This window comes from Nicotiana sylvestris, chromosome 11 (genome assembly GCF_000393655.2).
Source record: "Nicotiana sylvestris chromosome 11, ASM39365v2, whole genome shotgun sequence".
Taxonomy (NCBI): Eukaryota; Viridiplantae; Streptophyta; class Magnoliopsida; order Solanales; family Solanaceae; genus Nicotiana; species Nicotiana sylvestris.
Window position 1 is genome coordinate 161,270,225 of NC_091067.1, and position 72,089 is coordinate 161,342,313.

A 72,089-nucleotide genomic window follows, 5' to 3' on the forward strand; every position below is an offset into this window, starting at 1 on the left:
GAGGTTTAAAAGGCATTGATTAAAATATATTGCCCATACCGTTTTGAACTTTAAATAAAGAAAAGGGTTAATGGGGAACAAAACATACTCTAGGGGAGTGCTAAAGGTATCATGGGCAGAATTAGTTTCTTAAATCTGCCTAGTGCTCTTACGGGCTGGTAGGGTGAGTGTTTGGGTATAAAGGGAGGAGTCCGGGATCAGTCTTAGGGGGGATCTTTTTTGGAGAGTATTTGAAGAACATTCTGATCAGTGGGAGAGTTTTTTTGAGATTTCTTTTAAAGGGTAGTCTCAGACAGCATCTTAAGGGGAGGGCATTCAGTTTTTTTTAGCTCTGGAAAGTTTAAGAACAGAAAACCAAAATATATTGTTTCATTGCATTCATAGGTCTAAGTCGAATTCTGGATTTGCTATAGTTAATTTAGTTAACTGTTAATAGCCAATTACTATAGCTTCCATATTTAGGGTGTTGGGATCACAAACGGGTATAAAATTAGACATGACTAATTGCGCGAATAATATGGTACAGTAGCTAATCACCTCAACAAGTTAAGCTTTTCCTTGATTGCCCGTGTTAATTCCTAGCATGAACAACGGCTCTAAATCTGGTAAACACATGAACTCGAGTTAGTAATTTTGGTTAGCATAAGGGCTGGGGTAAAATCAGAATAATTGTTCGTGAGTTGAGTTAGTTCATTAAACTTGATGGTTTAAAAAATTTTAGTGAACACTTGTGCACAATTAAACTAAAGCATTGATTAATTCGACGGCTGGGGCTTGACAGCCCTTTTGCATAAAGTGTAAGCTTCAGGGCCGAAATAAATGGCACGAGCCCGGGTTTGACATGCATATCCGTTTGGGGCCTGGACTATGATTCCCTCATGTAGACTGCTTGGAGTTTGTAGGTCTAGATGTAGTACTTCTTAAAAGATAACAATTAGTTAGGTTTTATTTTTATTATTAGAGACAAGTTAAGTAGAAAATTATATCTTGCTTTAGGATACCCTTTTAAAACAAAATGAGACGAGCCTCGCCAAATAAAATGCAGAAGTTGCGGGGCCCTCAGTAAATATTGCGTTAAAATACTTTAGATTTCGGGACGGACCGTCTAATGAATTTCACGGCTTTCCTCAAAATAATAACGCGCTAGTCACTTTAGGCGCGCTTTTAATAAAGTACTTTCTTAAACTCGGGTGCACATTTATGTGACCCAAATCCAAATCTCAACGGAGTCGAAATGTGTCAATAACCATGGGTGCATTGATATAACGTGGTTCGAGATGTGTTTTCACGACGTTGAAATTCTCATTAAAAAATAATAATAATAAAAGCGGTAAAAAGTTAAAATTTGCACATAGGTTCAACATGTATTAAAATCAGATGAATAAGCTGAATATGACATTTGAGCGACCATGCTAGAACCACGGAATTCGGGAATGCCTAACACATTCTCCCGGGTTAACAGAATTCCTTATCCGGATTTCTGTTTTGTGGACTGTAATACAAAGTCATTTCTTTTCCCCGATTCGGGATTCAATCGGTGGCTTGGGACACCATAAATCTCCCAAGTGACGACTCTGAATTAAATAATAAATCCCGTTTCGATTGTCCTTTAATTGGAAAAACTCTCCTACGCCCCTGCGTGCGCAGGTAAAAAGGAGGTGTGACAGCTCTGACGACTCTGCTGGGGACACAACCTAGAATCTCCGGTTCAGGGTTCATAATTCGAGCTTTAAATAATTGTTATAATTGGCTTGTTTTATCCGATTTTTTACATGTTTGGGCCTAATGTGTTAAGTGATGCTTTTACCGCTTTGATATTATCTGAACTGAATATAAACTGCTACGAAGCCCTTCTCTTCTCATCTTCGGGGATGTGCTCGCTGGTCGAGACTCTCTATTCTGTTAGTGTCATACCTTGAAATAAGAAAGAGGCTCGGACAAGTTACTAAGCCGGATGACCTTTTGGTTGTCGGTACGTAGCCCCTCCTCGACTCGAGTTGTCTGCTCGGGTACACAGTCTAGAACAAAACCTAGAATAACTCAGCTTCATGCCAGATCCCTAGTAGGAACGTTTGTTTGCATCACATTCATTTGACTTTGGAGGCTCAACACAAGGGTTGGTTCTGTCTAGGACAGGTGTACCAAAAATGAAAAAGACCATCCTGATGCATCTTACTTGCTACTTGTGCATTTATTTGCTTCGGACTTGCATGCTGACTGACTTTTGAATATTTTGAGGAAAGAGAAATAGCAGTATGAGGGTTAAAGAGAGTTAGTCGCCTGTTCTGGAAAAAAAACCAATGTCCAAATAGTGTCGAAACTCTGCCGAATTTTTGAGAAAATGAAAAAAAAAGTATAGTTTTATTTGCCAATGAAAAGAGTCTGCTTTTCAAAAAATGTTTTATCAGCCCGAACTACGCCAGTTTGATTTCCACAGGATGTGAGATACGTAGGCAACCCCTATCGGTCCAACTTCGCTTTTTGAGAAATTAGCCAAATTTTATTTGAAAATAATTAGGGTGATGCCATTCTTGTTAGAAATAGCCGAATGTCCCTAAAAGGGCGCCGGAAGGCTATTTTTGCAAGAACAGCCTCCTGTGGTCATTTTTTAGGCTTTTACCGGTTAACCGACACAGCCTTAAAATCCTCGACCTCGAGGTGCTGAAAGGTCGTACTAGTAAAACCAGGTTTTATTTTAAATGAAAAAGAAAAGAAAAAAAAGAAGAGAAAGTGTCCATGTTATCTTTGAGTCAAGTGAATTGTGATTTTTGCTTAACCACCCTAATAAATGTGCAGAATGAGCACAAGTCAGAATTTGCACGTAACAATTGTGAACAAGATCCCTTTGGAGTTGCACATGTGGTGGGACCCAGCTCACAATGCATTTCATTTCTCAGATTTTGAACTTACCCCAACATTGGAAGAAATAGCCGGATACATCGGGGGTCCCAAGGTTCCTCTGAGACACCAGTACCTGATTGCTCCGAGGGCCGTAGCCGTACACAGGTTCCTAGACTCTTTAAAAATAAGCAGGGGGTCCATAGTCCAGACTTGACAGCTGGTTTTTGTACTTTACGGTTTATATACAACAGATATGGCCACATAGGGGGGTTCAACAAACAGGAAAACAAAATCTATAGCAAAGGAAACCGCATTAAGTGGGAAGAACATAGGTGTTTTGTATTCATGGTAGCCTTTTTGGGACTCCTGGTGTTCCCTAGAAAAGACGGGAACATTGACATACGAGTATCTGGGGTTGTCAGCACTTTACTTACTCAGGCCAACAGTACCCTCGCACCCATGATAGTAGCCGAAATCTTCCGCGCTCTCACAGCTTGAAAAGTCGGGGGAGACTTTTTTGAGGGGTGCAATGCGTTGCTGCAGGTGTGGATGATCGAACACCTATGTCGTCGTCCTCAATTTATGAGTTATGGGTCGATGGAGAAAACATGCATAGAGGAATTTCCTACGAGGGTTAACGGAATCAGCTTACCAGAAGGGGTCACAGAGTGGACAGCGCACCTCCGTTCTGTCACTGCGAGCCAAATAGAATGGACATTTGGATAGTTGCTTGTTGATGAAATCATATATAAGCCAGCCACTGGACCTCATTTCCTTTTGATGGGGCTTAGGAGTATCCAACCCTATACCCCTTAGCGAGTTTTGAGGCAGTTGGGGAGATGCCAAATAGTTCCAAAAGATGAAGACCTTAGTGGCCAAATAGTCGAGATCGGGCCCAACGGACAATTTCCTAAAGCAGCAGTTCGCCAAATTTGGAGCGAGTGTCAATACTTAACAGCAAATACATATGTAAGTGATCGGTCCAAAAGTGAAGTTTTGCCGAGATACCTTGCTTGGTATAGGAGAGAAATCGAGTTTGGGAGGCCAGCCAAAAGACCCCATCTCCAGGAGTTCGTCAAGGCGTCGTAAGAACAGTGGGATTGGTTGGCTAAAGAAGAGAGTTACAGGGCAGAAATAGGCAAGCTGAAGCAACAGATTAGAGACCTGGAATTTGAAAATAGTCTGCAAGTTGACGCCGATCAGGGAGAAAGGAACAAATTGGCCCAAGAAAATGAGGCGCTAAAAACCCAAATCCGACAAATGAGGATAGATGCTGACAACCAACAAAGGAGTTGATCGGATGAGCGAGTAATAAAAGGGTTGTAAAAAGAAATCAGTGAGTGCCGGAATGATTTGAAGAAATCTGAGGGTACCATAGCACAACTCCAAGGACAATGGGCAAAAAGAACAAAAGAGCGCACATAGTACTTACAGCAGGCGAGGAAAGATTATGAAAAGACCATTGCCAGTCTAAAAGGGAAGGTGACCACCCTAGAGAGCAAGGCGTCTAAACAAGCCAAGGCTTTTGAAACCGAAAGTAAACACTGCTATAATCTAATGGCCTCGATGGAAGATGAAATGCAGCAGTTACAGAAACAACATCTTCATGATTCTTGGGTTTTTGAGGCTAGATGGGATCAGATAGAACGCCTACTCGTAGAGAAAGACCGAACCAGGGACAAGATTTTGACTATTGCTTATGCTATTACCAGGAAATGTCGGGTGAGTGAAAACATGACCCGCACTACTTTCTTCTCGGCGGTGATGATATTTGTGAAGCAAATCATGTATGAATTGGAACAGCTGGAAAGGGGCCTTACACCTAAGCCCGTGGCAAGGCCGAATGACGCCCCGCGGGCACCCAAATTTAAAACTTTAATGTGTTCATAGTTCGAATCTGCATTTTCTTGTTCCTTAGAGTCTGTTGTCCGTTAGAGTTTGTAATTTCCCTTTTTGCATAAAGTCTGTAGTCTGTATCAAGTCTGTCAGTTTCCTTTCAAAAATATTTTGCCTTGTAATAGAATGTTTTGCTAAGGAAGATTGAAAAATCCGAAAAAATGGTGTCTTTATTTTTCGCACTTGTGGTTAGAACTACGCACGGTCTGATTCATGCGGGGACATGATACGTAGGCAATCCACATAAGATTTGACCACCATCAAAAGGAAAAAATATATATACATATAGAAAAGAGAAAAAATGAGAAAACAAAGAAAATAAAGGATGGATTGGGAGGCGTTCAAAAGGAGCACAATTATAATAAGCCGGAATGACGCACATAACTGAAGCAAATGCATGATAGAAAGGGTTAATTGCCTAGTTGCATTACATCCTCAATGTGTGTTTTCTTATCTGTTGAAAACCCTAACGCTAACAGGTTGCTCCCATTTTGTCCTCTTTCAATCTAGAAAGGTGGTTGGTTGTGGTTCTAAAGTAACGCTTCCCTGCAACACAAAGGCAAAAGACAATGGCAGAGAACAACAGAACTGAGTGGGTTGGTACCAATGCCCGAAAACAGTTGGCTGAACAGGACTACGGGTTGGTAGAAGAGGTAAAAATATTGTGACAGCATGTGGCAGACATGTATCGGGCATGGATGACTGGGAAAGAACCACCCCCGCCACCGCCTAGCTTCCTGAACTCTGTTCTTACCCAAACATCTAACACAATAATGGATGATCCTCCATACTCTCCATATCTACCCACTTATGACAGTTTTCCCAGCCACCCGAATAGCTCCATCACTCATCGTCCAACTATATTTTTCCAACACTATTCCCCTCTCCAACACTACTTCTCTCCACGGGACTCCCAAAAACATGCTTCACTTTCCAAGTACCCATCTCCACAAAATGCCTATCCACCCCAACGAGCACACCAAAAACCCCCTGGATCAGATTTTAGGCCAAATCAGGCATTTAGGAACGAGAGGTTGCTAAAACAAGAAAAGGCTATCACCCCTATCGGAGAATTTTATGCAAGTCTGTATGGAAGGCTAAAGCAGGCTGGCCTGATTGAGCCACTCCCCGGATATACTCCAGATCCACGTGCAAGAAGCTTTGATCCTACTACAGGATGCGCATACCACTCCAATGTCCCAGGGCATAGCATTGAGAGTTGTCATTCGTTGAAAAAGAAATAGAAAGAATGATTCACGAAGGAGTGATTGTGATTGACGATAGTAATAACGAGCATGTGAACCCTCTTAGGATATTGACTAAAGTTGAAGATGTTCAAGAGGATAGTGGTCTTGACACGAAGCTCAGTGGCTAAGATGTCGTGCTTGGTAATTGGGAAGATGCTCCATTCCTTGGTCAGCCGGAGTAGGGCTTTTGATGGTTTATTTTGTTGCCATTTATGTTATTCGGGTTATTCTAGGGTTGGGATACGGATATTATCTTGTGTCAAACCCTCTTATCCTTCCATTTTGTCATAGCGGTTTGCTTAGTTTTGTCCAGGTTTGTTTCAAGTTTGTTCCAAGATTGTACTCTAGTTGCTTTACTTGTCTTATTGTGCAAACCGTTTCAGCGATTGTCTAATGCAAATTCTGGTCTTTTGTTACTTCCAGTCATCTTCTTTGTTTAGTTCTTTTCATCCTTTTGTGTTTTCTTTTGTTCAAACATCGATTCTAGTGACATAACATGCGCGCACAGTTTAGGCCTAATCTTAAAAGTTAATTATAAAGTCATTGGGAGATGATCGGGACACTTAAGGGAAATAGGAACTGCTTGAGATCATTTGAAGCCCGAGCCACGTGAAACTAGGGCAAGTAAAACATAAAGAAAACCATAAAAGCAAGTTAGCCATATTGACAAGGGGGTCGTTCATGGCAACAAAAGTGAGAGTGTTGCCCGAGGGTGCTTTAGAAATGACAAATGAAAAGGCGAATGTATGGATATGGTTATCAAGTCTGGCACAATCAGAAGATGTGGCGAATGTTTAATTGTGTTGTTTGTGCTTGGCATGTTTTGAAGATTAGAATGACGAAGGCATTTTATTCTTCTATCTAAATACTTTATCCTTCGTTAACCCTTTGAGCCTTATTGGTTTTCTCTCATACCCTTCGTTCGGAATCAGTAGCAAAGACTAGAAAACATAAGCATGGGAGAAAAAGAAAAAGGAAAAGAAAACAACAGAAACAACAAAACAACAAAAGAGAAATGAGAAAAGAGAAAGAAAAAAGAAAAAGAAAAGAAAATAATAAATAAGCGAAAAGGAAAACAAAAAAAAGGAATTGGGAACTACGTCTGACCTGATTCCTCAAAGAGGATACGTAGGCGCTCCACGGCTCGGTCATAGTGTAACAAAAAATCAAAAATCCCCAAGCAAGAAACTGGGGCAGAAGTTGTGTTTGATGTAAAGAAATCTGGTTCCGAAGGTTGTAAATTTTGAACCCAAATTGATTCGTTTTGAGCCGCTAATACCTTTTTTTCTAGCCCTATCCAAAATCCCACGTTACGGTCCAAAGAAAGACCTTTTGACCAGTCTTCGAAGGATGCCAAGTCATGCAAATGGAAGTCGAGAATAACACTCTGATCCCCGGCAAAAAAAGTGATAAAATGAGAGGGTCTTATCGGTGAAAACCTTCACCGGCACCTGGAGGCGGCTATAAGTTGAGAGAGAAACCAAATGAGAGAGGCTTGATAGTGAAAACCCTTCGGGCACTACAAGTCGAATAAAGATTAAGAATCAGATAGGAAAGCACCAAACGAAGATTGTGAAAGGCGATTAACGACGGAGGATGGGCCACGTGTGCAATGTCATGGCCAATAGAGTTGGTATCCACATCTAATAGGTTTTACTTTGTAGTTTTCTTGTTAGAAGTCATATTTTGCCTTTTACTCCGTTCCTTTTACCTTTGTCATTTCCTCTTCTTGAGTCTCTTTGGTCAGAACAAGTGAGAAATGATTTCAAAATTTGCCATCAACTTTCCAATTATGCAAGGCGAGATCTGACTAGTACATCAAAGTGGTATAAGTCAACATGCTTTGAGGTTCGCACAAAATACCCATGGTCCATATCAATTCAGGGACAGTGCAACAAAAGGAGGGCTAGGGGGAGTGAACCAAGGGTATATTCGATGATGAGATTGACAAAAGGGTGGACCAGTGTCAAGAATGATATCCCCACCAGAAATCAAAGGTTATAAGGCCAAGGCCAGCGAAAAAATCAAGGAAGAACAACACGGAAAGCAATGGACATAATTTGGAAATTCATAGGAGACTCAAAGGTTGGGGAATGCCAGTTCACGGACAGTACCACAAAAGAAGATATCGGGTCTGCACGGGAAAAAGGTATTTCAGTAACACAAACGATGGAGAAAGTGGTTAATCAACAAACATGCAAGATCTTCAAGTAAAATCAGTTGTCATGAAAAATACATGGGGTCAGATAAGGAGACTGGGAAAATGGTTGAGAGGTTTGTGAATAAAGAATCGTCAAGAAGGTCGGAAGGTATCAGCCAAGTTTCAAGATGGTCAGACAACGCATAGATAGGAAAATGGTTGATAGCATCCCCAGCAGGAGTATCACAACCAACCACCACGTTTTAAACTGACCAATTTGTTTTTTTTTATTTGAAATAGGGACAGGAAATGCTATTGATGACGGAAAGGTACCCACTTGAGGAAGAAGGAAGATAACACAAGTTTTAAGGGAGGTAGTCTTTGAAGGAAGAAGATAACAAAAAAAGTACAAGTTGAAGGAGGAAGATAACATATTTTGAAAAAGTGTTATCCCAACAGTTTGTGAAGAAATGAAACACCAGTTTTGAGGGAAGTAGTTTTGAAGAAGGAAGACAGTACAAGTTTTGAGGGAAGTAGTTTTGAAGAAGGAAGACAGACAAGTTTTGAGGGAAGCAATTCCGAAGAAAGATAATTCAAGTTAGAAGGAAAATGGTTCAGGAGGAAAGGGGAAATAATGGCGTTTTATTTTCTAAGTTGTTATTGAAGTCAGGAGCCCGCCTGAAGAGAGGAATAACATTTTATTTTTCTAAGTTGTTGTTGAAGTCAGGAGCCCGCCTGAAGAGAGGAATGGCGTTTTATTTTTCGAAGTTGTTGTTGAAGTCAGGAGCCCGCCTGAAGAGAGGAATGACGTTTTATTTTTTGAAGTTATTGTTGAAGTCAGGAGCCCGTCTAAAGAGAGGAATGGCGTTTTATTTTTTAAGTTGTTGTTGAAGTCAGGAGCCCGCCTGAAGAGAGGAATGTCGTTTTATTTTCTAAGTTGTTTTTGAAGTCAGGAGCCCGCCTGAAGAGAGGAATGACGTTTTATTTTCAAGTCTTGAAGTTGGGAGCCCGCCCATATAGCAGAGGAATACATTTCAGTCTTTACATTCCAAGTTTAGAAGTCGGGGGCACGCCTGCATAATAGAGGAATACATTGAAGTTTGAAGTCAGTAAAGCGGAGGGTTACAACAAAGATCTCCAGCATAAATTAAAGTTCCAAAGTCGGAAAGAAGGCAACACTAGTCAGAAGAAGGCAGTTCAAGCTTCGAAGGAAAAATAATTCAAAGCTCACAAGAAGGAAATAAGCAATTTAAATTCGGCAATCAAGAGAGAATACAAGTCAAGTTAGAAGCAAAGAAACATCAGAGGAAACACAAGGCAGCAAGACAACAAGGCAACAATAATAGTCACATGACCAAGTTTGAGAATAAATCTTTGTAATTCATAGACCATAGCTTAGTATAACTTCTTTATTTTTATCAAGGTGTAACAAGGAGGTCAGTAAGCAGGTAGAAGTAACAACAAAACCACAGTTTTATGGTAGTCCCAGCTATCGAAACTCCCCAAACTACATTGACCTGATTCCCTTTTAGCCAGGGATATGTAGGAAACCTTTGAAGCAGAGGTTCGGTCAAATCTTTCAAATGCTTCACACGGAGTAGCCTAACGGGTAAATATCGCTCGTATCCGCTCACTTTATCTTTGCACGAAAACTCTTCGTATTTCCGGACAAAGAGGGGCAGCTGTGAGCATGTGATTTTTGCCCTACAAGAACTACTCCCAAAAAATTCAAAATAAAATAGTTTTGTGTTGCTTGTGATTAATTTGTACTTGTCTGTGCATGTTCATTTTTTACTTTAATTAAGAAAAATACAAAAATATATGTGTTGCATTTGCATTTACAATTTAGGATTAATTAAACAGTGATTTGTTTTACGAAAATGAAAAATCATAAAAAATAATGTACTTTGCAGTTTTTAGCATTTAATGTTGAATTGTGTGATTTTATTGTTAATTGGCATTTAATTATATGTGATAAATGTTATTAGAAGATAATTAGTATTTTTAATAAATTAACTTGGTTTATAATTTTAGAAAATAATTTAGGAAGAAAATAAAAATGAAAAATAGAAGAGAAATCGGACTGGGCCATGTTAATTTTGACCAAATCCAGCCCAAATTTTGTGTCTAACTCGGTCCAACTGTTAGCCCACTCATACGTCCCAAATGACGTCGTTTATGTCACTTTCAATCAGTGCCATTGGATTGAATCAATCCAACGACCAAGATCATCTCTCCCTTACCCATTCCCCCAACCCGACCCGTTTACCAGAGATGGATCCGGTCTCAGGAGTGCCTAAACGGCGCCGTTACACTTAAATGATCAATCCAGGTCGTTGATCTCATCAGATCAAACGGCCAGGATTCGTTTCCCCCTCTGGTATATAAACCTAATCCCTTACCCGTCCCCCCCCCCAAGACAAACCCCTCCTCTTCGTCTCCAAGAACCAGAGACCAAATGACCCCGTAAAACCCTAGCCGCCCTCATACCCCTTCGTTTGAAAGCCGGCGGCAACGATGTTGGTGACCATGAAATTCACACCACTGAACCACCTAACCACCCTCAACACAGATCCCTACCCTAAACCTACCCAACCAGTCCCAAGTTCACACCACAGCTCCACCTGACCTCCCTCGTTCCCAAACCACCCCTACTTTTGTTCGAATCCCATTAGAACTAATCAAATCTTAAATCGACTAACAAACCCTAAAAGGACCAAGACTGGAACCTGTCCAAAATTAGGAGAGTTTTGAGGCTGTTAATCGACCTTAGTCGAGTGTTCTCAGTCGAGAACACTCGATTAAGGTCCATTTTTGGCCTCAGAAGTTCAAGTCGAAATTACGAAGGTCAATGAGAACGGAGGTCATTTGGTTTCTGAAATTTCGAGGCATTTCTTTTGTTTTCCTTTTTATTTTGTTGTTTGTTTTATTTTGACTAATTAATTCGTCATTTTTGTCAAGTAGTTCTTCCTCCTCTTTCAGACCTTTTTCTTGGTCCAGTTTCTTTCTGTTGATTAACATATGTTATAAATAGTTTCGTCGATTAATCCGTTCATGTCTGTAGTTTAGTAGTTCTCGTCAAGTTGTTTGGTGTCGTTTGTTTTGTTTTCAGCCTTAAGGTTCCATTCAGTATATCCTCAAGGTCCCTACACTTTATGTTTAAGGCTAATTTAGAACTATGAGTGTACTGTTATTATTGGTTCGAATTGCTTCATTTTATATGATATTTGGTTCCCTTTTCTTTGTTGTTCATCATTTTTCACATGAGCTCAGTTTGTTTGTCGATTCAGTATGTTTACAGTGATCATTCATTTTGCCTAAGTTTGATTTAGAATTGTGAATATAGTTAGTCATTCCCATGTATATGTGTCAATCATGGTCTGAAATTTGACCTTGGTAGTTCAATATGATTTTGTTCGGATTCATTGGTCTTTATTTTTATGCTATTTGATCTGATCTGGGTTCTAGCTTGAATTACTGATTGAATTTGATGAGTTGAATTGGTTATAGCTGTTGGGGTTGGTACCGATTGAAGGGAGGATTGGACTAGGACAGTAAATCACAGTAATTTCAGGGGTAATTTGGGGTTTAAAGGTTTGGAAAAATGGTCTTGCTAAGTGGGCTGTCAGTAAAGCACTTAATTAACCATTAATCTAATGTGTTAGTAGGGAACAAAACATAATGGTATGGGGAGGTTTAAAAGGCATTGATTAAAATATGTTGCCCATACCATTTTGAACTTTAAATAAAGAAAAGGGTTAATGGGGAACAAAACATACTCTAGGGGAGTGCTAAAGGTATCATGGACAGAATTAGTTTCTTAAATCTGCCTAGTGCTCTTACGGGCTGGCAGGGTGAGTGTTTGGGTATAAAGGGAGGAGTCCGAGATCAGTCTTAGGGGGGGATCTTTTTTGGAGAGTATTTGAAGAACATTCTGATCAGTGGGAGAGTTTTTTTGAGATTTCTTTTAAAGGGTAGTCTCAGACAACATCTTAAGGGGAGGACATTCAGTTTTTTTTTAGCTTTGGAAAGTTTAAGAACAGAAAACCAAAATATATTGTTTCATTGCATTCATAGGTGTAAGTAGAATTCTGGATAGTGATTTTCATTGCTTAAGCGGTTCAGTAGTCTACTGTTTAAGTTTTGGTTTAATTCAAACTCTATTGAGTCTGTTCGTTTTGGTATTTGTTGTTGCTATTTTTTTTTTTTGCAGCTTGTTCTGGGCTGTGGTCGAGTTGATTCTGGGTAAAAATTGGTCTTGAACTGTGATGGTTGCTGTTGGAATTCGTGGTTGTTGTTGTTGTTTGCTCTTCTGTTGCTAACTCCTCCTTCTACTCGATTATATTTCCAAGTACATCGTTGTCTCTAATGCCTTGAAGTTTCATTCGATGTATCTGAACGATTATGAAATCAAATGATGAGGCACTGCTATCATATGAATTTGCTTTTGTATTTCATTATTAGTATAGCTTGTAGTTATAGATTTCAAATACACATTAGTATCGATTAGAATTTCTGAAACTCGTCTTGTAATTAAACTAGAGAGACTGTGGATTATTGATTATATGACCTTGAATCTGTACTGGACTGTATGAGCTACTCGGATTTGCTATAGTTAATTTAGTTAACTATTAATAGCCAATTACTATAGCTTCCATATTTAGGGTGTTGGGATCACAAACTGGTATAAAATTAGACATGACTAATTGCGCGAATAATATGGTACAGTAGCTAATCACATCAACAAGTTAAGCTTTTCCTTGATTGCCCGTGTTAATTCCTAGCATGAACAACGGCTCTAAATCTGGTAAACACATGAACTCGAGTTAGTAATTTTGGTTAGCATAAGGGTTGGGGTAAAAATCAGAATAATTGTTCGTGAATTGAGTTAGTTCATTAAACTTGATGGTTTAAAAACTTTCAGTGAACACTTGTGCACAATTAAACTGAAGCATTGATTAATTCGACGGTTGGGGCTTGATAGCCCTTTTGCATAAAGTGTAAGCTTCAGGGCCGAAATAAATGGCCCGAGCCCGGGTCTGACATGCATATCCATTTGGGGCCCGGACTATGATTCCCTCACGTAAATTGTTTGGAGTTTGTAGGTCTAGATGTAGTACTTCTTAAAAGATAACAATTAGTTAGGTTTTATTTTCATTATTAAAGACAGGTTAAGTAGAAAATTATAGCTTGCTTTAGGATACCCTTTTAAAACAAAATGAGACGAGCCTCGCCAAATAAAATGCAGAAGTTGCGGGGCCCTCAGTAAATATTGCGTTAAAATACTTTAGATCTCGGGACGGACCGTCTAATGAATTTCACGTCTTTCCTCAAAATAATAACGCGCTAGTCACTTTAGGCGCGCTTTTAATAAAGTACTTTATTAAACTCGGGTGCACATTTATGTGACCCAAATCCAAATCTCAGCTGAGTTGGAATGTGTCAATAACCAGGTGCATTGATGTGACGTGGTTCGAGATGTGTTTTCACGACGTTGCAATTCTCATTAAAAAATAATAATAATAAAAGCGGTAAAAAGTTAAAATTTTCACATAGGTTCAACATGCATTAAAATCAGATGAATAAGCCGAATATGACATTTGAGCGACCGTGCTAGAACCACGGAATTCGGGAGTGCCTAACACCTTCTCCCAGGTTAAGAGAATTCTTTATCCGGATTCTGGTTCGCGGACTGTAATACAGAGTCATTTCTTTTCCTCGATTCGGGATTCAACCGGTGGCTTGGGACACCATAAATCTCCCAAGTGGCGACTCTGAATTAAATAATAAATCCCGTTTCGATTGTCCTTTAATTGGAAAAACTCCCCTACGCCCCTGCAAGCGTAGGTAAAAAGGAGGTGTGACAGTGTTTTGCCATCAACAGCAGCAGATGGTAAGCGATTAATGAGGTGACATGCATATGTAACTGCCTTAGCCCAAAATTCTTTGCCCAAGCCAGCATTGGACAACATACACCGTACCTTCTCCAGCAAGGTCCGGTTCATACGTTCTGCCACTCATTCTGTTGTGGTGTATGTCTGACAGTGAAGTACCGGACGATGCCATTATTTTCACAGACCTTATTGAAATGATCATTTTTGTATTCACCTCCATTGTCTGTGCGAATACACTTAATCCTTTTGCCTGTTTGATTCTCCACCATCATCTTCCATTTGAGAAAAATTTCCAACACTTCATCTTTGCTCTTCATTGTATACACTCACACTCTTCGGGAAAAATCATCAACAAAGGTTACAAAATAGTGCTTCCCACCCAATGAAGGTGTTTTGGAAGGACCCCAAACATCAGAGTGTACATAATCCAAAAATGCCTCTAGTATTATGGATCTCTGTACCAAATTTAACCCTTGTCTGTTTTCCTTTGACGCAACGCTCACAAAACTCCAAGTTGCAAGCCTTTACTCCTTTTAACAATCCTTGATCTGATAGAGTTTTCAAGGATTTTCCTCCAGCATGTCCCAAGCGCATGTGCCATAGCTTGGTTGCTTCTGCCTCTTTGTCGTCACTGGATGTCACTGTCACTGTCCCAATAACTGTACTGCCACGATAGCGGTACATATTATTATTCTTCCGATTAGCCTTCATTACCACTAGTGCACCGGAGCATACTCTCATCACTCCATTTTCTGCAATGATTTTGAACCCTTTTGATTCGAGGGCTCCTACAGAGATGAGATTCTTCTTCAAATCTGGTACATATCGAACATCTGTTAATGTTCTGATCATTCCATCATGATTCCTTAATCGTATTGAACCAATTCCATATGAGGTAAGAGGGTTGTTGTCCGCTGTGTGGATGACTCCATATTTTCCCTTTTGAAAATCCACGAACCAGTCCCTGTTGGGACACATATGATAGCTACAAGCCGAGTCCATCAACCATATGTCTGATGATGTTGATGACTCTGTTGTAACTAATGAGAAGTCTGAATCATCACAATCAGCTACATTTGAATCCATAATGGTCTTTCCATTGTTATGTTTGGCCTTATTCTTCAACTTCGGACAGTTTTTCTTCCTGTGCCCCTTTTCTCGACAAAAGGCACATTCATCTTTGCTGGGTCTGGATCTTGACTTGGATCTTCCCTTCTTTGTCCTCGTTTGATTTTGAGGACGACCCCTCACAAATAGTGCTTCTCCTTCTCCGCCCTTCTGTTTTTCTCGCTTTCTTTGTTCATAGCTGTACAAAGCCGAACAAACTTCTCTGAGAGAAACTTCGTCATTTCCATGGAGTAGAGTAGTTTCAAGGTGCTCGTACTCATCAGGAAGTGACGCCAACAACATCAAGGCCAAGTCACCATCATCATAAGTTGTATCCATATTTTGCAAATCTGTGACCAACTTATTGAAACTGGTGATATGTTCATTCATCGTGGTACCAGGAACATAGGTGAAGTGAAACAGTCTCTTCTTCATGTACAATTTATTTTGACTGTTTTTCTTCAAAAATTTATCCTCCAGTGCTTTCCATAATTTACTTGCAGAAGTTTCCTTTGTGTATGGATATTTCTGCTCTCTAGCAAGGTAGGATCGAATGGTACCGCAAGCAACACGGTTGATAATTCTCCAATCTTCTTCTCCAATAACATCTGGTTTCTTTTCTTCAATGGCCAGATCTAGCCCTTGTTGAAAAAGGACATCTAGAACCTCGCCTTGCCACATCCCAAAATGCCCGGACCCGTCAAAAATTTCTACCGCAAATTTCGCATTTGACACAATTCTTGTCATAAGCGAAGATGCCAATGATGACGTATTGTTGACACTTGATGTAGATTCTTCTTGTTTATTGTCTCCCATATTTGACACAAATATTATTTAATAGCTGACGACACAAATCAAGATTATTTCCTTTCTGATGTAGAAGATCAGACTAAGCTGCAACCACAGAGCATACTCAGACAGAACCTTGACTCAGTTACCAAGATAAATCTTTTCTGATGTGGAAGATCAGACTATGCTGCAACCACAGAGCATACTTAGACAGTACCTTGGCTCTGATACCAATTGTTGCGGAAGCCAAATGTATATAGTGTGAATAAGTCACAACTACTATACCAAAAATTATGACAGCCACCAAATAATAAATAAGACAATAAAGCAACAATAAAAGGAACACCAAAATTTACGAGTTTCGGCCAATTTTGCCTACTCCTCTGACACAACCAATATTTTATTCCACTCCAAAAATACAAGTGAAATAATACTAAAGAGAGAAGATACAAATGCCTTAAGAAGATAAGAAGGCAAATGAGAGGTGTATTTAAATCCTAAACATTAGGCCTTCTTTTATAGGGGAAAATCACCCCCTCCCCAACTCTACTTCCCAACCGATGTGGGACAATTTGACATCTTCAACAAAAACGTGACCCAAAAAGCGGGTATAGATGCAAATCCCTGTAGTGCTATTAATACCTTGGTGAAAATTTTCATTTCTCATTAGCCCACTTCTTACAACTTGTTTGGATGGTTGTTACATATTGTATTATATCGTATTGTTACTTTAAGTAGAATGTTTGTTTTGATTGTTACTTAAATTGTATTGAATTGTATCGTTAAATCAGTCTTACGTAATGACGAAAAGTGTTGTTTTATATAACGACCGATTTGGTGTGGTCACGTCGTTATCTTGTCTTTTTCTCTTATCTCGCCCTTCATATTATTAAATAATTTTATTTTATCCTATATTCTTTTTTATAAAATAATTTTAACTCGTATTATAATTTTTCTTTATAATATTGCAAATTTATTTTTTATATTGTTAGTGTACGATATCATAAAATGACGAGAAACGATACAAACAATACAATACAATAAGATACGATACATTATGAAACGTAATAACAATCATCCAAACAAGTTGTTAGCTTCAATGGCAAACTCTTAGTAAGAAGCACAGTTAGCAGAAACTATTGAGACTAACAATACAATACAATAAAATACGATACATTATGAAACGTAATAACAATCATCCAAACAAGCTGTTAGCTTCAATGGCAAACTTTTAGTAAGAAACACAGTTAGCAGAACTATTGAGACTATTTATTGAAGTATCATGTGACACTGACACTTTTGAACCACTTTTCATGCCCAATTCCATGGCATAATAATAGATCTTGCATTGAGAGCTTTTTACAAGTTAGGATTATTGTATTAATATAAGTTTGGACCACTTATATTAATCAAATTTATAACTTTCTGTCTTTAAAGATAATTTGTTGTAAATGAAAGAACCAGATCCTAGTGCTATGGTTTCTTTGATTATGGCAAACTACAAGTGTTATAAGCTTCAATTAATCCAAAACATTAAAAAGTTATTACTTTTTACTTTTTAATCCACTTTCTGTCTCTCAATTTATTTCAGGATTTCTGAATCTTGAAGTTTGTAAGTGTCCAATTTTTCACATGTCTCGTTGGTTCGCTGGTTCTTAATACAGTCAATTAGCTTTATTTGTTCCAAAAATTTTTGGCTGCCATAGTAAAGTGATGTTCTAAAGGACATATATTATAACATAATATAATATTGAGTTTCGAGAAAAACTCGATTTTTACCTCTCATCATATTGTAGCAGGAACATTGGGCATATTAGCGGGCCTATTCCATCTTAGCGTCCGTCCGCCACAAAGTCTATACAAAGGATTGCGTATGGGAAATATTGAAACCGTCCTTTCCAGTGGTATTGCTGCTGTCTTTTTTGCAACTTTTGTTGTTGCCGGAACTATGTGGTATGGTTCGGCAACAACCTCGATTGAATTATTTGGGCCCACTCGTTACCAATGGGATCAGGGGTACTTCCAACAAGAAATATATCGAAGAGTTAGTGCTGGGCTAACAGAAAATTAAAGTTTATCAAAAGCCTGGTCTAAAATTCCTGAAAAATTAGCTTTTTATGATTACATCGGCAATAATCCGGCAAAAGGGGATTATTCAGAGCGGGCTCAATGGATAACGGGGATGAATCGGTTGGATGGTTAGGCCACCCTATCTTTAGAGATAAAGAAGGGCGTGAACTTTTTGTACGTCGTATGCCTACTTTTTTTGAAACATTTCCGGTCGTTTTGGTAGATGGCGATGGAATTGTTAGAGCCGATGTTCCCTTTAGAAGGGCAAAATCGAAGTATAGTGTTGAACAAGTAGGTGTAACTGTTGAGTTCTACGGCGGTGAACTCAACGGCGTCAATTATAGTGATCCTGCTACTGTGAAAAAATATGCTAGACGTGCTCAATTGGATGAAAATTTTGAATTAGATCGTGCTACTTTAAAATCCGATGGTGTTTTTCGTAGCAATCAAGGGGTTGGTTTACTTTTGGGCATGCTTCGTTTGATTTGTTCTTCTTCTTCGGACACATTTGGCATGGTGCTAGAACCTTGTTCAGATTTGTTTTTGCTGGTATTGACCCAAATTTAGATGCTCAAGTCGAAAAAAACAAGTCCTATTTTTTAAAAATCCTATTTGGGTGGATTTAAACTGAATTAGAATTAAGAAATAGAATTTTAGGGATAAGGAATAAATTAAACATACAAACCATGGATAAATCCAAACGACCTTTTCTTAAATTCAAGCGACCGTTTACCCCGATCGAATTGGTAAATGGCTATTATATAGGGATGTTGTCATACCCTATGATGGTGGCTGTTTAAATAGAGAGTTATCAATTAAAGGAATCTTAAAAGTGGTGAAAAATATATTGAATAATTCTGTTTTAATCCACTCTTCTTTTTTAATCTTACGAGAAGAGTTGACACTGACTTATGATACTACGATTCGAATTCTGACCTCTTGACCATAACACAATATATACCCATGGGAACACTGACGCCTAAACAATTAAAAATCTTATAAGGAGTTTCAGTCATAAGATGGTGGATTAGCGATAGAACACTAATTAATGGTAGACTCTATGGTTATAATCATGGAGAGTTGCCCTTAAACATTCTTAAGCACATGACCGAGCCAGCTGTGAAAGGCTGCACCAAATGAGCAGGGCATTAACACTTTTGGCCCGTACTAGAAACTATTTATATTTGGTAGCCAAAAAAATATAAAATTTATATAATTTTTGTATATAACACACACACACATATATATATATATATATATATACACAAAAAATATATATATATATACAATTTTTCGGCTATTATTTTGAGAGTGGCTCTACAGTGTCATTTTTTCTTACATATATAAGTAGAAGCTCAAGCACAATCCGGCATACGGCCCAGCTAATTTACTTGGTAAAGTGCAACTTGTCCCCTATGGGCTGCTAGTTAGATCTCACACCAGTCCAAAAATAGGACTAACTTGGGCCAAAATCAAATAGCCCAAAGTTTAAAAGATGAGCACATTAACAGATATGGAAAAAACATTGCAAAACAATGATGTTCTTTGCACTCAAATTTGTAATCTTTGTGCAAGATTCACAACATAATCTACACTAGTTCTAAATCACTTTCTAAGAAAATGTAGTAGAGCACGAGAATTTTGTCCAGACTTACAAATCGTGACGCGAAATCTGGATATACAAAACGCAATATGCAGGTTTATTCAATCAACATCAGGCAGCAGAAAAACAATTATTCTGTTACACTAGTGTACACAATAAGAAACACAGAAGTGGCTTGAAGCAGTATCGTTATCTGCTGAGCACTATGTAGGAGGAGGAAGTCTGAACTCGACAAACTCATTACTTCTGCCAAAACACAGTGCAACCTGCCAAGATTCTCAAGAAAGACCAATTACCTTTCCAGTAGAGGTGTCAATGTCAATCTCGTAGAAACAAGGCCGCGTAGGCAGACCAGGCATTGTGCTCATTGTTCCAACTAGTGGATAAATGAATCCCGCGCCAATGCTTGCTCTAACATCCCTGATGGGCAAGATGAATCCACTTGGAGCGCCCTTCTTTGCAGCTTCATGCGAGAATGAATATTGTGTTTTAGCCATGCAAATTGGCAGATTAGAAAATCCTTGCTTGCTATACATCTCAATCTGCTTCTCAGCCTAATAGCACAGATATCAAACTCCTTGTGTTAATGAAAAAGACCAAGAGAATTTCACCGTATGTAACTATGCTTTCAACAAAATCAAAGTCTTGTACCAGATTAAATTACCGAACAATCTCAGGTGGATCAGTGATAGTTTTCAACGTTGTGATTAACATAAAAGGTGCGTTAAGGCATCAATTAGGCTATACGTACCAACACCTTCAGCAACAAATTACAAGGAAAAACTTGAAGTCCTAGATTATTAGAAAATTTTATTATTAAATGCGGCATATAGGGAATTCTCACGGCTAAATGGTTGTATAATGATAGTTATGGGAAAACTACAGAAGATTTATAGGTCACAACAATATAAGAAGAATAACAGAGAACTTCACCAAATGCACATATATATATAGAGAGAGAAACTATCATTCCATACACGAGCGTGTGCCTAGGAAAATGTCCTGTTAAAAAGATATGACAAAAGAGCAGCACAATTGGGTTTCAAGCGAAGACAGATATAGCAGCATAACTATGCTAATCATAAAGGGTTATAAAAGGAAAAACCTAGTCTTATCAAAGGCGAAAAGCACAAAAAAACTCTATCTGTTGGAGCTTTAAGCACAAAGCGCAAATAAAGTGTGGGCTTTAATGATAAAAGGCGCAACTGGAGAAAAAATAAAAATATGTATTTGTAGTCCAAGACTAATAATTATAAGCATGGATAACAAATATATGGATAAAAAAATTGAAAAAGATTTACCATAAAGTGAAATATCAATTGTTTAATGTTGCTTTTTCAGGATTACACTCATTGGTAAGGAAAAATATGTCTTAGAGCCTTGATGCGACAGTAAAGCGCGCACAAAGCGAGGCAAAGCGCTCAACATGTGTTGAGCCTCGCTTCAGGGCTTAAGCACGCTTTAAGTGCGCCTTTGACAACACTGGAAAAAACAGAAGCAAACAAAGGCAAGATAAGGTTAGAGTGTTAATCAAGCCACGAGAAAAGGCTTGATTCGCAGTCTAACAAGTCATGCTATGTTGATCTCCATGCTATGTCTTTATACGTATCATATACCCTGATAATGTCGCCAATATTTACTAATATCTGCAACTAATCTACTACTAAAGAAAACTTTTCTGCATCTGAACTAAAATCAATAATCAATTCACTGTTAATCTATATTCAAAAAGAAAGTAAAAGAAAAGAAAAGTCACCCACTCTTACCCTTGATTTTTACCATGATGCAAAATCGCTCTGCAGTGCAACCTATTCAGACAAGTCAAAGATAACAGGCCTAAAAAAACAAACCATATATGGGATGTAAACTAACTCTCACATCAAAGAGAACTACTAAAGATATTAAACACCAAAAATGCTTTTCTGAATTTGTTAACATCTGGAGAGAGAAACACAGATAAAATAAGAAAGAAAGTGCAGTAATAGGTATGAGCACTGGAAAAATCTACCTGTTCAGAGTACTCAACTCCATCAGCACCATATGATTTTGCTATTGCCGCTATTTTATCTTTTATACCTATATCCAGCGGGTACAGGAATCTTAGTGGTTGTGTTGCATTCTCACAGGCCTTCTGAACTGCAATTCCAAGATCCACCTGAATAAACAATTCCAGCTTATTAGTGTTTCATATTAGCAACTAGTAAACCCCATAGCGAAACGGTCAACACAACACATTTACCTGTTTCTTTCATGTTTTTGTCCAAAATAAGGATGGAGGAAAAAACAACTTAGAGGTTATCATATGGTTATACGTTCATTACATCACATAAGTTCAGGTCAGAGTGCGAGAGTCTTCAGATTAGTAAACTAGATCCAAACTAATAAAAACGTTCAGCTGATTAATACTTCTAAACTGCCAAGCAGCAGACAACCAAAAGCAAAACTACATAACAAAATAATTATGGCGACCACTATGACTAAAACAATAGCTTCACGCTCTTGCAAGAACCAATTAACTGACAGTCAATCATGTATGCGCTGTTGACTCTATAATGGAATTGTTAGGACATTTAGTTAATCCCGAACCAAATATTCTGCAGAAACTTGTATTGTCAATTTGGATATATGCGTCTCTTAACTGAAAATTTTGAGTTTTTTAGCATGTGTAATTTATTTGGTACTCAACCTTCTACTCAAAAACCTCTTTTTATTTTTCCATAGAAGTGCAATGATTGCATAAAAGACTTACCGCTCCTTTGCCACCATGAGCATGATGAGTACAAATTACTGCATCAAATGCTCCTGCAGCAAATGCAGCATTTTTAACTGCATTTAGTTCTGCTTCAGTATCCGATGCGAACGCATTGACGGCAACCACAACATTTGCACCATAAGCTTTTGTATTTGAAATGTGCCTGGCCAGATTCACGCAACCGGCTTCCACTAGTGCAACATTCTCAGTTACATAGGCACGGTCAAGAGGCCTTCCAGCTGTGACGTCAGGTCCTCCACCATGCATTTTAAGGGCTCTTACAGTGGCCACAATAACAGCGCACTGAGGTTTCAAGCCACTATATCGACATTTGATGTTCATAAACTTCTCTGTCCCAATATCAGAACCAAAGCCAGCCTCTGTAACCACAAAGCCACCAGGTCCGACGAGCTTTAATGCAATCTTGTCAGCAACAATAGATGAATTTCCATGTGCAATATTTGCAAAAGGACCCGCATGAACAAGAACAGGAGTGCCCTCAAGAGTCTGCATAAGAGTAGGGTTAATGGCATCTTTCATCAAGACGGTCAAAGCGCCTCCAACCCCAAGATCATCAGCCGTAACTGGATCACCAGCCTTGCTATTCCCGACTACCATTTTCCCCAGCCTCTCTCGCATATCAGTTAGTGATGTCGTGAGGGCTAGAACTGCCATTATTTCACTGGCAACTGAAATATCAAATCCTGTCTCCCGCACCATCCCCTTCTCTTCGGGGCCCTGACCTACGGTAATTTTTCTCAAAAACCTATCATTGACATCCATAACTCTTCTCCATGTGATGGAAGCGGGATCTATATCTAGCCTAGCAAATTTATTGACCTCTTCAGGAGTAAGGTCTTCAGGGGCCGTCTTGCCAATACCAAGTTTCTTCAAACGCCTAAACATTATGTCGCAGAACTTCCGTTTACCTTCTTTATTTGGCGGGCATAACCTGTTAAAGAGAGCCTTATCAGACTGTGAAGATTCATGGAAGATTCGCGTATCAATGGCAGCAGCCAAGAGGTTATTTGCTGCTGTAATTGCATGAATATCTCCTGTTAAGTGAAGATTGAACTCATCCATTGGTATCACTTGACTGTAACCACCTCCTGCAGCACCACCCTTGATTCCAAATGTTGGTCCTTGCGATGGTTGGCGGACACATGTGACAACCTGAGAGAACCAGGTCGAGAGGAAACTGGTCAGAGATAAAATTAAAAAAAAAAAAAAAAATAGACAGCATTTCTAGGACGCAAACGCTGACATGGATAATGCCTTCTTATCAAAATAACATGAAATCAATTATAGTGCTTTATCTTAAAAATATAAAAATGTATGGACATCATTTGCTCAGCTATAAGTTACTGATTTAACTAGGAGAAAATTAATCATCCACGTATACCTGATAGACATGAAATTTTAGATGGTTTTTTACATCTCTACAAAAATTAGGACAAAAAGAGGAAGAGATGAGGAAAATTTAGGAGGGAGAGATTCAGCAAAAAGGAATAGCCAAATCTTTCCTCTGCCCAAGATTTCTCTTTGTCTCACATTATAATCCATAAGGAGAGGGTCAGGTAGCACCAATATACAAGCCAAAAGGGACATCTTCAATTGGATTAGTAGAAAGATTCAATGAAAAATACAAGAAAATGAAGACTCTGACTCGAATAACAAAATCTAAATCTTGATTCAGAGACCTCAAAGTGAAAAACACTTGCTTATATCTATCCAACTTCTCAAAATTTTCCAGCAAGAAGAAGAAAAAAACCATAACATGAATATTTGTCAACTTCTCTCTGATGTCCAGAAAAACCAGATAATATATCCACATTTCTTCACTTATATATTATCCTTCTTTACAAGGTCAAGAGATATTAGCTTACAGGCATATATTAGCTAATTGTTAGGATACAGAGAATTATTCTAAGTTTGTGAGACAGGCATCCTATAGAGAATTCAAAGTTACCTTTTTATCAAGGAAAGCTCCCAGAGCCTGGCAAAGGCCGACGGTGGTGGTGGACTTCCCTTCTCCAAGAGGGGTTGGAGTTATCCCTCCAACCACCACATAATACCCGTCCTGACTTCCTCCAACCTCATCAAGCACTGATAACAACACCTAGAATCACAACAAATTCAACATATCAACTCACCGACCATCAAAGAAAAGCCAACATATTAATAGCGATACACAAAAGCACATGTCACATTCATATCCTCTTATGCATGCTTGTTTTCAACTAAAAGACCTCATTTTAGTCTAAGAAACTCAACCCTGAGAAACTGCAAAATCCAAGTACCCACGTGTAATAATCATTCAGCAAAGAAAGATAGCATATGAATAGGTGACAAAAAAACAAGTTGGGCATGATCAATATATATGCTCCAACTTGAGGGGGAGTGTTGACATACAAGTTGTCTAGCACATGTATACACATGTACTACATCATAGCTAGCACATGTATATGAGTTGTATAGTAGGTGTAATACAAGTTGTGTAGCACATGTATACACATGTACTACATCATAGCTAGCACATGTATATGAGTTGTATAGTAGGTGTAATTAGGTGTATGACAACTAATAGATTAGGTGAATTAGTATTATAAATAGGCCTTGTAATCTTCTCTTCTATATATGAAATATAGAATTTCTTTGGTTTCTAACATGGTATCAGAGCATTGAAGTTTTTTAATCAGTTTGTTGTTGGGAAATTTTTTTTCCCCGTTCGAATTATTTTTGTTCAGAACAGTCTTTCGCTGCTTTGATTCTATTTCACTATTTCCGACCATTTTTTGCCCCGACCGCTTCTTTACAGATTTTTCTACTCACTATTCCGACCAAAGTGGTACTGTCAGGATTTTTTTTTTCCTGACAACTCATTTTCCAAGATCACTGTTCCAGCACTGTTCACTGTATTGTTCACTGTTCACTGCACTGTTCACTGCACTGTTCAAATTTCACTGCATTGTTCTTGACTATTTGATTCTGCTATTATTCGGGTGCAAGATGACTGAAACGAAACCTACCGTTGATGTCATTCCGGTTATGTCCAAAATTACGAAGAATAAGTTCATGGGTTCCAATTACATGGATTGGAGTAAGACGATCTGTCTCTATTTGCTGAGCATCGACAAAGAGAACCACTTGGTTGATGATCCACCCAAGGATGAGACTAAATCAGTTTGGTTAAAGGAGGATGCAAAATTGTTTCTCCAAATCAAGAATTCGATGCATAGTGAGGTAAATGATCTAGTTTCTCATTGTGATTATGTGAAGGATCTAATGGATTATTTAGATTTTTTGTACTTTGGCAAAGGAAACTTGTCTCGCATGTATGATGTGTGCCAGGCATTTTACCATCCATCCATGCAAGATCGCTCTCTCACCACTTACTCCTCAGAGTTTAAGAAGGTGTATGATGAGCTTAATGTTATATTGTCGTTTAGTCCAGATGTGAAGGTACAACAGGCTCAGCGTGAACAACTGGCAGTCATGAGTTTCCTTTCTGGTCTTTCTCCCGAATTTGAAGGGGCCAAATCGCAGATTTTATCTGGGACTGCTATCTCTTCCTTGAAAGAGGCCTTTACAAGAGTGTTGCGTACTGAAAAGTCTCATCCAGGTCCGACAGCCACGATCGATAGTGGTGCTCTGCTTAGCCGCGTCCAAAAGAATAGGAGTCATAGTAATCGCAATCGGAGTAGCGATAGTCGAGACCTAAAGCAAGGGGAAGTTGAATGTTTTTATTGTCATGAGCTCGGTCATACCATACGTTATTGTGTGAAGCTTCAGAATAAGAACAAAAGATCTCAGTATGCCAACATCGCCACTTCCGAGACTATTTCACCATCTCAGTCATCATCTCCTCCTATCAATACTATCCCCGAGTCAGGTAAAACCACTAAGTGTCTCCTCTCTTCGTTATCCAAATGGGTCATTGATTCTGGTGCCACAGATCATATGACAGGTAACTCTAAACTCTTTTCCACTTTTCAGTCACATACCCAATGTTCCACAGTTACTTTAGCCGATGGGTCTACCTCATATGTTTTAGGGTCTGGCACTGTTAACCCAACATCTTCTCTTTCCCTTAGTTCCGTCTTAAATTTGCCTGATTTTTCTTTCAATCTAATATCTGTCAGTAAACTTACTCGTACTCTAAATTGTTGTGTCTCATTTTTTCCCAATTATTGTCTTTTTCAGGATCTTACAACGAAGCAGATTATTGGTAAAGGTTCTAAGTCTGGGGGTCTCTATGTTCTTGAATCACAGGTGCCGAAATCCATTTCTTGTTCAACTGTGTTGTCTCCCTTTGATGTACACTGTCGATTGGGTCATCCATCCTTGTCTAGTTTGAAGAAGTTATATCCTCAGTTTCAGAGTATTTCCTCTTTAGATTGTGAGTCATGTCAGTTTGCTAAACACCATCGCCTTCCTAAAGTTTCTAGAGTCAATAAACGGGTCGACTTACCTTTTGAGTTAGTTCACACCGATGTTTGGGGTCCATGTCCTATTATCTCTAAAACTGGTTTTAGATATTTTGTTACCTTTGTGGATGATCATTCTCGTGTTACTTGGTTATATTTAATGAAAAATCGTTCGGAGTTGTTTTCAATTTTTTGTGCTGAAATAAAAACTCATTTTAATGTTTCCGTTCGTAATTTAAGGAGTGACAATGCAAAAGAATATTTTTCGGATTTGTTTAAAGATTATATGGCTACAAATGGTATTCTACATCAATCTTCTTGTGTTGACACCCCTTCTCAAAATGGGGTTGCGGAACGAAAAAATAGACATCTTCTTGAAGTAGGCCGAGCACTCCTCTTTCAAATGAAAGTGCCAAAATGTTTTTGGGCTGATGCCGTCTCTACAGCTTGTTTTTTAATAAATCGTATGCCATCTTCTGTACTTCATGGTAATATTCCTTACAACATTCTTTTTTCCTCTAAGCCATTATTTCCTATTGAACCCAAAATATTTGGTTGTACTTGTTTTGTTCGTGATGTTCGTCCACAGGTAACTAAATTAGATCCAAAGGCCCTTAAGTGTGTGTTCTTAGGGTACTCACGTCTTCAGAAAGGTTATCGGTGTTATTCTCCAGATCTCAAAAGGTACTTAGTGTCTGCCGATGTCACATTCCATGAAAATTATCCGTTCTTTTCTTCATATGTTTATAACAGTCCTGAGGAAGAAGATGATACTTTGGTCTACACTGTCACACATCCAGTTAGTTCTCCAACACCTCTTCCTCAGTCACCCGTTTCCCTCGATCGACCATCCGAGCAGCCACCTGTTCTTCGTGTGTATACCAGGCGACAACAAACCTCAGAACCCGATCCTTTACCTACTTCTGCTTCGTCGGTAGATCCAACCTCCTGTGTTTCAGATCCTAGTTTGGATCTTCCTATTGCCATTCGCAAAGGTACACGACAATGTACTTATCCTATTTCTTCTTTTGTGTCTTATGACCATTTGTCTACTTCTTCTAGCTTGTTTATTGCATCATTAGATTCTGCTAGGATACCTAAAATTGTTCGTGAAGCATTGTCCCACCCAGGTTGGCATGATGCAATGATAGAAGAGATGATGGCTTTAGATGAGAATGGTACTTGGGAGTTGGCTGATCTGCCCACTAACAAAAAGGCTATTGGGTGCAAGTGGGTATTTGCTGTTAAGTTTAACTCCGATGGGACAGTAGCTCGTCTTAAGGCACGCCTTGTTGCAAAAGGTATGCACAGACCTATGGAGTCGACTATTTGGACACTTTTTCCCCGGTCGCCAAGTTAGCTTCTGTTCGATTATTCATTTCCATGGCAGCTACTTATGATTGGCCTCTGCATCAGCTTGATATAAAGAATGCTTTTCTACATGGAGAGCTTTAGGAAGAAGTATATATGGAGCAACCACCTGGGTTTGTTGCTCAGGGGGAGTGTGGAAAGGTATGTCGTCTTCAAAAATCTCTTTATGGGCTGAAACAGAGTCCTCGTGCTTGGTTTGGCAGATTTAGTGAGGCTGTTCTAGAATATGGGATGAAGAAAAGCAATTGCGATCATACGGTGTTTTATAAAAAGTCTGATGATGGTATTCTTTTATTGGTAGTATATGTTGATGACATCGTTATTACTGGAAGTGATATTACAGGAATTTCAACTCTAAAGTCTTTCCTTCACACTCAATTTCAGACGAAAGATTTAGGGCAACTAAAGTATTTTTTGGGAGTTGAAGTTACACGGAGCAAGAAAGGCATCTTCTTGTCCCAAAGGAAATATACTCTTGACTTGTTAGCTGAAACTGGAAAGTTGGGATCTAAACCATGCAGCATGCCAATGGTTCCTAACACACAACTCGTGAAAGAAGACGGTGAGTTATTCGAAGATCCAGAGAAATATAGGAGATTGGTTGGGAAACTGAACTATCTTACAGTAACTCGTCCCGATATCGCATACTCTGTCAGCATTGTGAGTCAGTTTATGTCTTCCCCAACAGTCAGGCATTGGGCGGCTCTGGAGCAGATTCTTTGTTATCTAAAGGGATCTCCAGGACGGGGTCTAGTATATAAGAATAATGAACACACTAACATTGAGTGTTTCACAGATGCAGATTGGGCAGGGTCAAAAGCCGATAGGAGATCCACGACAGGATATTGCGTTTTTGTTGGTGGAAACTTGATTTCGTGGAAGAGTAAGAAACAAAATGTCGTATCTCGATCTAGTGCGGAAGCAGAATACAGAGCTATGGCACAATCTGTGTGTGAGGTTGTATGGGTACATCAACTATTAAGTGAAGTTGGCTTCCAAACTACATTGCCAGCAAAGTTGTGGTGTGATAATCAAGCTGCTCTTCATATCTCCTCTAATCCTGTATTTCACGAAAGGACTAAGCACATTGAAATAGATTGTCACTTTGTTCGTGAAAAGATTCAACAAAAGCTCATCTCTACAGGTCATGTTAGAACTGGAGATCAATTGGGAGACATTTTCACAAAAGCTTTGAATGGAGCTCGAGTTGAATATATCTGTAACAAGTTGGGTATGATCAATATATATGCTCCAACTTGAAGGGGAGTGTTGACATACAAGTTGTCTAGCACATGTATACACATATACTACATCATAGCTAGCATATGTATATGAGTTGTATAGTAGGTGTAATACAAGTTGTGTAGCACATGTATACACATGTACTACATCATAGCTAGCACATGTATATGAGTTGTATAGTAGGTGTAATTAGGTGTATGGAAACTAATAGATTAGGTGAATTAGTATTATAAATAGGCTTTGTAATCTTCTCTTCTAGATATGAAATATAGAACTTCTTTGGTTTCTAACAATTGGCTAAAAAGTCAGGTAATAGACTACATAGCAGTGCTGTAGAAATTAACTTCATTTTCTATACAAAACACAAAAGGAACCACATCTATGCATCCCAATCACACTACCTTTCAATGCAGAAAAGCATTAGCATAACAGAAACAAGGTGACAATTTACAATTGTACAATTAATGAGGCTCACATAAAACCGTAGAATTAGCAATTGGAATCTCTTGTCATTTTAGCTCTTAGTTTTAGCAGAAAATGAATGCCAACCAATAAACACCTATTCTTCTAATCACCAATCAACATGGATTGACAAAGTAAACCAAAATTTCACAAGGTAGGGGTAAGGTCTGCGTACACACTACCCTCCCCAGACCCCACGGTATGGGATAATACTGGGTATGATGATGTTGTTGTTGTACTACAGAAAATCCAGAACAGTTATGTTAACACACACACATATAAAAGGTAGTACCTTTGGTTTATACTTGCCATAGAGATATAATACTGAAGGTTAAGATTGAGTTATTATTTGAACTTTTAGTTTTCATTAGGCAATACTTTTATCAGAAAATGAATGTCAACCAATACACACATATTCTTCTAATCACCAATCAACATGAACTACAAAAGTAAACCAAAATCTACAACAACAGGGTGCTAACAAAAATCAAACAGAAGTGAAATAATAAAACATATCCTAACACATGAATCTGCATACAACAATAACCTGTGAAAAAAGGTAATACCTTTGCTTTATACTTGCCATATAAATCATAATGCTGGGGATTAAGATTGAGTTCTTGAGCAATCTCAGAAATATGAAGTGGTTCAACAGAATTAGCAATATCTATATCTGCAGGAACAGGAGAAACCACTTCCAGTTTCCTTGTTGTTTTTCCCATGATTTCTTATACCTTAAAAAAAACTCAAGATCTTGAGTTTTCCTTTAAAGGGTATATTCAAGATTGTATTTTTAGATCAGATAAATGTTCAGATATAAAGAAAGACGAGTCTAAGTCAATTATTGGCAGTAGGGTGTCAGTGAAAAAACAGAGTTCTTGTCTTTGTTGAAGATATAATGTATATCCACCCTTGTATTAGACTATTATTATCATTATTTTGAGGATTTTGATGGGGTAATGGAGTAGGTGCGTGGGTGGGCGGGTGGGGATTATTTCTTGTTAATTTCTTATCTAATGTGTGATGCATTGAACTTTGTGCCAATCGTTACTTAGATTTCTGTGGCAGACTTGAGTTCGCTCAATTTAAGCCCAACAATTGGAGGAAAAAAAATTATCACGTGGATTCGTACTCCAAATGCAGACACCTTTTTCCATGTGAAATATTTTTCTATATACCGGTCATTCTATTTTATCTGACCGTATAATTAATTTAAAGAAAACATAATTTACAGCATCTTTAAAAAGAAAAAAAGAATAGATATAAATACGTCATGTTAACTTATTCAAAAAAGTGGAGATGCGGGGTATCGATCCCCGTACCTCTCGCATGCTAAGCGAGCGCTCTACCATCTGAGCTACATCCCCTTGTTGATAGATTTTGTTGTATATTCCTATTTGAGGGATTGTCAATTTTTATTTCATTTCTTCATTAAGCTATAAGTGATCCGTCCGTTCTCCCCCTTTAATCATAAGGTGTGGTCTGATATAGTAATGGTAACGAAGATATGCCCAGGGAAGCTCGAGCCAACCTATGTCTTAGTTGTTGTCCGAGAAAGACAACATCGGAGTAGAGTAGCATACTGAAAAACTTGTTAGAGAACTATTTCAAGTGAAATAAATAAATTTTACTGACAAATCTTCATCCTTTTTAATGAAGTTCATGTCTACTTCAACTTCTAAATAGCTTCCTTAATGAACCAATTTTAAACATATTTTCACTGGCTTTGCATCTTATCTGAATAGCCAGCAATCCTATTACTCTACAGCCTTCTTTATAAATAAGTACATATCAAATAAATTTCTTTGAGCTATTACTAATGAAACAATGGAAAATAAAAGCTAATCCCTCACTAATTTTCACCTCTTTAGCTTTGGTTCTTCTTCATTCATTTCCTATGATGCAAACAGAGTTACTTAGCTCTGAGACGCTGTTATTTTTCCAATAGAACTTTAATAATGAGAAAATGAGAGCATTGTCATTATCACAACGATACTACAAACAACTATTAAATGGCATCATGCAAAGTTAACAAAAAGGGGATCTCATGTTAGTAGGTATTCTTTCGCGCAAGCATGTGTCTCATAATTTAAGGAAATAACCAGGTTGTTGGACAATCGCTGGAGAAAACACTTGAGCATTGGCTCATTGTAGGCTTTTGCGGGTAAATATGCTATCCAAGAGAGGATGCAGTCGATGTTCTTTGGAGTCTCGATAGGTGTTTGCAATTCAAGGGAGGGAGGAGCTAGCATTTGAGTTGAGGTAGGCCCAAGGTCTATTTCTTTACATCAGTGTTCCAAAACTTTGATCTTATCTAGATAACTCTGCATTTGCTGTTGAACCTCTGGGGTGAGTCGAGCTCCGGCCAATGACTGGTATTGCTGAAATTTGAACTCATCACATTTCAATGCTGCAGCTCTACATGCCCTGATGCTACCTGGGAGGAGAAAATGTAAAAGTACTGTGTTACATTTGCTGCGACGAAGACCTATCAATGAATATAAGAATACAAGGATATGTGCCATTCAGAGACCAATGTTAAAATGACTTCAAAGAGAAAACTGCATTCCACTTAAGAACCCTTTTAACACTACAACTCACCACTTAGGTCTAGTAGGTTGAACACAACGGGGCAACTCCCTACACTCCGGACCATGGTTATTGCAGCCCAAACTCTTTGATACTCCTCCCTTGATGCTCGTATGATACAAAGTTTAGTAATGGGATTCACATACTTCACTGCACAAAATACGAACTTCTGAAACTGCACAAAATTTCCAAGAAGAGGAAAGGAGGCAAACTCCGTGCTCAAGGAAAAAAAAAATAAACTAAAACTAACCTTGAAATGAATTCGTGGATGAGGCGAGGGCGCATTCACCAAAGTTTGTCAGAATAACATCCTTGATGGCTTTGGTCAAGTTAAATTGAGTGATTATGATGGGCTCATCAACTCCAGTATCTTTATTTGGATCCAAAAAAACTTCCATCACCATATATCTATTCTTAAATCCCACCATGATCCTTTTTACCAAATGAGCAAAATTTTAATAACAGAATTTATGCCAGATTAAGTAGTGAAATGATAGAAACTACCAAGACAAATCAGCAAATAAAATAGCTTGGCTAAAGAATATGTAACTTTCTAAAATTGCCTGAGGAAAACAGACCATGTATATCATCTCCTTTTTGGATGAAACATAGGGAAGCAGGATCAGTGGCTTCCACAAACTATATATGCAATTCAATATCAAACCCATTTATGAAGGTATCAAGTGAATTCACAGATCTTAAACTGAATATGATCACGGTCAAAACACATGACATGCGAAGGCTGTACTTAGTAGTTGCTAACAGTTGCACTCCTGTTTTTAATAAACTATCTAACCTTGAGAGATCCCTTATAACTTCAAAGTTATACTTATCCAAAAAAAATAAAAAAATAAAAAGAGAGACCCCTTATAACTTCAAAGTTTTACAAACCAAGGGGACATCAGCAACAATTTGGACATCCCAAAAGGCTTTGCTTGATACAAGAGTATCTAACAATTTGAAGAGACGGGGATTTAATATGTCAATTGTTTATTTTATCTGAAAACATTATTGGATTTTATATGATCAAAGTAAGTGAAACCATTGTTAGATTTTATATGTTCAGATCTTTTGAACTTATTCCTACAGTCCTATGAAATATCATAAAAGCATTTCACATCACCCAAAAAGGGAAACTAATAGTAATAATTATCATAATCAAAATCTCTTCCTTTTTTTTGGTTCTTAATCGTGCCCACAAACGAATAGTAAGAACCCATGCTAAGAATTTGTTGAGTAACTTAAACAAAGCATGAATAACCATAAAGAAACAAGAGGGGTTGCTCTGATGGTAAGCAACCTCCACTTACAACGAAGAGGTTGTGAGTTCGAGTCTCCCAAGAGCAAGGTGGAAAGTTCTTGGAGGGAAAGATGCCAAGGGTCTATTTGGAAACAGTTTCTCTATCTCAGGGTAGGGATAAGGTCTGCGTACACACTACCCTCCCCAGACCCCACTAAGTGGGATTATACTGGGTTGTTGTTGTTGTTAAACAAACTATGAATAACCATAAAGAAATAACCTCAGAGTTTAAATTGAAGGAACAACCAAACTCATGCATCAAACAAAACAAAAATCCAAACTAAAGTAACAAACTTTGTCCCATTCACCAAAAGTTACCAGTTTCAAAAAAAAAACTGTCTCATGATCACTTTGGAGACCTACTTTCACCTTTGAAGGCATGGTCAGTATCACAGAAGAAGAAAGTCTCAACCTAGAGGCAATCTTTGAGGAGAAAGAAGTTCTAGCAGCTATACAGTCATGTTCTCCCGACAAGGCACCTGGCCCTGATGGATACACAATGACATTTTATCACAAATCATGGGATTTTATTAAGGCAGACATCATGGGAGCACTAAATCATTATCATGATCATTGTTGGATGGTGAGGTCATGCAATGCTGCAATGCTTCCTTTATTGCTCTAATCCCTAAGAAAAAAGGAGTCATGGAACTCAAAGACTACAGACCAATTAGCCTCATTGGAAGTATCTATAAAATTGTAGCAAAAATTCTAGCAGAAAGGCTCAAGTCAGTGATGGAGAAGCTAGTATCAAATCAACAAAATGCATTCATAAAGAATAGGCAAATCACTGATGCCTCTTTGATTGCTAATGAAGTCATGGACTGGCAACTAAAGAGGGGAGGATCGGGCATTCTATGTAAGTTGGACATAGAGAAAGCCTTTGATCAATTAAATTGGGTTTATCTTATCTCAATACTCAGACAGATGGGGTTTGGCAGCATGTGGATCAAATTTAATACCTCCACGGTCAAGTATTCGGTCCTAGTCAACAGAAGTCCAGTTGGTTTCTTCTCACCACAAAGAGGTTTGAGGCAGGGAGATCCCCTTTCGGCCAAACGACTACAATGGATAAGAGGATTTGATGTGGGAGTTCAGAGCAATATCAACATCTCTCATCTGCTATATGCTGATGACACTCTGATTTTCTATGGTGCAGATAGAGATCAGGTGCTTCATCTAAATCTAACTCTTCTTCTTTTTGAAGCACTTTCAGGTTTACATATCAATATGCTCAAGAGTGTGATCTATCCTGTCAATGAAGTTCATAATTTGGAGGAGCTAGCAGGAATTCTGGGTTGTAATATTGGCACACTTCCTACCACATACCTGGGCCTACCATTGAGAGCAAAGCACAACTCTTCAACAATATGGAAGAGGGTCAATGAGAAATTTGAGAGAAGATTAGCCTCGTGGTAGATGCAATACCTTTCTATGGGTGGTAGACTCACATTAATCAATAGTGTCCTAGACAGCATTCCCACATACTACATGTCACTACATCATATGCCCAGCAAAGTGTTAAATCAGTTGGACAGGATAAGGAAAAATTTCCTTTGGGAAGGGAATAGCATAGTTTCACTTGGTGAAGTGGAAAAAGGTCATTCTCCCAAAATACCAAGGAGGATTGGGAATCAAGGACCTGGCAATTCACAACAAATGCCTACTGATGAAGTGGCTTTGGAGGTAAGGCTGTATTGTGGTCCGGGCCCAGCTCAGGACCGGCCTAGGCCCGCAGCCCATATGGGCTTTGGGCTAAACGGGTTGGCTTGTATGGTCTGGGCCCAAGCGGTCTTAGGAGCCCACTGTGGGCCGATCCTAAGGTTGTTATGCGGTCTGGGCCGGGCCTAAATGGGCCGGGCCAACGGGCCTAAGTGTTACGGGCTATTTTTTTTTTTGAATTTTTTTTATCTAAGGCAATTTCTTGTAAATTATATTATATAATTGTGAATTAAATCTTCTAATTCAAATTTAAACACAAAAAAATTGTAAAGAAATATTCAAGGGAATGCCTTATAATTGCAACATTAACAAAAAATTGCAATATCTTTCTTAGTCTTCCTCCCCAATGGAATGAGCGCAACAAGGTGCTAATACCACCATTAAAAGGAAAAAAAACTAATGAAGATGTGCCAAAATACAAGTTACATAATAGTCTACATATTATCTCTAACAAATTTCATAAATCCTTCAAGGTTCGGAGGAATTTCCGTTGGTGGTGGCGGAAAAGAAGCTTGTTCATCACCGCTTCCGGGCGAAGCAGCATCCTCCGCAAGTTCTGCTAGCATTTCTTCATAAGCTTCGTCTATCTCCGGTTGTGATTCAGCAAGTCAAAAATTTCTTCTTTCCGGACGGATCCAATCTCTGAAAAGTACTGATTTTTCCAAGCTCTCTCTCATAGACGCTCTATGATCACCGATTTGAAGTCTCGCTTGACTGAAAGGACTGGATAGTGTTCGGATTCTCTGATTCAAGTCCCTGCGACAAATCAACTTGAAGCTCATTTAGTTGTAAACTATCACCAATATTATCACCTTGAGAACCCCTGAACCCCGTCCAAGAACTAAGTGCTTTAAGGCCCGCAGTTCTTTTAGATGATTGCGAACTAGGAGTTGGAACATTTGGTCTAGCATGATCTAAGACAAGTTGATAAGCATTATAAATTGTTTGAGCATTTATTTTAATTGAGGCTTTTGCATCTGCAAGTGTAGCAAATTCCTCATCTGAAAGTGATAAAGCCTTATAAATATTTGTATACCAAAAGTGAGGACCTCCTAATTTCATGGTAGGATTTAACATGGCAGCAACACCATAAATAGGGAGATAGGAAAAAATATTTTTTAAACTTATCTTTCATAGAATCAATAGCAAGTTGATAAATTACCCCACCCTCTGAAAATTGAGTAAACAAATTTGCAAGTTCTTCAATATAAACTAAACAGTTAGAAATAGTAGGACAATATTGCCCAGATAATTCATTTGTAGCAACATGAAATTGTTCTAAAAATTCTACAAGAATTTTAACATTAGTCCAATCCTGATTTGTAAGGCGCTCATCATCATCATCACCACCACCAACACGAGCATTAAACGTTGCGTTTCTATATTCACAACAACTAAACTTTCATACATGTAATTTCATCTAGTCGGACAAGGTTTAGGAACCTTTCTTTCTCTAAGGCCAAATTCATCTCATTTTTTAAAATATTCTCTAAGTCTACTTCTACGGTTTGAATAAAAAAGCCAATTAAGAGCCATTTTAACCTTTTCAAATTCAACATTTAAAATTTCCATACCATCACCGACGATTAAATGGTAAATATGACAAATACATCTAACATGTAAAATATTACTAGATGCAGGATTTAGTGTAGTTGTAAGCAAGCCTATAGCATTAGTATTACTAGAAGCATTATCCATTGAAACTGACATTATTTTATCTCTAATGTAAAAATATCTACAACTGTATTAGCAATAAACTTACCTGTGTGACGTGAATTAATTATTCTATAAACAATAATGCGCTTTTGCATTATCAATTCCCCATCAATCCAATGAGTGGTAACAGTAAAATAATCACAGTTATTACCACTTCTACCAATATCAGTAGTAATAGCAACGTGACAATTTATATGACTAAATAAATAGCGCAAATATTGTTCATATTCATGTTTATATTTATAAATATCGCTCTTTACGATTGTGCGAGGCCATCCTTTATAAGTAGGATTAAAAACTCTTCTAATATAATGCACAAAGTGAGGGTTAGATGGAAAACTATAGGGTAAGCACATAACAATAATCATTTTTGTCAATTCTTCACGATCTTTATTTGGATCGTAATATAAAATGTCACCGGTAAAAGTGTTAATTTCCGGTTGAACTAGATTTGACCTGGTACCAGGGTTAGCCTGAGTACCTACACTTGTCCCCTCTTGCGCAGCTTTCATTTGAAGAAATCTAGCTTTATCTTTAGGGTGTGTCTTTATGTGTCTAGTCAAACTACTCGTACGCTACGGTCTCCAGTAAATTTATGAGCCATCAAAGTCCCACAAGTTTTACACTTAGCCTTACTTTGATCTCTTAGTTGAATAAAAAAGTGCCAAACAAGAGATGTTTCGCACCGTCTTGAAGGTTGTCTATTAAAAGTAGAGGTTACTACAGGAGGGTCAGGCGGGGCATCATTTGAATTATTATCAGTTGGGTTAACAACAGGACTAGTAGGTGTATCATCTAAATTCGGTTGCGTTTCATCTAAATCATCATTTTCCTCATCATTTTCATCGATAGTTGGATTACCATAAAGAGCATTCATATATTCATCATTTAATTGTTGACCTGATGCAATATCATGATAAAATTGACTATCACTAAATTGAAAACAAGGGTTATCACTATCAAGAATAACAGGTGGAGGAGGACGGGTAACAGGTCGGGTAGCGGAGCCGGGGGAGGAGTAGTAGCTTGGCCACTAGATTCACCAATTTTAGATTTTCCCTTACCACCAAACATTTTTTTCAAAGAAAAGGCCATATTAATTATAATTATACAAACTAAACTATAATATTAAAACTTAAGAGTTGGAACGAGTTTACCGAATTGACGAACAACTTCTTGAAAATTGTATATCGTTGAAGACTCAACTTCAATTCACCAACTTCACAAGATTTCACAAATTGCAATAATAAAGTAAGCAATTATAGAAGAAAATTAGAGAGAGATTGATAATTTTGTGAGTAAAAATGAAAGAATGAGAGAGTATTTATAGTTGAGAATATGGAAAAAGTGTAATTATAAAAAGTTTGGGGGACAAATGGCTATTTTTTAAAAAGCCAAACGGCTAAATTGACAGGCCAACAGCTAATTTTTAAACTTTCAACCGTTGGCCAATTTTAAAAAAAAATGTTGGGCCCATTAGGCCTGGTTGAACCGGCCCAGGCCCGCCAGCCGGTCCCGGGCTAAACAGTCCCGGGCTCGCGGTCTCCCGTCTCTCCATGTTGGACCGGCCCACAGTGGGCTCCTAGGAACGCTTGGGCTCGGACCATACGGGCCAGCCCGTTTAGCACAAAGCCCATGTGGGCTCGTGGGCCTGGGCCGGTCCCAAGCTGGGCCCGGACTACAATACAGCCTTAGTCGGTCCAGCATGGAGAGACCGCGAGCTCGGGACCGTTTAGCCCGGGACCGGCTGGCGGGCCTGGGCCGGTTCAACCGGGCCTAACGAAATTTTTTTAAAAAAAAATTGGCCAATGGTTGGAAGTTTAAAAACTAGCCGTTGGCCTGCCAATTTAGCCGTTTGGCTACTCGTTCCAACTCTTAAGTTTTAATATTATAGTTTTGTTTGTTTTAGTTTGTATAATTATAATTAATATGGCCTTTTCTTTGAAAAAAATGTTTGGTGGTAAGGGAAAATCTAAAATTGGTGAATCTAGTGGCCAAGCTTCTACTCCTCCCCCGGCTCCCGACCCAGACCTGTTACCCATCCTCCTCCACCTGTTATTCTTGATAGTGATAACTCTTGTTTCCAATTTACCAAAAGTCAATTTTACCATGATATTGCACCAGGTTAACAATTAAATGATGAATATATGAATGCTCTTTATGGTAATCCAACTATCGATGAAAATGATGATTTAGATGAAACGCAACCGGATTTAGATGATTCACCTACTAGTCCTGATGTTAACCCAACTGATAATAATCCAAATTATGCCCCGCCTGACCCTCCTGTAGCAACCCCTACTTTTAATAGACAACCTTCTAGACGGTGCGAAACAACTCTTGTTTGGCACTTTTTTATTCAACTAAGAGATCAAAATAAGGCTAAGTGTAAAACTTGTGGGACTTTGATGGCTCATAAATTTACTAGAGACCGTAGTGGTACGGGTAGTTTGACTAGACACATAAAGACACACCCTAAAGATAAAGCTAGATTTCTTCAAATAAAAGCTGCGCAAGAGGGGACAAGTGTAGGTACCCGGGTTAACCCTAGTACCGGGTCAAATCTAGTTCAACCGGAAATTAACACTTTTACCGGTGACATTTTATATTACGATCCAAATAAAGATCGTGAAGAATTGACAAAAATGGTTATTGTTATGTGCTTACCCTATAGTTTTCCATCTAACCCTCACTTTGTGCATTATATTAGAAGAGTTTTTAATCCTACTTATAAAGGATGGCCTCGCACAATCATAAAGAGCGATATTTATAAATATAAACATGAATATGAACAATATTTGCGCTATTTATTTAGTCATATAAATTGTCACGTTGCTATTACTACTGATATTGGTAGAAGTGGTAATAACTGTGATTATTTTACTGTTACCACTCATTGGATTGATGGGGAATGGATAATGCAAAAGCGCATTATTGTTTATAGAATAATTAATTCATGTCACACAGGTAAGTTTATTGCTAATACAGTTGCAGATATTTGTAGATATTTTTGCATTAGAGATAAAATAATGTCAGTTTCAATGGATAATGCTTCTAGTAACACTAATGCTATAGGCTTGCTTACAACTACACTAAATCCTGCATTTAGTAATATTTTCCATGTTAGATGTATTTGTCATATTTATCAATCGTCGGAGATGGTATGAAAATTTTAAATGTTGAAATTGAAAAGGTTAAAATGGCTCTTAATTGGTTTTTTTATACCGTAGAAGTAGACTTAGAGAATATTTTAAAAAATGAGATGAATTTGGCCTTAGAGAAAAAAAAGGTTCCTAAACCTTGTCCGACTAGATGGAATTACATGTATGAAAGTTTAGTTTTTGCATATGAATATAGAAACCCAATAAATGCAATGTTTAATGCTTGTGTTGGTAGTGGTGATGATGATGAGCACCTTACAAATCAGGATTGGACTAATGTTAAAATTCTTGTAGAATTTTTAGAACAATTTCATGTTGCTACAAATGAATTATCTGGGCAATATTATCGTACTATTTCTAACTGTTTAGTTTATATTGCAGAACTTGCAAATTTGTTTAATCAATTTTCAGAGGGTGGGGTAATTTATCAACTTGCTATTGATTCTATGAAAGATAAGTTTAAAAAATATTTTTCCCTATCCCCCCTATTTATGGTGTTGCTGTCATGTTAAATCCTATCATGAAATTAGGAGGTCCTCACTTTTGGTATACAAATATTTATAAGACTTTATCACTTTCAGATGAGGAATTTGCTATACCTGCAGATGCAAAAACCTCAATTAAAATAAATGCTCAAACAATTTATAATGCTTATCAACCTGCCTTAGATCATGCTAGACCAAATGTTCCAACCCCTACTCCGTCTGGTTCGCAATCATCTAAAAGAACTGCGGGCCTAAAAATACTTGGTTCTTGGACGGGGTTCAGGGGTTCTCAAGGTGATAATATTGGTGATAGTTCACAACTAAATGAGCTTTAAGTTTATTTGTCGCAGGGACTTGAATCAGAGAATCCCGAAGGCTCCTTTTTAATGTTTTGGAATAGTGGAAGGACAAAGAAAAATACTATCCGGTTCTTTCAAGGATGGCTTGAGATAATTTAAGTATTCAAGCTTGAACAGTGGTATCGGAGAGCGCTTTCAGTCAAGCAAGACTTCAAATCGGTGATCATAAAGTGTCTATGAGGGAGAGCTTGGAAAAATTAGTACTCTTCAGAAATTGGATCCGTTCGGAAAGAAGAAATTTTGGACTTGCTGAATCACAACCGGAGATAGACAACGCTTATGAAGAAATGCTAGCGGAACTTGCGGAGTATGCCGCTTCGCCCGAAAGCGGTGATGAACAAGCTTCTTTTCCGCCACCACCAATGGAAATTCCTCCGAACCTTGAAGGATTTATGAAATTTGTTAGAGATAATACGTAGACTAAAATGTAACTTGTATTTTGGCACATCTTCATTAGTTTTTTTTCCTTTTAATGGTGGTATTAGCACCTTGTTGTGCTCATTCCACTGGGGGGAGGAAGATTAAGAAAGATATTGTCATTTTTTGTTAATGTCGTAATAATAAAAATTATAAGGCATTCCCTTGAATATTTTTTTACAATTTTTTTGTGTCTAAATTTGAATTAAAAGATTTAAGTCACAATGATATAATATAATTTACAAGAAATTGCCTTAGATAAAAAAAAATTAAAAAAAAAAATAGCCCGGAACACAACCCGTTTAGGCCCGTGGGCCCGATCCATGTGGGCTTAGGCCAGAGCCCGGGCCCGTTTAGCCCGTTTAGGCCTGGACCACATAACAGCCTTATTTGGAGGTACACACAAGAGGAGCAACCTTTGTGAAAGATGGTGGTCAATGCTAAGCACGGAACTCAAGGCAATTGGTGTACTAAACTCACAAGAGCACCCCATGGGGTGGGAGTGTGGAAGTGCATACGCATATTGTGGGAAGAATTCTCTGAACACCACCATCTTATATTTGGGAATGGACAACAAATCAAATTTTGGAAGGATAAATGGTTTGGGAATTCAGCCCTAAGGACTGACTTTCCTAACCTGTTTCAGATTGCACGTGATCCCGACTCTACAATCATTCAAAATAAGGATGGCCTCATTTGGAATGTTACTCTAAGAAGGAATTTGCAGGACTAGGAGGTTTCTGATTATGTTCGACTGCTAGAGGTACTACATGATGTCACGCTAAATGAGCACATCACATATATGTTCAGATGGGGAGGAGCAAGTGATGGTAGGTATTCTGTGAAGGCAGGGTACAGGCTAATAATGGCTAGAAATGGAATTACTGATCTTTGGCCATGGAAATTAATATGGAGAACCAGACTACTACCCAAGGTCATCTGCTTCAGCTGGACTGCACTTTATGAGGCATGTTTGACTCAGGAGAACCTTGTTAAAAGGAACTTCCAGTTAGTTAATAGATGCTACATGTGTCAAAGGGATGCAAAAACCAACAACTACCTATTCCTACATTGTAGAGTTGCAGCAGATAGGAGCATGTTTTGCTCTGTTTTTGGTATTAGCTGGGTTATGCCTCACAACATGAAGGAGGCATTTCAGAGCTGGGGCAGCTGGAAAGTTGATAAGATCATCAAGAATATTTGGAAAATGATACCTGCTTGTATTTGTTGGAGCATATGGAATGAAAGAAATAGAAGATGCTTTGATGGACTTTCAACTCCTAACCACACCCTAAAAGCTAAATGTCTTTTGTTTCTATTTAGCTAGGCAAATATTTCCCCCGTAGATTCCCCCGAAACATTTGTGAATTTTGTTAGCTCTTTGTATCTAAGTTAGCATATATGTAGTAAGCTAACAGGTGGTCTTTTTTTGCTTTTTGAAGCTTCTATGCTTCTGCTTCTTGTAATATTTTGCATCTTCTTGATGACATCAATGAAGCCAATTATTTCATCCAAAAAAAAAAATAATTGTCCCATTCACCAAAGCACACAGGTTCAATCATGTAATACATCTGTTTAACTACAAACATAATACCGTTTTCAAAACGGTACCCAAGATCCAACATTATCAATTCGAAAAGAAAACTCAAATGGTAAATTCATAACGTCAAATTTGATTATGCTATCTACAGCATTTCCTCTCTTCATAAAGCTAGGATTTCTGATTCTTTTCACTGTACAAGGGTGAGATCTTTTTCTTAGAAAGGACCTAAATGATTGGGAAGTACAAAGAATATGTGATTAATTAACTTTTCTGTGACATCTCCTTGGATCATCAGAAACCAGATTCTATTTTATGGAGAGAGAAAAAAGTCATTCAAATGGCCTTTTTCTCTGTGAAATAGCTATAATTTGGCATAATAATGCCCCTTTGAAAGTTTACTATTTCACATAAAATGGGACAAAAGGAGTAATAACTATGGTAATGTAGAGCAAAATATGAACTTTCAACAATATTATCACAAAAATACATCATTCAATTTACAAGCGTCCTCAAATAAGGACCCTATTCTTATGGCAATTCAAGCTACATAAATAATCCTAACAAGCTAAAATTGCAGTATTGGAAGTTGAAAAATAAGTAAACACAAGTCATGAACCTTTTCACATTCCATTTTCCGAATATACTCAATCATACAAAATTAAAAAATCTGTATTCAAGCTCATTCAAGTGCAAAAATTTAGCCCCAACACATTTTAATAATTTCTGAAATTTAAAGCCAAAATTGTTTCTATTTTATTTTTTCGAAATTTTTTTAATGTGCAGACTGCAGACTCAAAAAGGCCACAGAGTGGAAGTTTGGAATAAAGCCAAATTTTTTCAAGGAAGACTAAATAATTTTCACCACTGCTTTTAATTTAACAGAAAATTAAGTATGTAAAAAACAATTATTGCTGGAACTTGAGCAACTTACTGAAATTTGGTGGTGGAAGACACAGGGGAGACGGCGAAGGCAGCAGAGTCACGGCGGTTAAGGTTCGCCGGTGACGGCGACGGCGACGGCGATGGTGACGGCGGAGTTTGGCGGAGGGGCAGCAAAGGAGGATTTTGGTTTATTGACGGGGAGAGAAGGATTTTTTAAAAGGTAAAAGGTTAAGGAAAAAATACTTTCCTTTTTCTTTTGGTCTGTTTGCTCAATTTTTTTCTTGCGCATGAAAAACAATTTTAATCGATTTAAATATACTTTCAAGACAGTCAAATCTATATATATATATATATATATATATATATATATATATATATATATATATATATATATATATAAGCAGGGGAATGGAATGCTGATGTGGCACTCTCATATCCCAGCAAATATATTTATCTAATTTCTCATATTTTCAAAATTTTCCTACTCACTTTAACTCAACAAATCAATTATTAAAAAATTAGGCTCAATTACAGCCCCTAATAAGGAGGAAACAGATAAAGCGGCGGTTTCAAAATTCTCTTCATACCGTTTCAAGCACAAAATCCGTATCTGAAAATCAAAAAGTCACCATATTGAAACGCTGCTTCTTATTAACAATCTATAAAAGCAACAGAAGAAACCGTATTTGATTTTTCACTCTCTCCTCTACAGGTTAGCAATTCTCATACCCACATTGAATTTCATTAATTTCTTAGAAATTTTATTAGTATTTATTTTATCATTGTTTATACATATGATATTTGTTGTCTAATGAATTTGTGAGTTTATCTGAACACATTCATTTGTTATACCCTATGTCTGTTGTGGTTAAATTAATCTACTAAGAAAGAGTGGATATGTCTGAATATAGGTGGGAGAATTGCTAGCAGAGCCATCTCGGCTTTGGTGAGAACTGAACTAAGTTTTTTTTTTCTCTGAATACTTGGGAAAATGTCTTTTTATATTACGGGTTTCAGAACCATTTGCCTTAAAAAAGTGAGAAAACATCTTCCCTTCTTGAATCTTTCCCAAGCTCGATCGGTTTGTTTTCACATCCTCTCAATCTTAGGTATGTACTCCAGGACATGGTTAAACTCCTGCTATTGAAAGTTTTCTCTAGTGATGCTATATGCCCACGTGAAGTATGTCTCTTTCTTTTTATTTCAGTCCAACTTATTCGGAGTTCGAAACTCAAATTTGTTGAATTGTAGAGAAATCAGGGCCACACTTTCATTGTCTGTCACTTGAGCAATACGTGTGTGCGAATATTTTTACAACTCAGACTCTCACTCTATTTTGTTCTTCTTTAAACTGTGTACCAGTGGGTCTATGTGGATTAACAATGGCTCTTGAGTTCGATCGAGTTTCTTTACAGTATCCACCATTCACTTGTGTCAAATCAGTTTTTCAGAGTATGGCTTCCATATTTTGACTACAATTCTTATCAGAAAGCACGATAGTAATAAGTGACAAAGATGCAAAAAACATAATAGTTGTCCTCCACTTTTGGTTAGAGGCTGAAGATGAACTTTCTAAGTTGGACATTAAATTCAGCAGCGGCACAATATAATCTTGAGGGAAGAAAGCCTTTTCAAGAAATGGTTCTGTTCCGTTACTAAGAGACGCAATGACTGTTACTCTTCTATTGTTCCATTACTGAAATAGTTTGAAGTTTTGAACTTTAGATTTGTCTCCTTTTATGAGACTTTACAAATCTTAGTTTTGTTGGTTATTGGGGATGTTTCACCGTCTCTGAAATAATTAAAAAAAATTGACTTTAGATTCTTGATGCTCCTTTCTTCTTCTTATGTGAATGCAAAAGCTGAGTGTTGGTTAAAAGTTTTTAACTTTAAATTCTTGATGCTTGAAGGGTAACACAACTAAATTGGTATCATGGAAAAGAGAACTTACTGTAAGCAAGAAGACCAATTTGAAATGCTTTGTTTGTCCATATTTCAGTAAGTTATGGAATTACCTTTTTCTCCTATACAAGAAGCACGGTAGAAACATTCTATTTATAAGACGAGTTCAAGGAATATTAAAATAGAAAGAAACAAAACTTTTGAAATTCTGTGGAGGATTGAGAACTAAAATAGAAATTTGTAATGCACCATATATAATTGATTTTTATGCATATATACTTGTAAAATTGTCTTTATCTCAACAAAATTTATAAAAAAATTAATTCTAAATATACATTTCTGTTATTTGTAACCACGCGAAGCGCGGCAAATTCTCTAGTTTTAATATAAATAGTAGGCTCCTACAATATTTTTCAACATAGTATCAAATTCAATATAAAACTTAGATAATAATATGTATAGATATTTATAAAATTCCTTCAAAAAGCAAAAGAAAGCGAAACATACCTTTGAAATTGAAATTGAATCGAGCTCGGAACACTGGAACAGGACAGCAGCGTCTTCGACACTTCGTTTGCCCGGAATTTGTGAGGAGTGAGGAATCGAATCGAGCTGGAAATCGCCGCCTATAACCCTAAATTAGTTTGATGCAGAAAATCAGAAATTAAAAAATTTATGCGTCTGAACTCTGAACTCAAAAAGTTCAAAACTTAAAAATATAAAAACTCAAAAAAAACCTCAGAGAGTAGTCGAGTACTGGGATGAGATCATGAGAATGAGATGAGACTTACAAAACTTACAAAAGTAGTGAAGTTAACCGGTGAAGATGAGATGAGACTCGAGCTAGAATGTCGACTGGTCGTAACTCGTAAGTCGTAACTCGTAGAGACGTAGACTGATATCCTAAGCAGTCAATTCTCGTCTAGACTCGCAGTCGATTCTCGTCTTCTTCTTCTCGATGATATCTCCTAAGCACTGAAGCAGTAAGCAAGCCCTAATGGCTAATGCCCTACTTTGATGAGAATGCCTAATTTGATTCTCGACTTGGGTCTTGGGTATTAACTGAGTCTGACTTGGGTAATTGATTGGGATTGGGCTTGGGTTGGGAGTTGGGGAGCTGGGCCTGGGTGGGAGTGAGACGCTGGTACGTATGGGATGGGGCATGGGCCTATAAAATAGGTAATTGGGCTTAGTCGCTTAGATATAGAATTATAGATATAGTCAAATATATTACCAAATTTTCGGTATTTCGGTTTACAGAAATTGTAAAATTATAAAACCGAAAACCGAACCGATATACCGAAAATCCATTACCGAATTAGACCGAAATACCGAAAAACCCGAAACCGAAATACCAAATTAATTTGGTTCGGTTCGGAATTCGGTTTTTCGGATTTTATGCCCACCCCTACTTAATATACGAACCATCAACATATGTAGACTTTGTAGGTTGCAATTTTGGGTTTTTTTACTTTTAGCTCGCGCTAGAAACTATTTACAGTCATAGTCGGTAGCTGATAAAGTATATAAAATTTGTATATTTTTTTGTATGTAACATATATATATACAAAATATAATTTTTTGCTATTATTTTGAGAGCGGCTATATGGTGTCCTTTTCCTTTAAAATTTCGGAATAGAAATCTTGGTTGTACGCTCGACGGATTGGAGTGAAAACTTAAAGAATTGAAGGTTAAATCGCAGCGAATTCTTCTCATCTGCTTAAATTTTAATAATCAAAATTATGTGATACTTATAATTGAAATGTCATGAATATATATAAATTAGTTAAGATGCACACAAATTGGATTGAGTACCGTCCTTATCCAAGAAAGAAATATCTTGGTCGTGTGAGTTGAAAGTCCCTTGACAAAGGATTGAGGGTAGAAGAAAAATATATATTCGTTCAAAACAAGTTTAATCAATTCGCTAATAAAAGATTCTTATAGTGATCAAATGAAGTAGATTGAGAATCATGAAGTCTCGGGTTCAAATTCCAGTAGAGGCAAAAATAGACGTAATTTCTTTCTTATTTGTCCAAGCTTTAGCGGACAGAGTTAGTTACTCGAAACTTGTACCGGTGTGAGACAACCGAATTACTTTTGTCCGCAACATCGTTCAATTTTTCGTTTACTTCCTTCCGCAACATCCTTGATGGTGGCTGGCATTTGTGAGATAGCCGAATTACTTTTGTCCATGAAAGACAAAATAACTAACTTTCCTGGCACTGCCTCATTGTTTATTGTAAACAACTTTTTTATTTGAATCTTGAAAATCTTGCCAGTCAGTAGCTTTTGCGCGTTTACAAGAGGCAACAATCCTTTCTGGAAAGATAAAATTGGTTATTTATGTGTGAGAGGGGGCTCAACCTATAGAAGATAGTTGTTTACGTTTTTCGAAGTTAACAATGTACCTTGACATTGCAGATATCATAAATCTCTTCCGAAGTGAGAAGCAATATTTTTTCTGCATTCTCGTCGGCAATAGTTGTTGTTGTGGAACTACTTTGGTCTGTGAGCGTCACTTCAAATTGGCACCTAGTTGTAAGATAAAATGATTGCTTAAAGCCAAGTTGAATGGGTTGTATATCGGTTTGGCCTAAAATATAACAAAATATAAGTAGAAAAAACATTAGCTCTGTACTAAGGGTGTTAAACGGGGCGGGTCAACTCGATTCCGGACCGACCCAGATCGGTTGAAACCGGACCCGGGCCGGCCCGATACATAGGGGGCGGGTGGGCTGGGTTAATGGGGTAAGGGGGATTGGGCCGTTCACATTTATTCAACCGGTTAACCGGACCGGTCAAACCCGCTCAACGGAATCACTGTAGAACCGGTTAACCCGGCCCGTACCGGCCTAGATCGGTTAACGGCTGTCACACCTCCTTTTTCCACCCCCGCAAGGGTACAAGGCGTTTTTTCAATTAAAGGACAATCGAAACGGGATTTGTTTATTTATTTCAGAGTCGCCACTTGGGAGATTTAGGGTGTCCCAAGTCACCAATTTAATCCAGGATCGAGGAAAAGAATGACTCTGTATTACAGTCCGCGAACCAGAAATTCGGATAAGGAATTCTGTTAACCCGGGAGAAGGTATTAGGCATTTCCGAGTTCCGTGGTTCTAGCACGGTCGCTCAACTGTCATATTCGGCTTGTTTATCTGATTTTTTATACAATTATGAGCTTATGTGCAGATTTTAACTCTTTACCGCTTTCATTATTATTATTATTGTTATTATTTTATGGAGAATTACAACATTGTGAATACGTATTTCAGACCACGTCGCAATCAATGCACCCATGGTTATCGACACATTTCGACTCCGTTGAGATTTGGATTTGGGTTACATAAATGCACACCCATATTTAAGAAAATGATTTGTTAAAGACGCGCCTAGAACGACTAGCGTATTGTTGTTTTGGGAAAGGCCGTAAGATTTCTCTAGACGGCCAACTCCGATGTTCTAAGTAATTAATGCATACATTTGTGAGGGCCCCGCAATCTATACATTTTACTAGGCGAGGCTCATCTCATTTATTTTAAATGGACAAATCCTAAAGCGACTACATTTTTTCTATTAAAATTAGTCTCTAAAATAAAGAAAGAAAATCCTAATTAATTACGAGCCTTTTTTTATTTAAGAAAGCATGGCATACTAATTGCTAGATTAATACAAATATTGATGAAAAGGAATTTTACAAAAAAAAATCAAAATTATAAATAAAAATAAAATTCGACAACTAATATTCAAAAGAATCAAATATAGCTAGATTAAAACTCGCATTGTTATAAAAAACTATTGAGATTAATTATTCATAACCATTTAAAACTAGATTTAACCATAATTACTAAAGCTCATTAGAAAGTTTATTAAACTTAAACATTCTTCTAATCTTGTTTGAACTCAAATCATGCCTTAATGCCTAATTCACGAAATTTAGTTCAAATTCACGCCTTAGCTAAATTTAGCTACTTGTTTACGATTAGCCTACTGTTGATAATCTTATAACCTTCATAACTAGCAAGTTAACCCGTTTTGTCGAGCCGATTCATTAAAGACTAACTTATGTTATTTTCTCTTATTCCAATTATTATTCAGTAATACATGAAATAGCCAAAATACAATCAATAAAAGGAAGAAAGAAAAAGCGAAATCAAAACTTCAAAATTTCATTCTTCATATGTATTCATGCTTCCACATTATTATCTTGTAATAGCTAGTATTACAGTCGTGTACCTGGTATTGGAAACAAAAGAAGATGAAGATGAGAATCGGCAGCAGTAGTAACAATACAGCACAGCAACAACAGCCCAGCAACAGTAACAACCCAGGAACAGAGTTTGTAAACCGGTGGAGTAGTAATCCCAAAAAGAAGCTTCAAGCTTCGATGAAACAACAACAATTAATGCTGATTTCAAACAATGAAGGAAAGTAGAAGATTTTTTTTCCAGTTTTTGTTTTCTCCTTTAGTTTTGAAATTTCTCCAATTTCTATCTCTCAAAATTCTTCCAAAATCTCCTCTTTTCTAAAAATTCTTCTAAAATCTCCTCCCTTCTAAAAATTCTTCTAAAATCTCCTCCCTCATTCAATCCCCTCATCCCCCTTTTTATACAAAGCAAGACCCTCTTTTACCTCTTTCCCCTTTATTAACCCACTATTCTTTACTATGTGCACCCTTTAACTTTTTATTATTACCTACACTTTTACTTTAGTAAAAGTAGTCAACATGGCCCCCCCATATTCCCTCTTTTTGAAAAGAAGACATTATTATCAACCTTTTCCTTTTTGCTTTTATTATTATGTCTTGTCCCCCATCATAATTAAATAATCTGCAATTGGTTAATTTTCGTTTTACCCCTAAAACTACTGTTACTGCCCTGATTCAAAAATCTGTTCAAACTTCAAAAATTATCTAAGAACTAAAATTAAATTACCAGCTATAACCAATTCACATAATCAATTACCAAAAATATAACAGCTATAACAAATTCTTGATCCAGTTCAATCAACAAATTCAAACTAAACGATGAACAACAAAGAAACAACCGGAATTATTTTGACTGAACAATATTTTTAACAACAAACCTATTTTCAGATTCAACAACAATAACAAACAAGTATATTCAAATCATTGAGCTCAAATTCAAATTAAACTTAAACAAAACAAATAAATAGATTCAAATCACTAAACTCAAATAATCAATTGATCTTCAAATTAAATCCAACAACATTACAACTAAATTAACAATTTCTACCTAAAACATAAGCAAAATAAATAAATAAAACAAACTGAAGAAAAATAAAAAAAACGATAAACACGAATTGGTTAAACCAACTAACCGGATCGGAACAACAACGAACTCGAACGGAAACGGAAAACTTGAACCAAGACTGCCAACAACCTAACGAATTTTGACTTCAACGACAACCCACCTTCTCTTTTAACCTCGACGAACTCAGAACGACAAACGACTGCGTATGAACTGTTTCGCAACCCCAACCAAAGCTTCAAACAAATGACGATGCTATTCCGTAGATATAGCAGAAGCGACGTTACTGGATGCTACTGGACGACGATGGTCGTTTGGACGTGACGACGACGAAGAAACCGGTGAAGCTAGCTGAAACTTGACGATGGTTCGACGCTCGTCGAAGAAGATGAAGCTAGAGCAGAAGAAGCAGCAGTCATGGGAGGTGTAAGCACGTGATTTTTGCCCTATATGAGAATTACTCCCAAAAAATTCAAAATAAAATGATTTTCCTTGGTGTGCAATTTTGAGAATTTTGTGACATTTTTGGATAATTATTTGTATTTGTCTGTGCATGTTTATTTGTTAAATTAATAAAAAATACAAAAATATGTCACATTTTGCATGTAGGATTTAATTATACAATTGTTAGTAATTAAGTTTGTTTTACAAAAATTGAAAATTACAAAAAATAGGCATCTTTTGCATTTTTAGCATTTAATGTCCAATTGTACAATTTTATGCTTAATTATTACCTAATTGTGTGTTAATTGTTATTGGAAGTTAATTTACGCTTTTATAACTTAATCTAGTTCTTAATAATAATTTAAGTATTTTTATAATTTAGTTTTAGAAAAATAAAGGAAGAAAAAAGGGCAAAAATACAAAGAAAAATCGGATTGGGCCACTTCTTCAATTTCAAGCCACAGGCCCAAAAAATGGCCCAACCTTCCCTATGACCCGGTCCATTCCAAACCGGGTCGACCCAGTCCAGTACCAACAACCCAACTCCCCCTCTTCATTTTCATTTTTCATTTTTACAAAGCAAAAACAAACAAAAAAAGAAAACCCTAGACTAAACTCATCCGCCCCCTCCCCCCCCCGCTCTTTCTCTCTTCTCCTTCTTCTCCAAAAGAGCTCAAAGCCCCTCCCATGGCTGCCCCTCTCTCATTCCCTTCATCCCCACACCACACACACAACCACATCGACAACACACACACACACACAACCACGGCGACGTAACACACACACATCCGCGGCTTCACCAACATGAACGACTCCTCCTTCCTCCTCCTCGCGTCCAGCCGCTGCTGCTGCTGCTCACGCAGCTGCTGCTGTGTTTTCTGCTTCATCTTCCTCGTCAACGACCAGCTGCGTCTTCTTCGTCGCGCGGACTACCATGGCTGTCTCACCTCGCCTCCCAGCTCCTCCGTGTCGTGGCTGCTGCCCGTCTGCTGCGCTGCTGCCCGTCTGTTGCGCTGCTGCCTGCCGCTGCTGCCTTCGTACTGCTGTTCATGGCAGCTTCGTGCTACTGCCCATTGCATCTTCTCCTTCGTATTGCTGCTACTGTTTTGTGCTGCTGCTCCTTCATCTTCATTTTTTTTTTCGCCATGGCTGCCATCGCAGCTTGTCGCTTCGTCATCTTCAAGTTCGTTTATGTCAAAGTTTCGTTGGTTTCGTTTAAAGGTCGTTCGAGTTCGTCGATGGTCATTTACGGTTAGTTGTTCTAAGTTTATTTTCGTCCGTAATTTGTTTGATATTTTCAGATTTGGAATTAGTATAAGTTTGCTTTAAAAATTGTTAGTTTAATTATATTGTTATTAGATTTAAGTTGAAGTTCAATTAATTATTAAATTATTTTTCAGTTTGTTTTATTAATTTTAAGAGGATTTAGTTTTAATACAGAAAAGTGTTAGCTTAAATCATTTGAATCCGTTGTTTGTTGTTAATATAGATTTAATTCGTATTCATTCATTTTTTTTGAAGTTCGTTTTTAATTCAGTGATTTAATGTGAAGTTATGTTTTGGTTTTTAATTTTTGGATCATGTATCTTTGTTATAATTTTGTTGGATTTAATTTAAAAAGATTAATTGATTATTTGAAGATTAGTGATTTGAATATGTTTGTTTGTTTTTGTTTAAGTTTAATTCGAAGTTGAATAAAACTTGTTTGTTATTGTTGTTGAATCTTTTCATTTATGCTCATACTTTGTTTGATTGATCTTGAATCCGAAATTAGTATAGTTTGATCTTCTTGTTTGTTGATTATCATTTTTTGATTATTTCTTCAGTTTGCTTCATGATTTTGTTTAGTTTTAATATAGGAATTGTTGGTTGTAAAGTTGTTAGATTTTAAGTTCAAATGATTATTGAATTTAGAAATCTGAATATATTTGTTTGTTGTTGTTGTTGTTGAATCTGAAAGTAGGTTTGTTTGTTGTTAAAGATGTTGTTCAATCAAGATAATTTTAGTTGTTTCTTTGTTGTTCATCATTTAGTTTGAATTTGTTGTTGAACATTGTTAGAAATTGATCATATTGGCTATATTTTGGTTAAGATTGATTAGGTGAATTGGTTATAGCTGATGGGGTAGTTTGGTAATTTGCAGTACGTTCAGGGGTAAAATGGTAATTGCAATAAGTTCGGAGGGGTAGTTTGGGAATTGAACATTTTGAATAATTCTTTATGTTAAGCATGGGGGACAAAAAGGTAATGGGGTGTAGGTGATATAATTGTTTAATATAATGGGGGACAAGACATAATGTAGTGGAGGGGAATATGGTAATTGTTTATGATAAGCATGAGGGACAAGATGTAATGGGGTGGGGTTGATATATTTATTTAATTAGTGGGATTAAAATGGGGATGAGTGGGAAGATAATGGGCTTGGTAGGAGAAAATGGTTGTTTTATTAATTAATTAAAGGGTTTGGGATGTGATATATATAGGAGGCTTGATCAGATTTTAAAAAAGGAAGAAGACAGATATAGAGAGAGAAAAAAAGAGCTGAATATTTAAGAGAGAAAGAAAAATTCCGAAAAATATTAAAACTTTCAAGAAAAAAAAAAGAAAAAAAATACAAAATAAAAAAAGAGTTGGAAATTAGAAGAGAGAGTAGTGCACACCTGATAAATATTCTGATATACAGGTTTAGAAATTAAGGGTTAAACATTAATTAGCCTTTCAAAATCTGAAAATTCCCTTGGTTTCTGTCCGTTGTTTGTTGTCAGTGTTCCTGGATTTTATTTTGATTTTCAAAATCTGTCACTGGGATTTCGTTGACTGGTTATTGCTGGTTATTGTTGTTGTTGCTGTGTTACGTTGCCGACTTTCTTCTTCTTATATTGGCAATATCAGGTACACAACTGTAATTTTGGAATTTTGTAAGCTAAAATGAAGAATGGAATGTTAAATTTCTAATTTAGTTTTAATTTTTTTTTAATTGTATTTAGATTGTTTCATGTATTGTTATTCTGTAAATCACTGTCATTTGGCATAACTAGATATGTTGTAGTGATATATTAAACAATGCCTTAACCGGATTATTAGGTAGTATATATTTAAGCTTGTTCATTACTAATTAAACTGTCTAATAATTAGAGCGAGAAGAAAATAACGTAAAAAATGACTTTATTAAATCAGTTTGGAAAAATTGATTAAGTTCCTTATTTATAAGAGTTTTAGTATCGCTAACCTTAAGTTAATCGAAATCATGTAGCTAAATTTAGGTAAAACAGGATTTTTTTTATTTTCGCGAATCAAGTATTATAACATGATTTGAATTAAAACAATGTTAGTTAAGGTTAAATTAATTAAATTTTAGAAATACGCATTAGTAATCAAGATTGTTTCTAATTCTCCGTAGTTGTAAATAATTAATTTCAATAGCTCAAGTCATCTAACAATGTGAATTTAATCTAGTTATGGGATAATTAGTTTCTTTTAAAATATTATTTGACAATTCCATTTTTTTTATAATTACATTGATAGTGATATTTCATTTCGTTAAATACTCATCTTAAACCAGTATTTAATATGTTATTTTAAGTATGTAAAAAAATTTGATTTTTTTTGTATTTATAGGCAAGTTTAATAAAAAAAATGTAGTCATTAAAAGGTATTCATAAAATAAGGGAGGATTTCGCTAAAAACAAATAAATATAAAACAATATAAAATTTGCAGAGTCCTCCAATCTTATTTATTTTTCTTTTAAAAATAATAATAAAATACTTAGATTCCGGGATGGGCGATTTAGTAAATTTCACAGTCCTACCTAACAGTATAATAACGCGTAGTATTTTGGCGCATATTTAATAAGGTTATTTTCTTAAATACGGGTGTGCATTTATGTAACCCAAATCCCGATCTTGACGAAGTCAAAATGCGTCAACAAATCACGTGTACACTGGTTGTGACGTGGTTCGAGATGCGTTTTCACGACGTTGCAATTTTGTGTAAAATAATAAGAAGAATAATGATAAAAGCGGTTTTAAAAGCTAAATGTGCATGTAAGTTCTTAATTGTTTAAAAAATCAGATAAATGAGCCAAATATGACAGTTGAGCGACCGTGCTAAAACCACGGAACTCGGGAATGCCTAATACCTTCTCCCGGGTTAACAGAATTCCTTATCAGGATTTCTGGTTCGCGGACTGTAATACAGAGTCATTCTTTTCCTCGATTCGGGATTCAAATTGGTGACTTGGGACACCCTAAATCTCCCAAGTGGCGACTCTGAAATAAATAAATAAATCCCGTTTCGATTGTCCTTTAATTGGGAAAACTCCTTGTACCCTCGCGGGGCGGAAAAAGGAGGTGTGACAGCCCTGGCGACTCTGCTGGGGACTATTACCCAGAACCACTGGTTCAGGGTTAGAAATTCGAGCTTAGATGAATTGTTATATTTGGCTTTATTTATTATCTGATCTTATTACATGTTTTGGCCTAAATGTGCAAAATGATGCTTTTTACTGCTTGGATATTATTTGAACTGTACATATAAACTGTGCCGAAGCCTTCTCTTCTTACCTCCGGGGATGTGCTTACTGGTTAAAACTCCCTATTCTGTTAGTGTCATACCCTGAATAAAAGAGGCTCGGAAAGTTTCTAAGCCGGCTGGCCTTTTGGTTCCCGGAAAGGAGCTCCTTCCTTAGCTCAAGTTGTCCGCTCGGGTACACTATCTAGAACACCGACCCAGGTTTTGAACATAGAATAACGTGACTTCATGCCGGATCCCTAGTAGGAACGCTTATTTGCATCACGTTGCATTTGACTTAGGGGAGTCAACACAGGGGTTGAGTCCGTCTAGGACTAGCAACCTGAAATAGAAAAAGACCATCCTGCTGCATCCTGTTTGATTTGCATATTTATTTGCTTCAGATCTGCATGTTGACCGGCTTCTGAAATCATCAATTTTTAAGATAAATTATGAAAAAAAAAAGAAAAAGAGAAAAATAGCAGTGTAGGGAGATAACTACTTTTTTTTAAAAAAAGCCAAATGTCCAAAAAGTATCAAAACCCTGCCAAAATTTTGAAAAAGAAAAATAAAAATGTTTTGTTTTTTTAGTTTGATTTATTTGAAAAAAAAAAGAAAAAGAAAGGAGTCTTGTTTACAAGTTTAGTTTATGTCTGCGCCGGTTTGATTCTCACAGGACGTGAGATACGTAGGCAACCCTCTTCGGGTCCAACCTCCCATTTTGTAAAAAATCATAAAAATATATGTCAAAATTTTAATTTTCTGTCACAGAGTCGGGTGATGCCGTTTTTTATCAAAAGCCGAATGCTCCCAAAAGGAACGCCGGAAGGCTGACTTTGTATAAATGGCCACTTCTGTCATTTCTTTTACTCGCACAACCTTAAAATCTTCGTCCCTGAAGTGCTGAAAGGTCGTGTTCAGAAGATCTATTTTTTTTAAGAAAATAATCAAATCATTTTGAGTCAAATAAATTTTCTTTTGTTTAATCATATTAATAAATGTGCAGAATGAGCACGATTCAGAATGAACCTTTTTCAATCATGAATAAAATTCTCCTCCAGTTGCGGCTCTGGTGGAGTGATTTAGGCAAAGAAGGGCATGACGGAATCAAGAAACATTTGAAAGGTCTCACGAGTTTGTTGGACATCAGGCCTCGAGGAGATATTATAAGAGCCCTTGTCCCTTACTGGGACCCTACGCACAATGTCTTCCATTTCTCGGACTTTGAACTCACCCCAACTTTAGAAGAAATAGCAGGGTACATCAGCAGTACTGAGGTTCCGTTGAGGCATAAATACCTGGTTGCTCCAAGAGCTGTAGTAGTGCATCGGTTTCTGGACTCTTTAAAGATAGTCAGAACAATCCATAACCCTGATTTGGCAAAAGGTTTTTGCACTCTGAGCTTCATATACCAAAGATATGGCCACATAGGAGGATTCGACAAGCCAGAAAACAAGTTGTGCAGCAAAAGTAACCGTCGAAAGTGGGACGAACATAGACGGGTTGCTTTCATGATAACCTTCTTAGGGCTTTTAATTTTCCCGAGGAAAGATGGGAATATTGACATAAAGATAGCTGGGGTCGTCAGTACTTTGCTCACTCAAAAAGATAGCACGCTGGCACCGATGATTGTATCTGATATGTTCCGAGCTCTCACGGCCTGCAAAGCCGGAGAAAACTTTTTTGAAGGTTGTAACTTGTTGTTGAAAATGTAGATGACCGAACACCTATGTCACCGAGCCTAGTTCCTAAGCCATGGGTCTTCTGAAAAGACATGCATAGAGGAGTTCTACACCAGAATTAATGAGGCCCGCCTATCTGAAGGAGTCTCGGCATGGACTTCATATTTCCGGACCCTCAACGCCAGTCAAATACAGTGGACACTGAGATGGTTACCGATAGACGAAGTCATATACATGCCAGCAACTAGACCTCATTCTCTTGATGGGACTTAAGAGCATTCAACCTTATGCGCCGTATCGGGTTTTGAGGCAACTTGGGAGATGTCAGATAGTGCCCAAAGATGAGGATTTAAGCACTCAGGTAATTGAGATCAGTTCCGATGGTCAGTTTCCTGAAGCGAGGGTCCGCCAGATTTGGAGCCAATGTCAATACTTAGAGGCAAATACTTGTGTGTTGAATCAAGCAAGAGGGGAAGTTTCACCTGGATATCAGGCTTGGTACAAAGGGGAAATGTAGTCTGGAAGGCCGGCTAAAAGACCTCACCTTCAAGAGTTTGCCAAGGCTTCACAAGAACATTGGGACCGGTTGGCCAAAGAGCGGGAATATCTTGCCGAAATAGGCAAGCTGAAACAACAGATTAAAGATCTAAAATTTAAGAACAAAGTGCAGGTTGCTGTCGACAAGGGAAAAAAGAACAGATTAACCAGAGAAAGCGAGAACCTCAAAGCTCAGATCCGGAGGATGAAAATGGATGCCAACAACCAACTGAGAAGCCGGGCTGATACGAGGTTGATAGCAGAGTTGAGGAGTCAGGTCAGCAAAAGCCGAGAAGACTTGGAGAGATCTGAGGCTTGTATAGCAAGAATGCGGATCAGGTGGGCAAAAGTTACAGCAGCGCGAAGAGAGCACCTATGGCAAGTGAAAAGGGACTACGACATGAGTGTTGTGACATTGAGAGAGATAAACTCCATTCTCAATGATCGGATCCTTAAACAAACCCGGGATGCTAGAATAGATAGAGAATGCTGCTATGAGTCGATAGCCCGGATGGAAGAACAAATGGAGAGGTTCCAAGATCAGCTCATCGACAATACTCGAATATTGGGACTAAAGAATCAACGGATAGAACAGCTGTGCATAGAGAGAGATAGAATCAGTGGTAGGATCAATGAGATAGGGCGCTATATCACCACGAAGTGCCTAACACGTGAAGAGATGCCCCGTGATATCCTTTTTGCCTCAGCCATGGGTTATGTCCACCGGATCATGGAGGAACTAAAAAGCTTGCAAAGAAGCCTGGCACCAAAGCCCGTGGAAAGGCCGAACGATGCCTCGTGGGCACCAAAATCCAAAGCTTTAATGTATCCCTAGTTCAATCTTGCACTTGTTTGTTTTTCAGAGTCTGTTGTCTACCCTTATGTTCTCTTCAAACATTCTTAAAAAGAAAAGTATGGAGTCTGTATTTTTGTTTGTTTTTGATGGCTTGTAATAGCATATTTGAATAATAAAAGTTATAATTGAGTCTTTATTTTATGGCACGAACTACGCTTGGTCTGATTCGTGCGGGGTCACGATACGTAGGCAATCTCTATAGGATTCGACCGTAATTATGAAAAAATATATATATATATATATATATATATATATATATGTATATCTGTCAGAACAAAATAAGCCGGGATGATGCATGCGGTCAAAGCAAAAGCATGTTAGAAATGATTAACTGCCTAAGAGCATTGCATCTCCCAACGTGCAATTACAATATCTGTTAAGACTCTAACACTAACAAGTTTGTTGTTTTTCCAATCAATATCAGTTAGTTGTTAGAGCGTACTGGCACCGTACCATTATCAAACAAGATCGAAAGGTCCTATACCAGAAAGCATGACTGGATCAGACAACAGTGTTGAGTCGGAAAAGACGGCACATCAGATGCTGAAGGAAGCCATGGAAAAAATGGAAAAAATGAGGCTGGAAATGAATGAAATGTAGATAGTCTTGGCTAGATCCCAAAAAGGGCAGGAACTACCTGTTACTCCTACTCTCCAACCAGGACACACGTCAGAATATCCCTCTCCCGGTCCTTCAACAAGTTTCCCAAGCCATCACTATTATCAGGGAAGAGAGGCTTATGATCCCCAAGCTCCACCACCCACTCAAAACCCTCCTCCACCAAATGTTCCCGTCTTTGTGGCACCTCCCCCAGCCCCATTGCACAGATCATCCAGTGAGCCACTGTTTCAGGCTCACGATACACAATATTACCCCCCTGAACTCACATTCAAAGCACCCGAGCCACATACCTATAATCCCCACTTTGAGGTCCCGGCGGAGATTGAAAAGCCGGCTAAGAGCCCAGAGCAGGACGAGGTGATGCGGAAATTTAAAAGCCTGGAGCAGTCCTTCAGGAACATACACGGGTTAGGCAACCAGGTCAGCGTGGCCTACAAGGATCTATGCCCTTTCCCTGACGTTCAATTACCAGCAGGGTTCAAAATGCCCAAGTTCGATTTATACGAAGGGCATGGCGATCCTATGGCACATCTACGGGGCTTTTGTAGCAAAATGAGGGGAGCGGGGGGCAAAGAGGCAAAGATGAGCTACTGATAGCTTACTTTGGCCAAAGTTTGAGCAGGTCGGCATTAGAGTGGTATACAAGACAAGATCCGAGTAGGTGGTACACCTGGGATGATTTGGCACAGGCTTTCGCAGGACACTTCCAATACAACCTTGAGATAGTCCCAGACCATCTCACATTGCTAAAGCTTGAGAAGAAATCCGGGAAAAGCTTCAGGGAATTTGGGTTCCGATGGAGAGAACAGGCAGCCAGAGTTGATCCTCCAATGAGAGAAGGAGAAATGGTAGATTACTTTCTACAAACTCTAGAGCCGACTTACTTCGGTCACTTGGTGACGTCAGTCGGCAAATCCTTCAATGAAGTGGTGAAAATGGGAAGCATGATAGAAGAGGGACTTAAGTCCAATAAGATCCTGAGTTACTCGGCGATTAAGGCAACAACTCAGGTCATTCAGAGCGGCACGGGAGGTGCACTCGGAAAGAAAAGGAGAGAGGAGGTCGTAACAGTAGAGGCAGGCAATTGGTCCAGATCTAAAGGCCCTTCCCCTCATTACCAACCCAGACCCCATCATCTAAACTACCCATCCAATCCATATAACCCTCCACAACCCTACTACCAACCACAAGAACAACATTTTTCCATACATCACGCCCAAACTTACACCCAGCCTCCAGCTCGTCCGCAATGGCGTGTACCTGCTCCCCAACATACATATCTACCTCCACAAAGCACATATCCACCACCGAGGGCCTACAGGAATCCTTCAGGGCCAAACTTTCGCGGAAATCAGGCTTTCAGAAATGAAAGGATGCAGAAGCCAAGAACATTCACTCCGTTGGGAGAAACCTATACTACTCTGTTTCACAAGTTGAAGCAGATAGGCCTACTAAGTCCTGTTGAAACCAAATTGCCAAATCCCCTTCCCAGAAATCTGGACCATTCAGTGAGCTGCGAATATTGTTCGGGTGCTCTCGGGCACGATACTAAGAAATGTTGGAAGCTAAAGACTGCTATACAAGATCTTATTGACACAAATAGGATCGAGGTTCAGGCACCAGGGGCCCCCAACATCAATGAAAATCCATTACCGGTGCACCATGAAGCCCACATGAACAAATTAGTGTACGAGGGAGGGAAACCAAAAACACCCTCACAAACGGTAATGATGATTCGCGCCAGTACTAATGAAGAGTCAAAGGCAGTGGTACAGTCGGGAAAGGTATATGACAAGCCCTTTGTGATAGCAGGGAAAGGGCCATCTATTACCGTAAAGAGGCCAGAGTCAGTCAGAGCAGTGTTGCAGGGAGTAGCAAACAAACCCAGGTTGGTAGTAAAAGGGGTCCATGTGGGACCAGTTGTTATCAAGCCGGTCATACAGTTGCCGATAACAAGTGAGAAGGATGTGCCATGGAGCTACAGTCAGGTGACGGTGATGCATGAGGGGAAGGAGGTTGTGGAAGACATATGCGAGGCACAAGGGTTAACTCGATTGGGAAGGTGTTTTGCTCCCGCAGAGTTGAGAAGAGTCAATCCTGAAACAATAAAGAAACCTGTAACAGAGGAAGAGGCAGAGGAATTTTTGAAGAAGATGAAGGCGCAGGATTACTCAATTATAGAGCAATTGAGAAAGACCCCAGCCCAGATTTCGCTGCTATCCTTGTTAATCCATTCAAGCGATCACTGTAAGGCCTTAATGAAGATTCTAAACGAGGCCTATGTCCCGGACAAACTCTCAGTAAACCATTTGGAGAAGGTAGCGCACAAGATCTTTGAAGTAAACCGAGTGACATTCTCTGATGATGAGTTACCGGTAGAGAGTACTAAGCACAACAAAGCACTCTATCTGACGGTAAAATGCGAAGAATCGGTGGTCACTCGAGCATTAATTGATAACGGGTCAAGTGCCAATATCTGTCCTTTGGCCACTCTCAACAAGCTAAAGGTTGCTGATGACAGGATCCGCCAGAACAATGTCTGTGTCCGAGGTTTTGATGGAGGCGGTATTAACACAGTAGGTGATATCGTACTGGAACTAACCATTGGCCCAGTCGAGTTCACCATGGAATTTCAAGTAATAGATGTGGCAGTGTCGTACAATCTTTTGTTGGGGCGACCATGGATCCATGCAGCTAAGGCAGTACCTTCTACACTGCATCAAGTGGTCAAATTTGAATGGGATAGACAAGAGATTGTGATACACGGGGATGATGGCACACATGCCATCAGTGATGCTATTGTGCCCTTCATAGAAACCGACGATGATAAGGGCCCGTGGGTTTATCAGGTTTTTGATGCAGCCTCGGTAGACAAAATTCCTGAGGGAGAGAGCCTTACACTTCCCAGAATCACAGCTGCAGCCTTCATGATAGCAGCAGAAATGTTGAATAATGGGTTTGTACCAAGGAAAGGTCTGGGGGTTGATTTGGAGGGAATGATCTAACCAGTTTCTTTGCCCAAGAACCTGGAAACCTTTAGGTTAGGATTCAAGCCTACCGCAGAGGATGTGAAGCGAGCTTGCAAATTGAAGAAAAGAGTTTGGGTCCTTCCTAAACCAGTCCCACGCTTGTCCAGATCATTTGTCAGAGCAGGATGCAGAAAGTTGCCAGTCCCGGAAGTTCTTGGACCTCTGATGGGGCCAAACGGAGATTTGAATGAATGCTTTGGAAGAGTGTTTGCCGACGTCAACATGATAGAAGCTGGAGAGGGCTCCAGTAAGGCAGACATACAGTTTGTGGGTCCCAAAGTCAAGGTCAACAATTGGACGGCTACTCCTCTTCCTATTTGGAGGGAGTCTTGGTAGTTGATTCTGATTTTCCTTTTCTGTTTTCTGGATTATTCCAGGGCTGTAATCCAGATTTCTTTTTATTATATCAAATACAGTGTGAAGCCTTGTTATCCCATAAATAAAATGAAAAGTTTCTTCTTTATTTATTATCTTATTTGTTATTATTTTAATTTTTGTTTCTTTCGTTTCTTTTTCTGAACAGTTCTTTTCATACTGGTTCTAATGACATGGCATGCACAACGGATATTCAACCTAGTCTAAAAGATCAATTTGATTCCGAATTAACCATGCAAGAGGTCGATTATGATAATGAATCGGAATACGATGAGGATGAAGCATTCGAGGAGATAAATAGGGAGTTGAGCCAGTTTGAAGAAAAATACAAACCCAACTTAAATGATACAGAAGCCATCAATTTAGGGGATGCCGGCGATATCAGAGAAACTAAAATAAGCATCCACATCGCACCAAATATTAGGGAGGAACTGATCAAAACACTTATTGAGTTCAAAGACGTTTTTGCATGGTCATATGAAGACATGCCGGGGTTAAGCACAGATTTAGTGGTTCATAAATTGCCCACTGACCCGGCATGCCCTCCCGTCAAGCAAAAATTGAGGAAGTTCAAAACGGATATGAGTGTGAAGATTAAAGAAGAAGTAACCAAGCAGCTGCAAGCAAAGGTTATTCGTGTCACTCGATATCCTGATTGGTTGGCTAATGTGGTGCCGGTACCAAAGAAAGATGGAAAGATCAGGGTGTGTGTCGATTACCGCAATCTGAATAGGGCAAGCCCTAAAGACAACTTTCCTTTACCCAATATCCATATCTTGATCGAAAATTGTGTCGGACGTGAGATCGGATCTTTTGTGGATTGCTATACTGGGTATCATCAGATTCTGATAGATGAAGAAGATGCGGAAAAGACAGCCTTCATTACGCCGTGGGGAACTTATTGCTACCGGGTAATGCCATTTGGTTTGAAGAATGCTGGGGCAACGTACATGAGAGCAATGACCACCGTGTTTCATGACATGATCCACAAAGAAATCGAAGTGTACGTAGACGATGTAATCATAAAATCCAAGCATCAGGAAAACCACGTAGCAGACCTAAGGAAGTTCTTTTAAAGACTTCGGAGGTATGATATTAAGCTCAACCCGGCCAAATGCACATTTGGTGTTCCATCTGGGAAGCTTTTGGGATTCATTTTCAGTCGGCGAGGTATTGAACTGGATCCATCAAAGATCAAATCTATCCAAGAGTTGCCACCACCAAAGAACAAAACAGAAGTAATGAGTCTGTTGGGAAGATTGAATTACATCAGCAGATTTATTGCTCAACTCACAGCAACCTATGAACCCATTTTTCGGCTGTTAAAGAAGGATGCTGCGATAGGATGGACGGCGGAATGTCAGGAGGCATTCGACCAAATCAAAGAATATTTATCAAATCCACCTGTATTGGTTCCCCCTGAGCCGGGAAGACCATTAATTCTTTATCTAACAGTCTTGGAGAATTCTTTTGGTTGCGTGTTGGGGCAATACGACATTACAGGAAGAAAATAGCAAGCCATCTATTATCTCAGCAAGAAGTTTACAGTATATGAGGTTAAGTACACTCAACTCGAGAAGACATGTTGCGCCCTAACCTGGGTGGCCCAGAAGTTTGAAACATTATTTATCCTCATATACTACTTATCTCATTTCCCGTCTGGATCCGTTAAAGTATATTTTCCAGAAGCCTATGCCCACATGAAGGTTAGCAAAATGTCAAATATTACTTACGGAGTTTGACATCGTCTATGTGATGAGGACATCCATGAAGGCCCAAGCGTTGGCAGATCACTTGGCTGAGAATCCTGTTGATGAAGAATACGAGCCGTTGAGGACGTATTTTCCTGATGAGGAAGTAATAAATATAGATGAGTTGAACTTACCTGAGGAACCAGGTTGGAAGCTTTTCTTTGATGGAGCCGCAAATGCGAAGGGAGTTGGAATAGGAGCAGTGCTTATTTCTGAAACAGGACATCATTATCCTGTTACAGCTCAACTGCGTTTCTATTGTACCAACAACATGGCTGAGTATGAGGCATGAATTTTGGGTTTGCGATTAGCGGCATACATGGATGTCCAGGACGTTTTGGTCTTAGGGGACTCGGACCTCCTGGTGCATCAAATTCAGGATGAATGGGAAACACGGGATTTGAAACTCATACCATATTGACAATGTTTGCACGATCTGAGCAAGTGATTTCGATCAGTGGAGTTCAGACACATCCCAAGAGTTCACAATGAGGTTGCCGATGCATTGGCCACTTTAGCATCAATGTTGCATCACCCAGACAAAATTCATGTTGACCCGTTACACATCCAGGTTCGTGATCAGCATGCCTATTGCAACATGATAGAGGAAGAAGAGGATGGTGAGCCATGGTTTTATGATGTCAAAGAGTACCTCAGGATGGGGATATACCCGGAGCAGGCCACCAGAGATCAAAAAAGAGCCATTCGGCGATTATCAAATGGTTTCTTCCTCAGTGGAGGAGTGTTGTACAAAAGAACCCCAGATTTGGGATTGCTGAGATGTATAGATGCCAGCCAAGCCACGACAGTTATGACAGAGGTACATGCTGGAGTTTGTGGGCCACATATGAGCGGATATGTATTAGCAAAGAAGATTCTTCGAGCAGGGTATTATTGGCTCACTATGGAGCATGATTGTATCAACTTCGTGCGGAAATGCCATCAGTGTCAGATACACGACGATCGATTCATTCTCCACTAGCGGAATTGCACACAATGTCAGCACCATGGCTATTTGTGGCATGGGGGATAGATGTCATTGGGCCTATTGATCCGGCAGCTTCGAACGGTCACAGGTTCATTCTGGTAAGCATTGATTATTTCACCAAGTGGGTTGAAGCCAAAACTTTCAAGTCAGTAACCAAGAAGGCAGTAGTGGATTTTGTCCATTCCCATATCATCTGTAGATTTGGGATCCCGAAAGTGATAATCACGGACAATGGTGCTAATCTTAACAACAATTTAATGAGAGAAGTATGTGAACAGTTTAAGATTACACACCGTAATTCCACACCTTATCGTCCCAAGGCAAATGGAGCTGTTGAAGCGGCCAACAAGAACATCAAGAAGATACTGAGAAAGATGGTAGAAGGATCCAGGCAATGGCATGAAAAATTACCATTTGCATTGTTGGGTTATCGCACTACCGTCCGGACCTCAGTAGGTGCAACCCCTTATTTGTTGGTGTATGGAACTGAAGCAGTAATACCGGCGGAAGTGGAAATTCCATCCCTTCGGATTGTCGCCGAGGCTGAGATTGATGATGATGAGTGGGTCAAAACCCGTTTGGAACAGTTGATCTTGATTGATGAAAAGAGATTGGCAGCTGTATGTCATGGCCAGTTATATCAAAGGAGAATGGCAAGAGCCTACAACAAGAGGGTGCGCCCCAGAAAATTTGAAGTGGGGCAACAAGTGTTGAAACGAATCCTGCCACACCAAGCAGAAGCAAAGGGCAAGTTCGCCCCGAATTGGCAAGGACCATTCATTGTAACCAGAGTGTTATCCAATGGCGCTTTATGTTTAACAGATATCGAAGGGAAATGCATCGACATGGCTATCAATTCCGACGCAGTTAAAAGATATTATATATGATTCCTTTTGATTGTAATTGACATTTGTTTGTGGTTGGCATTTATAGGAGAATGAAATGACGGAGGCAATTCTTTCTTCTATCCAAACACCTTAACCTTTGCTTACCCTTTTGAGCCTTATTTATTCTTTCATATCCCTCTTTTGGAGTCAGTAATTAAAATAAAAGATAAAAAGAAGGAAAAACAATAATAAAGATAAAAGAAAATCACAAGAAAAACAAAGGAAGTGGGAACTACGTTTGACCTGATTTCTCAAAGAAGGATACGTAGGCGCCTCACGGCTCGGTCATAGTATAACAAAAAATAAGAATCCCCAAGCAAGAAAAACTGGGGCAGAAGTTGTGTTTATAATTTTGGGAAAGAAAGTTTGATTCCAAGAGTTGTAATGTTTTACCCGTCAAAATTATTCTGAGCTTTCTGATAGCCTTTTATTTTAACCCCACACAAAAATCCCTATTGATGTCCAAAAAAGACCTCCGGATCAGTATTCGATAAGTGCCAAGTCCATGCATGTGGAAGTCGGGAACAACACTCTGATCCCCAGCAGAGAAGAGAATATAAACTGGAAATAAACTGATAGGCGAAAGAATCCCCAACAAAGAGCGTCATATCGACAAATGCTCCAGTCCCCAACTGAAAAATAAAATAAAATGAGAGAGTCTTATTGGTAAAAACCTTCACAGGCACTATGAGGCGACGGGAGTTAAGAGAAATGAGAGAGTCTTATTAGTGAAAACCCCTCGAAAGGCACTATGAGGCGACAAGGCGAGATTGGCGGAGAAGGTCCACCTTTGTCAAAAGTTGAGTATTTATTTATCCCCAGCGAGATGAGGTCATACGAAAAATTGATTGATACAAATAGACTGTGTTGATCAATCCGGAATGCACAACATGATCGTTGGGATTGGTTATATCATTTAGATAAGTTCTGTTCTTTTCTTTTTCCCCAGCGTTTATTCAGAAAGACTTCTTTTTCTATCTTTAAAATTATCACTCTTTCATTTCTTGGTTTAAAAGATTTTATTTCCCCAGTAGTTTATTTTTGAAAAGGATTTTCAGAGTTTACTGCCAATTGCCAAAATGGTGCAAGTCAAAATGCGAAAACACCAAGCCAAAGATAAGGCGACAAAGCGAAAAGAAGTTTGTCGCAAGACCAAATGATGAATGAGTCTAGATCTTAAGAGGCCCAAATTTCTAAGGGAAGTTATGGATCAAATTCCAAGATGATCCTCAGCAGATTTGCGAGATACAGGGACAACTCCAATAGATTCTCGACCAAGCTCCACAATGGTCGGACGACACGGAGCGGGGAAGGAAGAGGAACGACAACCATCCCCAGCAGGAATATCAGCCCCAACAATCAATATTCTCCCTAGCAAGTTTTACAGCAATGAAAGGAAAAGAAAAGGGAAAAACCATCCTCAGCAGAAGTGGCACGACCACCCGTTTCCATTTTAAACTAATAATTTTTTTTCTTTGATTTGAAACAGGGAAAAGAAATATTATTGACCGCAGGAAGACAGAGTCACAGAGAAGATCATCAAACTGGGGCAGAAAATTTTCTCTCATTACGAAAATTTTCTTAAAATCAGATAGTCATTTGGGAAAGAGAAAAGATAACACAAGTGTTGAAGGAAGGAAAAATCCCCAGCAGTATACGAGAAGGGAGATACAAGTTTTAAGGGAAGAGAAATCTTGGAAGAAGCTAGATAATCAGTATCACCCACCATTGTTGAAAAGAGAAAGATAAATCCCCAGCAGTATTATTCCCGGCAGGTTTCAAGGGAGTGAAAGCACCAGCTTTAAAGGAAATAGTCTTTAAGAAAGAAAAATGACATATTGAGGAAATAAAATATCGGTGTTATTCCCCAGCACATTTTCAGAGGAATAAAACACCAATTTTGAAGGAAGCAGTTGAAGAAGTCAGGAGCCCGCCTGGAGAATGGAGGCTTATTTATTTCAAGAAAAGTTGTTGAAGTCAGGAGCCCGCCTGAATAACGGAGGTTGATATATTTTAAGTTGAAGAAGTCAGGAGCCCGCCTGTAGAACGGAGGTTGTTAAATTTTAAGTTGAAGAAGTCAGGAGCTCGCCTGGAAAATGGAGGTGATAAAATTTAAGAAGAAGTCAGGAGCCCACCTGGAGAATGGAGGTTGAATTATTTTTAAGGAGTTGCTGAAGTCAGGAGCCCGCTTGGAGAATGGAGGCTGAATTATTTTTAAGTTGAAGAAGTCAGGAGCCCGCCTGGAGAATGGAGGCTGAATTATTTTCAAAGTTGTTGAAGTCAGGAGCCCGCCTGTAGAACGGAGGTCGTTATATTTAAGTTGAAGAAGTCAGGAGCCCGCCTGGAAAATGGAGGCTGAATTATTTTGAGAAAGTTGGAGAAGTCAGGAGCCCGCCTGGAGAATGGAGGCTGAACTATTTTTAAGTTGAAGAAGTCAGGAGCCCGCCTGGAGAATGGAGGCTGAATTATTTTCAAAGTTGTTGAAGTCAGGAGCCCGCCTGTAGAACGGAGGTCGTTATATTTAAGTTGAAGAAGTCAGGAGCCCGCCTGGAGAATGGAGGCTGAATTATTTTGAGAAAGTTGGAGAAGTCAGGAGCCCGCCTGGAGAATGGAGGCTGAATTATTTTCAAAGTTGGAGAAGTCAGGAGCCCGCCTGGAGAATGGAGGTGTTAAAATTTTGAGGAAGTTGTTGAAGTCAGGAGTCCGCCTGTAGAACGGAGGTCGTTATATTTAAGTTGAAGAAGTCAGGAGCCCGCTTGGAAAATTGAGGCTGAATTGTTTTGAGAAAGTTGGAGAAGTCAGGAGCCCGCCTGGAGAATGGAGGCTGAATTATTTTCAAAGTTGGAGAAGTCAGGAGCCCGCCTGCAGAACAGAGGAGTAAATTTCAAGATCAAACAGAAGTCAGTAATGAGGGGGAGTACAACAAAAATCCTCAGCATAACAAGCTTTAATGCAGAAAGCAGCGTCCCCAGCAGACAGAACGGAATAATAAAACTTATACTCAAAAGGCAAAAGGCCAGTGTCATCCCCAGCAGTTTTCGAAAGAAAGGCACCAGAGGAAACACAAGCCGACAAGAAAGCAAGGAAACCAGAGCAAGGGGAAGACAGATAAGATCTTGTAATCCGTAGTCTAACCTAACTTCTTGATTTTTCTTTTAAGAATGGTGTAATAAGGAGGTCAGCAAACAGTAAAAGTAGCATGCAACAGCAGTAACATTGCAGTCCCATGGTAGTCCCAGCTACCAAAACTTCCCAAACTACATTGACCTGATTCCTGTTTAGCCCAGGATATGTAGGAAACCTCTGAAGCAAAGGTTCGGTCAATTTTTTTTTCCAAAAAATAAAATAAAATGCTTCATACAGAGTACTCAGATGGGCAAAAATTGCTCACTTTATCTTTGCACGAAAACCCTTCGTGTCTTCGGGCAAAGAGGGACAGATGTAAGCATGTGATTTTTGTCCTATATGAGAATTACTCCTAAAAAATTCAAAATAAAATGATTTTCCTTGGTGTGCAATTTTGAGAATTTTGTGACATTTTTGGATAATTATTAGTATTTGTCTGTGCATGTTTATTTGTTAAATTAATAAAAAATACAAAAATATGTCACATTTTGCATGTACGATTTAATTATACAATTGTTAGTAATTAAGTTTGTTATACAAAAATTGAAAATTACAAAAAAATAGGCATCTTTTGCATTTTTAGCATTTAATGTCCAATTGTACAATTTTATGCTTAATTATTACCTAATTGTGTGTTAATTGTTATTGGGAGTTAATTTGCGCTTTTATAACTTAATTTAGTTCTTAATAATAATTTAAGTATTTTTATAATTTAGTTTTAGAAAAATAAAGGAAGAAAAGAGGGCAAAAATACAAAGAAAAATCGGATTGGGCCACTTCTTCAATTTCAAGCCACAGGCCCAAAAAATGGCCCAACCTTCCCTATGACCCGGTCCATTCCAAACCGGATCGACCCAGTCCAGTACCAACAACCCAACTCTCCCTCTTCATTTTCATTTTTCATTTTTACAAAACAAAAACAAAAACAAAAAGAAAACCCTAGACTAAACTCATCTGCCCCCCCCTCTCTTTCTCTCTTCTCCTTCTTCTCCAAAAGAGCTCAAAGCCCCTCCCATGGCTGCCCCTCTCTCATTCCCTTCATCCCCACGCCACACACACAACCACGTCGACAACACACACACACATACAACCACGGCGACGTAACACACACACATCCGCGGCTTCACCAACATGAACGACTCCTCCTTCCTCCTCCTCGCGTCCAACCGCTGCTGTTGCTGCTCACGCAGCGTTTTCTGCTTCATCTTCCTCGTCAACGACCAGCTGCGTCTTCTTCGTCGTGCGGACTGCCATGACTGCCTTACTTCGCCTCCCAGCTCCTTCGTGCCGTGGCTGCTGCCCTTCTGCTGCGCTGCTGCCCGTTTGCTGTGCTGCTGCCTGCCGTTGCTGCCTTCGTACTGCTACTCATGGCAGCTTCGTGCTGCTGCCCGTTGCATCTTCTCCTTCGTATTGCTGCTACTGTTTTGTGCTGCTGCTCCTTCATCTTCGTTTTTTTTTGCCATGGCTGCCATTGCAGCTTGTCGCTTCGTTATCTTCAAGTTCGTTTATGTCAAAGTTTCGTTGGTTTCGTTTAAAGGTCGTTCGAGTTCGTCGGTGGTCATTTACGGTTAGTTGTTCTAAGTTTATTTTCGACCGTCATTTGTTTGATATTTTCAGATTTGAAATTAGTATAAGTTTGCTTTAAAAATTGTTAGTTTAATTATATTGTTATTAGATTTAAGTTGAAGTTCAATTAATTATTAAATTATTTTTCAATTTGTTTTATTAATTTTAAGAGGATTTAGTTTTAATATAGAAAAGTGTTAGCTTAAATCATTTGAATCCGTTGTTTGTTGTTAATATAGATTTAATTCGTATTCATTCATTTTTTTTGAAGTTCGTTTTTAATTCAGTGATTTAATGTGAAGTTATGTTTTGGTTTTTAATTTTTGGATCATGTATCTTTGTTATAATTTTGTTGGATTTAATTTAAAAAGATTAATTGATTATTTGAAGATTAGTGATTTGAATATGTTTATTTGTTTTTGTTTAAGTTTAATTCGAAGTTGAATAAAGCTTGTTTGTTATTGTTGTTGAATCTTTTCATTTATGCTCATACTTTGTTTGATTGATCTTGAATTCGAAATTAGTATAG

General features: G+C 38.3%; 2 protein-coding genes and 1 non-coding gene across 3 annotated transcripts; all 3 read right to left on the reverse strand.

Annotated features, from left to right (window-relative positions):
• Nucleotides 1-19,509: 19,509 nt before the first annotated feature.
• Nucleotides 19,510-30,755, reverse strand: LOC104227962 (formate--tetrahydrofolate ligase). Its single transcript, XM_070162364.1, has 5 exons — nt 30,408-30,755; nt 24,309-24,458; nt 22,337-23,512; nt 21,596-21,742; nt 19,510-20,141 (listed from the first exon to the last, which is right to left on the reverse strand). The coding sequence occupies exons 1-5, from the start codon at nt 30,561-30,563 to the stop codon at nt 19,866-19,868; spliced, it is 1,905 nt and encodes a 634-aa protein (XP_070018465.1). The 5' UTR covers nt 30,564-30,755; the 3' UTR covers nt 19,510-19,865.
• A 380-nt stretch (nt 30,756-31,135) lies between these two features.
• Nucleotides 31,136-31,208, reverse strand: TRNAA-AGC (transfer RNA alanine (anticodon AGC)). The gene has a single exon. It is a non-coding gene; the product is annotated as a tRNA-Ala (tRNA).
• Nucleotides 31,209-31,774: 566 nt separating this feature from the next.
• On the reverse strand, nt 31,775-44,302 carry LOC104216398 (probable ribonuclease P/MRP protein subunit POP5). Its single transcript, XM_070162906.1, has 4 exons — nt 44,065-44,302; nt 32,681-32,862; nt 32,443-32,580; nt 31,775-32,278 (listed from the first exon to the last, which is right to left on the reverse strand). The coding sequence occupies exons 2-4, from the start codon at nt 32,856-32,858 to the stop codon at nt 32,130-32,132; spliced, it is 465 nt and encodes a 154-aa protein (XP_070019007.1). The 5' UTR covers nt 32,859-32,862; nt 44,065-44,302; the 3' UTR covers nt 31,775-32,129.
• Nucleotides 44,303-72,089: the final 27,787 nt, after the last annotated feature.

Coding starts and splice junctions, on each gene's coding strand:
- LOC104227962 (XM_070162364.1), bottom strand. CDS start 30,563: ATGGGAAAAACAACAAGGAAACTGGAAGTGGTTTCTCCTGTTCCTGCA. Junction 23,513..24,308: donor GAGCTTTCCTTGATAAAAAG/GTAACTTTGAAT, acceptor TGGTTCTCTCAG/GTTGTCACATGTGTCCGCCA. Junction 21,743..22,336: donor CTCATGGTGGCAAAGGAGCG/GTAAGTCTTTTA, acceptor TTGTTTATTCAG/GTGGATCTTGGAATTGCAGT.
- LOC104216398 (XM_070162906.1), bottom strand. CDS start 32,858: ATGGTGGGATTTAAGAATAGATATATGGTGATGGAAGTTTTTTTGGAT. Junction 32,581..32,680: donor ATCCACGAATTCATTTCAAG/GTTAGTTTTAGT, acceptor TATTTTGTGCAG/TGAAGTATGTGAATCCCATT. Junction 32,279..32,442: donor CAACCTACTAGACCTAAGTG/GTGAGTTGTAGT, acceptor TTCTCCTCCCAG/GTAGCATCAGGGCATGTAGA.